The 72,089-nt window shown below is 42.4% G+C and overlaps 1 protein-coding gene across 2 annotated transcripts; it reads left to right on the top strand.

Moving 5' to 3' along the window:
• Nucleotides 1–12,339: 12,339 nt before the first annotated feature.
• On the top strand, nucleotides 12,340–68,487 carry LOC135542344 (matrilin-4-like). 2 transcript variants are annotated; one of them, XM_064969247.1, is made up of 13 exons: nucleotides 12,340–12,572; nucleotides 15,530–15,671; nucleotides 15,918–16,093; nucleotides 16,489–16,879; nucleotides 17,255–17,377; nucleotides 17,844–17,966; nucleotides 32,067–32,189; nucleotides 33,584–33,706; nucleotides 62,250–62,372; nucleotides 63,516–63,920; nucleotides 64,224–64,376; nucleotides 64,677–64,781; nucleotides 67,371–68,487. In XM_064969247.1, the coding sequence occupies exons 2-13, from the start codon at nucleotides 15,599–15,601 to the stop codon at nucleotides 67,427–67,429; spliced, it is 1,977 nt and encodes a 658-aa protein (XP_064825319.1). In that variant the 5' UTR covers nucleotides 12,340–12,572; nucleotides 15,530–15,598; the 3' UTR covers nucleotides 67,430–68,487. The 2 variants fall into 2 exon arrangements, with proteins under 2 accessions (XP_064825319.1, XP_064825318.1); XM_064969246.1 differs by having other exon boundaries at nucleotides 15,891–16,093.
• Nucleotides 68,488–72,089: the final 3,602 nt, after the last annotated feature.

The raw sequence follows: 72,089 nt of genomic DNA, 5'->3' as shown, positions 1-72,089 counted from the left end.
TGTTTACATACTCATCTCATATGTATATACTGTACTCGATACCATCTACTGTATCTTGCCTATGCTGCTCTGTACCATCACTCATTCATATATCCTTATGTACATATTCTTTATCCCCTTACACTGTGTATAAGACAGTAGTTTAGGAATTGTTAGATTACTTGTTGGTTATTACTGCATTGTCGGAACTAGAAGCACAAGCATTTCGCTACACTCGCATTAACATCTGCTAACCATGTGTATGTGACAAATAAAATTTGATTTGATTTGGGTTTACCTCCACATCACCTGCGGAACAGAGGATGAGTCGTATGAGGGTGCGGCTAAAGGCTATCAAAACTGGTCGCCTAGAGCGTTGGGGACAAAGAATAAAAGGAGCAGATTTCTGGGCATGGTAGAATATATTTAGGGCATAATGCGCAGACAGGGGTATGGTGGGGTGCGGGTACAGCGGAGGTAAGCCTGGGTGATGATAAGAGGTTGTATCTCTGGACATGCTGGTTGTAATGGGTGAGGTCACCGCATGTGTGGGAGGTGGGACAAAGGAGGTATCAGAGGTATGGAGAGTGGAACTAGGGGCACCATTGTAAACTTAAACAATGATAACTAACCTGAACAACAGTATACAATGCATATTGACATTTGAGAGACATCCAGCGAGGCATACAGTAATCGCAGGTGTTGATTGGGAGAACTAGCTAACTAGGTAAGCAGCTTGGTTTGAAGAAATCAACTGTGGGAGAAATTATTAGGAAATGGAAGACATACAAGACCACTGATAATCTCCCACGATCTGGGGCTCCACGCAAGATCTCACCCCGTGGGGTCAAAATGATCACAAGAACGGTGAGCAAAAATCCCAGAACCACACGGTGGGACCAAGTGAAGGACCTGCAGAGAGCTGGGACCAAAGTAACAAAGCCTATCATCAGTAACACACTACGCAGTCAGGGACTCAAATCCCGCAGTGCCAGAAGTGTCCCCCTGCTCAAGCCAGTACATGTCCAGGCCCGTCTGAAGTTTGCTAGAGAGCATTTGGATGATCCAGAAGAAGATTGGGAGAATGTCATATGGTCAGATGAAAACAAAATATAACTTTTTGGTAAAAACTCAACTTGCCGTGTTTGGAGGACAAAGAATGCTGAGTTGTATCCAAAGAACACCATGCCTACTGTGAAGCATGGGGGTGGAAACATCATGCTTTGGGGCTGTTTTTCTGCAAAGGGACCAGGACGACTGAGCCGTGTAAAGGAAAGAATGAATGGGGCCATGTATCGTGAGATTTCGAGTGAAAACCTCCTTCCATCAGCAAGGGCATTGAAGATGAAACGTGGCTGGGTCTTTCAGCATGACAATGATCCCAAACACATCGCCCGGGCAACGAAGGAGTGGCTTCGTAAGCATTTCAAGGGCCTGGAGTGGCCTAGCCAGTCTCCAGATCTCAACCCCATACAACATTTTTGGAGGGAGTTGAAAGTCCATGTTGCCCAATAACAGCCCCAAAACATCACTGCTCTAGAGGAGATCTGCATGGAGGAATGGGCCAAAATACCAGCAACAGTGTGTGAAAACCTTGTGAAGACTTACAGAAAACATTTGACCTCTGTCATTGCCAACAAAGGGTATATAAAAGTATTGAGAAACTTTTGTTATTGACCAAATACTTATTTTCCACCATAATTTGCAAATAAATTCATTAAAAATCCTACAATGTGATTTTCTGGATTTTTTTCTTCTCATTTTGTATGTGATAGTTGAAGTGTACCTATGATGAAAATTACATTCTCTCTCGTCTTTTTTAAGTGGGAGAACTTGCACAATTGGTGGCTTACTAAATACTTTTTTGCCCCACTGTATTCCCACAAATAAGCATACACCCTTCTTACCAATGATTGACGAAGCATGACAAACAAAGGTTTGTTTTACTTTCACACACACAGTGCGCCTTGGTGCATTCTCTCACAGCAACATGAGAAATTCTAAATTACCTCACTTGTGATCTCAGCTGTCAAGCCTCTTGGGCACCTCTCCTTTTTATATCTTGCAAGGAACAGGAGCATATGTCATTACAACCAGACTCGTATTGTGTGCTCCTGGAACATAAGGTCAAATATCTGGACTAACTAGGAGTGGTAACTTGTAGCAGAGTGGTCATAAAATTTGATTTTAAACCTAACGCCTAACACTATCCTTAGTTTAAGACCAAAAAGACCCCCCACCCCCACTTTTAAATATGTAATATAGCCAATTTCCCTATCCAAGGGGAAATTGCTCAGTTCTGCCTCCAGGGCAAGACTCATGACAATAAACATCAACCTACCAGCTTGAACCTCCACTCAAGCCCTACCGTGACCCTGGGGACTGTGGCACCTTAGGATCACCTGTCATTCAGTCAGCATTTTTCATAGACTGACTCCCTCTTCTGGGACGGCTGGAGATCACTCATCAGCTTACTGTGGAAGGAGTCTATCTCCTGCTCATGCAGAGAAAGAGCTTGAGGACCAGGTGAAAGTGCTTCCTTTTGTCTGTGTCAGAGATGTAGAGGGACTTGGCACATGCAAAAATCTAAATACATTTATTAAAATGGTCAGGAATGCCTTGGATGCTGTGTTCGCACTGTCAACAGTCTTCTGTAATAAAATATTTTGAGAGGGTCAATAGAGCGGTCAGTGTTTTCGGGCTGGAAACACAAAAGGACATGTCATAAAAATGGGAGACGCTTTTCACCTTGATCTCTTTTTATTTAGATTCCAACTCTCACCCAGGTATCAGGTTGGTCCTTGAAGGCGAGTTTGACAGTGTCTGCCTTAGCGTCACTGGAGCTGTCCAGGCCCATATAACCAGAGTCTGTAGCAGTCCACTGCACCAGCGGCTGGGTGAGATTACAGAACTTGTCAGATCATGTAGTACAAGACTAATTGAATACTGAAGAATGAAAGAAATGCCAAATATGTGGGGGAACATGCATTCTAAAGTTCGGAAAAGGTCTTGTTTCAGTTTCCATCCAGAGCTACTGATGTAAACACAAGGAGGGTAAAACAACCTATTGTATACACAACGTTCCTTCATACCATACTAAAAGCAACTGAAATCTGCCCAAGGTTAGTTTGCCGACAACCTAACCCACTAAACTCCCCGCATGCGTCATGATGACAGGACCGTGTTAAATCCTTTATCATGCATTGATATGACTTATTACCCCATTTGTCATGTTCATGATGGTAAACAAATCTGTTTATTGGTTGAGTACACAGATTTGCAGACTTTATTGCAGGTGCTCCGACAGTGCAGTAATACCTAGCAATAGAAATACACAAGCACAAAAAAAACAATTATATAGGATGAGCCATGACTAGGATACAATGCATTCGGAAAGAATTCAACCCCTTGACATTTTCCACTTTGTAACGTTACAGCCTTATTCTAAAATTAAAAATGTGTTTTTTCCTCATCAATCTACAATAATACACCATAATGACATAGCAAACAGTTTTTCGAATTAAAAAAATGAAATATCACTTTTACATAAGTATTCAGACCTTTACTCAGTACTTTGTTGAAGCATGCACAAAGACAGATGAAACAGATCAAGGTATGACAGATTGGATGGGGAGTGTCGCTGCACAGCTATTTTCAAGTCTCTCCAGAGATGTTTGATCGGGTTCAAGTCTCTGGCTGGGCCAATCAAGGACATTCAGCAACTTGTCCCGAAGCCACTCCTGCGTTGTCCTGTTGGAAGGGGAACCTGTGCTCCAGTCTGAGGTCCTTATCGCTCTAGAGCAGGTTTTCATCAAGGATCTCTTTACTTTAATCTTTCCCTCGATCCTGACTAGTCTCCCAGACCCTGAAAGACTTGCCCACAACATGATGCTTCCACCACCATGCTTTACTGTAGGGATACTGCCAGAGGAACTCTGGAGCTCTGTCAGAGTGACCATCGAGTTCTTGGTCACCTTCCTGACCAAGGCCTGTCTCCCCGATTGCTTAGTTTGGCCTTGCGGCCAACTCCAGGAAGTGTCTTGGTGGTTCCAAACTTCTTCCATTTAAGAATGGAGGCCGCAGTGTTCTTGGGGACCTTCAATACTGCAGAAATTGTTTTGTACCCTTCCACAGATCTGTTCCTCGACACAATTGTGTCTCGGAGCGCTACTGATAATTCCTTCAACCTCACGGCTTGGTTTTTGGGCTATGACATGCAATGTCAACTGTGGGACCTTATATAGACAGGTGTATGCCTTTCCAAATAATTTCCAATCAATTGAATTTACCACAGGTGGACTCCAATCAAATTGTAGAAACATCTCAAGCATGATCAATGGAAACAGGATGCACCGGAGCTCAATTTTAAGTCTCATCGCAAAGGGACTGAATGCTTATGTAAATAAGGTATTTCTGTCTTTAAATGTTAATTAATTTGCAAAATGTTCTAAAACCTGTTGTCCCTTTTCATTATGGGGTATTTTGTGTAGATTGATGAGGGAAGTTTATTTTTACCCATTTTTGACTAAGGCTGTAAAGTAACAATGTGAAAAAAGTCAGGGGGTCAGAATACTTTCCAAAGGCACTGTACATGTAAAGTGAATGAAAAAAAGTATGTAAACATTAAGGTGAACAGTGTTCCATGACTCTCTTACAGAACAGTGACTTAGGTTCAGTATAATGTAGACTTTATGATGGAGGTTGAGTAAAGTTTTTCAACCAGTCAATGGGTCACAGACAGAGCTAGATGAGAGATGTGAGACATTTGGAGGACGTTTAACCGGTGGGGGCCTTGTCGACTGGATTTTTGGGCGACCTTTGCACAGAGTATTTGTACAGACTGTTCAGGGTGAAGCTGCAGATACTGTCTCACTGACTCCCTGCTGACTCTTGGCAGTGGAGAGAAACTTTGGTACGGTCTGCTGAATGAATGGAACTCAATTCAAAAAATAGACAAACTCTCCATTGTTGTTTTTAGAAGAGTGAAGTTATGAAAAATGGCTGACACTTCCAATGTAGGCTACTCCCCACAATTCAAGATTCCAATAATTTAAACAGCTTTACAATTCCATGATTGATTTAGGTGAACTTGATTTTTTTTCATATCAAAATAAAAATCAACAAATTAACCCACCATTAGGAAAACCTTTTCTTTCTTGTTCGCCATTGCATGGAAGTGTGACTTTGGCATGCCTTCACTCTGAATAGTTCTGAATCCACTATGATATAAGCATATTCTCAAAGGATGAGTGATCCATTAATATAGGTACTTCGCAAAGCAATTAGGTTATAATACATACAACAAAAGATGCCTAAGATGGTTCCCACTATGATTTTAGGTGTAGACTGGTAGGAGAGAAATTGTGTGTTTTAATTCCTGACTAATCTTCACCGATTACAAGATAGAATGCACTTGTTTTACAAATTGTTTTAAAAAATTATGAACAAGATGTGACCATTGGAACAAAGACCGTAACCAGAGAGGAAGAGGTGAAGCGAGAGAGCTGACTCCGCCTCCAAATCTGTGGTCAATGAGAGTGTCAACATAAGCTTAAATTGCTATGTGACTCTTATTTAATTGAATAGAAGTTTCATAATGTTTAGGTTGTTATGAATGTACTGATATAAATTGATATTGTGGCTGTTGTTCAAATCAAATGTATTTATATAGCCCTTCGTACATCAGCTGATATCTCAAAGTGCTGTACAGAAACCCAACCTAAAACCCCAAAAAGCAAGCACATGCTAGAATGTTTGCGCCTCCTCCCGCCGGCCTTCCACCTTTGCTGACATTTATTTCCATTGTTAGAGTGGTCAGTTGAGTATCTTGTCAGTATACAGATCATCTTTGCGGTAACTAAATGGCACCACTCAGCTCTCTGAACAAAGACAACCACATTCAAGGTTTCTTGAGAGAGAGACTATTTTCTTATTACCCACAGGGCCATGGAATGTGCCTCAATTTGGTGTGTTGAAAATGTTCTCCGATATGAGTGGAGAGGTGGACAGAGGGAAAATAAATCAAACAGCAGGTTACTGTTCTGAAGATGGAGGACCCATAATTGGCACTGGCACACTCTTGCTGTAGCTGTTGTGCATAGGGCCTGAGTAAAATAATTCCTGTAAAGGGCCTTCTCATAATTTTTAAGAAGTCAAACTACACACCACAACCAAAGACATTGTGAGAAAATTCCAAGACAAGTGCTTGGATAGCAGATCAGGGCCGGTTCCCAAAAGCATCTTAAGGCTAAATTAATTGTTAGAACTTTCGTAAGAGCAAATCTCCGAGCCGTTTCCCAAAACCATCATTACTAAAGTTGCACTTGAAAATGCTTGTTTCCCCTACTACCTCAGAACACTCGTAGAACAGCTAAGTGCGTTGTTAAATACAAAGTTGCATTGTCTTTGAAATTGAAGTTTCATTCTAAAACGCTATATCCTTTTTCAGAAATGTTGGTAAATTAGCTTTATTGTTTAAAGAAATTATGAAAGACCATGTGTTTTTTCGCTATCTAATCATGGCATGTGGTCGTTCATGACAAATCTATTACTTTATGGTTTCATTTCAGAGATACAAATAATCATGTTTTTGCTAAATTCTATATATCTGCCTCACTCTCAGATAAATAAATAAATTGAATAAATAAATATATCGAAGAAGTTAAGTTTGCTGACAACACAACAGTGGTAGGCCTGATTACCGACAACTATGAGACAGCCTATAGGGAGGAGGTCAGAGACCTGGCAGTGTGGTGCCAGGACAACAACCTCTCCCTCAATGTGAGTAAGACAAATGAGTTGATTGTAGACAACAGGAAAAGGCAGGCCGAAGAAGCCCCCATTAACATTGACAGGGCTGCAGTTTCAGCAGGTTGAGAGTTTCAAGTTACTTGGTGACAACCTCAACAAAGTATCATGGTCCAAACACACCAAGACAGTCGTGAAGAGGGTACGCCACACCTTTTTTCCCTCAGAAGAGTGAAAAGATTAGGCATGGGTCTCCAGATCTTCAAAAAGTTCTACAGCTGCACCATCGAGAGCATCCTGACCAGTTGCATCACCGTCTGGTATGGCAACTGCTCGGAATTTGACCGTAAGGCGCTACAGAGGGTAAAGTGTATGGTCCATTACATCACTGGGGCCAAGCTTCCTGCCATCCAGGACCTATATACTAGGCATGTCAGAGGAAAGTCCAAAACAATTGTCAAAGACTCCAGTCACCAAAGTCATAGATTGTTCTCTCTGCTACTGTATGGTAAGCGGTACCAGAGTGCCAAGTCTCGGACCAAAAAGCTCCTTAACAGCTTTTACCCCCATGCCATAAGACTTCTGAACAATTAATCAAATTGCCACCTGGACTATTTACATTACAACCTGTAATTCAAATAGATTTATTTGGATTTCATGTAATGGACATACACAAAATAGTCCAAATTGGTGAAATGAAAAAAATTACTTGTTTCAAAATATTTAAAAAATATTATTTTTTAAACGGAAAAGTGGTGTGTGCATATGTATTCACCACCTTTGCTATGAAGGCCCTAAATAAGATCTGGTGAAACCAATTACTGTCAGAAGTCACGTAATTAGTTCAATAAAGTCCACCAGTGTGCAATCTGTCACATGATCTCAATATACATACACCTGTTCTGAAAGGCCCCCGAGTCTGCAACGCCACTAAGCAAGGGGCACCACCAAGCAAGCGGCACCATGAAGACCAAGGAGCTCACCAAACAGGTCAGGGACAAAGTTGTGGAGAAGTACAGGTCAGGGTTGGGTTATAAAAAAAAATCAGAAACTTTGAACATCCCACGGAGCACCATTAAATCCATTAATCAAAAATTGAAAGAATATGGCACCCAAACAACAAACCTGTCAAGAGAGGGTTGCCCACCAGAAGTTAGGGACCAGGCAAGGAGGGCATTAATCAGAGAGGCAACAAAGAGACCAAAGATAGCTGCAAAGCTCCACAGCGGAGAATGGAGTATCTGTACATAGGACCACTTTAAGCCGTACACCACACCACAGAGCTTGGCTTTACGAAAGAGTGGCCAGAAAAAAGCCCTTGCTTAAAGAAAAATAAGCAAACACGTTTGGTGTTCGCCAAAAGACATGTGGGAGACACCCCAAACATATGGAAGGTACTCTGGTCAGATGAGACTAAAATTGAGCTTTTTGGCCATCGAGAAAAACGTTATGTCTGGCGCAAACCCAACATCTCTCATCACCCCGATAACCTCATCCCCACAATGAAGAATGGTGGTGCAGCATCATGCTGTGGGGTTGTTTTTCGTTGGCAGGGACTGGGAAACTGGTCAGAATTTAAGGCATGATGGATGGCGCTAAATTCAGGGAAATTCTTGAGGGAAACCTGTTTCAGTCTTCCAGAGATTTGAGACTAGGACCGTGGTTCACCTTCCAGCAGGACAATGACCCTAAGCATACTGCTAAAGCAGTGGTTTTAGGGGAAACATTTAAATGTCTTGGAATGGCCTAGTCAAAGACCAGAGATCAATCCAAATGAGAATATGTGGTATGACTTAGACTGCTGTACACCAGTGGAACCCATTCAACTTGAAGGAGCTGGAGCAGTTTTTCCTTGGAGAATGGGAAAAAAAATCCCAGTAGATAGATGTGCCAAGCTTATAGAGACATACCCCAAGAGATTTTCAGCTGTAATTGCTGCTGTAAAAGGTGGCTCTACAAAGTATTGCCTTGGGGGGGGGGGGGTTAGAGCGATGGATTAGTAACCGAAAGGTTGCAAGATTGAATCCCCGAACTGACAAGGTAAAAATCTGTCATTCTGCCCCTGAACAAGGCAGTTGACCCACTGTTCCTAGGCCATCATTGAAAATAAGAATTTGTTCTTAACTGACATGCCTAGTTAAATAACGGGAAAATAAAAACAAGTAAAATAAAATAGTTATGCACGCTCAAGTTGTTTGTTTCACAATAAAACATATTTTGCATCTTCAAAGTGGTAGGCATGTGGTGTAAATCAGATAATACAACCCTCTAAAATCCATTTTAATTCCAGGTTGTAAGTTAACAAAATAGGAAAAATGCCAAGGGTGAATACTTTCGCAAGCCACTGTACATGTACAAATGACCTAGACTAAACCGTACCCCCAGTACACAGCCTCGTTATTGTTGTTTTATTGTGTTACATGGTCCTTTAACGTTTATTTGGTACATATTTTCTTAACCAACAATGCAGTTCAAGAATAAGTTAAGGATTTGTAAATAAGCATTTCACGGTATTGTATTCAGCGCATGAGACAAATAAAATTTGATTTGAGGTTAGCTTGCATGCATGATATCTTACAGGCTACGATTTATTGAGATAGTAAAAAAGCTTATTTAACTGACTTTTAAGGATGATTAATAGCCAGAATAGTGGTGTTGCACTGTGAAGCTTATTGTTCCATTGGAGCTGCAGTTTTTGTCTAATGAGTTGGCTTGGATTGTGATTAATTCATACTATAGTTCATAAACTATCACACCCGTGTATACAGTGCATTTGGAAAGTATTCAAACCCCTTGACTTTTTCCACATTTTGTTACGTACAGAATTAGTCTGAAATGGATTAAATAGAACAAAAAAAATCCTCAATCTACAGACAATACCCCATACTGACAAAGTGAAAGTTCACTTTTTATTTTTGCTAATATATATATTTAAAAAAAAACAGATCCCTTACATAACTAACAGTCTATGTGCTATGTGACCTAATGTTACCATTGGTAAACCTTGAGGTTTCTACAACTTGATTGGAGTCCACTTGTGGTAAATTCAATTGATTGGACATGATTTGGAATGTCACAGCATAAACCAAGCTATGAGGTCGAAGGAATTGTCTGTATAGCTCTGAGACAGGATTGTGTCGAGGCACAGGTCTGGGGAAGGCTACCAAAACATTTCTGCAGCGTTGAAGGGGTCCAAGAACACGTTGGAGTCCATCATTCTTAAACGGAAGAGGTTTGGAACAACCAAGACTCTTCCTAGAGCTGGCTGCCCAGCCAAACTGAGCAATCGGGGAAGAAGGGCCTTGGTTAGGGAGGTGACCAACAACCTGATGGTCACTCTGACAGAGCTCTAGAGTTCTTCTGTGGAGATGGGAGAACCTTCCAGAAGGACAACCATCTTTTTAGCACTCCACCAATTAGGCCTTTATGGTAGAGTGGCCAGACGAAAGCCACTCAACAATAAAAGGCACATGACAGCCCGCTTTGAATTTGCCAATAGGCACCTAAAGGACAAAATTCTATGGTCTGATGAAACCAAGATTGAAGTGTCTGGTCTGAATGCCAAGCTTCACGTCTCGAGGTAACCTGGCACCATCCATACAGTGAAGCATGGTGGTGGCAGTATCATGCTTTGGGATGTTTTTCAGCGACCGGGACTACGAGACCAGTATGTTTTGTTTTGAGGAAAAGATGAAGAGCAAAGTAAAGAGAGAATCTTGATGAAAACCTTCTCCGGAGCACTCAGGATCTCAGCCAACAGGACAAGGACTCTAAGCACACAGCCAAGACAACACAGGAGTGGCTTCCGGACAAGTCTCTGAATATCCTTTAGTGGCCCAGCCAGAGCCCGGAATTGAACCTGATCGAACATCTCTGGAGAGACCTGAAAATAGCTGTGCAGCGACGCTCCCCATACAACCTGACAGACCTTGAGAGGATCTGCAGAGAAGAAAAAGGGAGACACTTCCCAAATACAGGTGTGCCAAACTAGTAGCGTCATACCCAAGAAGACTCGGGGCTGTAATTGCTGCCAAAGGCGCTTCAACAAAGTACTGAGTAAAGGGTCAGAATAAGCCAAGGGCGATTTATATATTTGACAAGCATTTCGTACAATAGAAATAAAGTACTTCCTTGTTTATCACTACATACCAGACACTTTGAATGTTGGTGTAGCCTACTGACTTATTTTATTTGTTTCCTATTTATGTTATCCAAAAGTGTCTGGTATGGTCATTTCTTATGAACATTGGGGGTAAAATAACCTTGGACTGTCCATATTTGAAATGTGTAACTAAATCAAACCCATATCAACTCAATAGGTCTATATGTGCGTACTGAATGCAGTCACCCTAACCGCTAGACCACCCCAGACCACTTGAACTACATTTTGAGTTAATTCATAACCTTAGGATACACTAGAAACTTGTTTGTCATAGATTAGTAGACCTATATCCATCTTGTCTTGATTGTATTTTATTTCACCTTTTATTTAACTAGTCAGTTAAGAACCAATTCTTATTTACAATGACGGCCTGCACCCGCCAAACTTGGACGACGCTTGACCCTATGGGACTCCCAATCATGGCCGGTTGTGATTCAGCCTTGATGCATCAGGAAAATTCTCTATGGCAAAATAGTGATCGAGTTAAGTTCTAACATCTGTATCAGTATCGACACATGCCTCAACAACCCACTTAGCAATCGTTCTCTCTGCGTAGTGTTTTGGGGAACACTGTTGTGTTGGAAAGATGCATCGCTAAAACACTCAGAAGCCCAAGTTCCATTGCTAACATGAAACCGGGCACAGTATAATAAAATTGGGGTTTAAACGCACAGGACAACTGTCCATCACTGGCAAATCCCTAGGCCAAACACATTATAGCAAAACAATAAAAACATCCAAGCTTACTGTATATACAGTAGTTTTCCCACTGACTTTATGTACCAGTTCAGTTTTATATGCTCGTCTCATCTCTGTAGACATAGTGATGTATGTTAAAATGTCTCATTGAATTGTCTCACAATAACTTCACTCTTACAACTATTTTCCCCTTATATAGACTTTAAGAGGTGAGTGGGGCTCTAAGGTCAGAGAATGTTTTGTCCAGATCACTGAGCTCTTATTTGACCCCGAGTTCACAGTTGACTTGAGCTGTCTGCCTCAACACCAGGGTGCCAGGAGTTTAAATTAGACTTTCGCCTAGAGGTCACAGCATCAGGAGCACAGACCTACTGGTTTTTTACACCATGCATGGCTACATAAGGCATGAAGTAAACAAAATGCACTCCAACAGTTACGAAACTAGGCCAAAATTACTGTTAATGTTGTCATTGGTAAGTCATTGTTACAGTATTAGTATTGGTCATTTGGAAAAGCATAGTGGGTAGCCTAGAGTTAAATAGTTTTATTAAACTTTATTTAGTCATCTCAATACGTTTGAATTTATTGTATTCCACACAAAAGGCGCAAGATCATCCCAGTCCTAGCATGTGTCCCTCCTGTGCCTTCGCAGCGGTTCCTATTTCAAAGGGGGGTGGAGTCTACACTTGCACTGTCATTGCCTGTATTTTAATACCTGCATGAGCCTTCACTCCTTCATTCCATGACAGAATACCAGTTGAGACGAGGCAAAAATCTCACAAGAACACTCAATCCTCCCAGCTTGGTGACTTGAATCTTGGATACCTTTGCTTTTACTTGGACTTTTTGTGAGTCCAACAAGCATTTTGTGTGTTTAAAAAGTTGCATTTACAGCAGTAGCTTACCTGTTCCATTCCAACGGCCAAGGTTCCGTCCTACCCAGCATCATTCCCAGGAGAGTGAGAGAATCCCCGGGTGGGTACAGGTGAGTAGGGTCCATGGAATTCTGCAGCGATGCTGAAAATGTAATGGAGAGAGCATGTTTTTTTTTTCAGTATTCACTGACTGCATATCTATAGACCATTGTCAGTGTGTTTTGTTTTGCTAGGTATAATAAGAGTTGTCAATATGAAGTCTATCCCTCAGGTGTAGCTAATTTATATACACCTATACTGCTCAGTCATATCAAAGCTATGTATGCACTACTGTGCAGTCACGGTAGTCTACACTTGAAGATAAAAAATGCTTTGTAGTAAAACTATTACAAATATTTACAACTTATGTTGTTAGTATTAGTGTCAGGCAAATGCATTACTGTAGTAGAAATTGCAGCAGCAGTTGCTGGTAGCCTATCGGTTTGTGCTGGACTAGATAATGATTATCTTTAAAGAGTTCATTGGGATAAAATGGAATTAGTCAAATCTATATTTGCCAATCTGTGCTTATTAGGCTAATGGTGTGATAAAATGCTATTATTAAATTGCAGTTTAAAAAGTATACCTTAAACAAAACTTGGCTTACACTATCATTTAGTACAATTCATTATTTAGAAACTATCATCAAACAGGATAATATCCAATAAACCCACATCTCCCAGTGAAATTGTGTATAATGAGAATTGCGGTTAGTTTAAAAAACAAAAAGTGATTCTATACAACCTGGTTATCAATGCAACATTGTGTATTGTAGAGTGAGTATATTGAGGGTGCGAACTGCCGGTATGTGTGGGTGCACAGTGACTGCCTGGAGAAGAAGAGGCAGGAGAAACTGCTAACAGTAGCAAAGTCCACATCTGCTTCCAATTGAGAAGGAACAAGAAGCTGCTGTGTCTTATTCTGAATATGTGCTCAAGCTGTCACTCACCTCCCTTCCAGCCACAGAGCCAGCCATAACTGTCTATTCTCTTCACTCACTATGAATGTGTAGCTCACTCTCCCTTCCTCCCTCTCTCCCCCTTCCTCTCCCACCTCTAATGTACTTGTCCTTTTGCTCAGTTGTAATGTACTTGTCTTCTTGGGCCTCCCACTCCTCTTTCTATTCTGGTTAGAGTCAGTTTGCACTGTTGTGTGAAGGGAGTAGTACACAGCGTTGTACCAGATCTTCAGTTTCTTGGCAATTTCTTAGAACAAGAATAGACTGACGAGTTTCAGAAGAAAGTTCTTTGTTTCTGGCCATTTTGAGCCATTAATCGAAACCACAAATGCTGATGTTCCAGATACTCAACTAGTCTAAAGAAGGCAAGTTTTATTGCTTCTTTAATTAGCACAACAGTTTTCAGCTGTGCTAACATAATTGCAAAAGGGTTTTCTAATGATCAATTAGACTTTTAAAATGATAAACTTGGATTATCTAACGCAACATGCCATTGCAACACAGGAGTGACGGTTGCTGATAATGGGCCTCTGTACGCCTATGTAGATATTCCATAAAAAAATCTGCCGTTTCCAGCTACAATAGTCATTTACAACATTATCAAGGTCTAGACTGTATTTCTGTTCATTTTTTTGTATTTCTGTTCAATTTTCTGTTATTTTATTGTATTAAAAAAAATGCTTTTTTTTTCAAAAACAAAAAGGCATTTCTAAGTGACCCCAAACCTTTGAATGGTAGTATATATATATATATATATATATATATATATATTTTTTTTAAATGGGAATCACATTCTTATCAATAGGCCATAATGGATTTTGGCCCAATAGGCCTGGCATATTGCCACGTTCAAGGAGCTTTCTGTTTTTATTGGCTTATTTTGCCTAAAAACCTTTAGGACTACCTATATAAAAAAAACTGCATCTCTGCCCAGCCTGGCAAGAGTGACCAAAGGGATGTTAAGCATCCCCAGTGGCTCTGCAAGTGTGGATGATATTCTCCGCTGCTGGCCTGCTCTCCAATCACCATAGCATGAGCCTGAAGCCACAGACTGGCTAAACTCGTGTTTTAAAAATGTATTCAAAAGGGACTAATAAGTAATTTTATGTTTAATTTGTATTAAAATCTAAGTACGTCACAGCCTATATGTGCAATTTATAGACTATAGTGATTTAATACAAAGTAATGTTTAAATGCTGAGCACTTTCCAAAAGGATTTCCAACAGCAGAACTCCACTCACATACTCTGGTAGTGGGGCACACTGAAGCTTCTTTGTACCTGTACACAGACATATGCACAAGGTTACAGCAGGAGGCTTCTAAAACACACGTCTAGAGTTATTTCTGCACTGAGTCTGGGAGGAGAACAAGTGAGACTGATCAAGACAACAATGCATAAGGCTTTCTCTGAGCAGAATCTGGGCTCTTTGCGAGGTCCTGATCTATCTTTGTCATCACACTTAGTTCTGTCTGTATCCCTATTTTCTTCTTTCCATCGCTCTCTTGTTATCTATGAAATTAGTCTGTGGGATTTCACATATGTTTTCATATCAGAGGGATTCATGGCTCATGTCAATTGGCATCGGTTTAATGGTTCACTAAAACTTTGCTGCCAAGTAGGCATAGCACACTCCAGTTGTTTTTTGATGTGGTATCTTCCTACTCTCTCTGAGGAAGTTGCTTCCATTGGGCATTCACAAATTGACCAAAATGAGGCTGATGAATGACAACAAGCACTTTTTCAAGGTACAGCTATCTAAGTGATAACGATAAACCTCACCAGGACCCCTCTCTCAGGACCCAAGAAAATAAGTGCTTTTTGTAATGTCCATTTCGTATAAACATGTCCCAGACATTGCTCTTTTCCAGTGATTACTCTTGTGCTGCGTTTGAACCCCTTGCATGTGGTGATTTGAAGGTGCAGCTGTCTGTTAGGATAGGACTGACTCCTGTATACCTCCGCCATCTTTGTGGCGTCAAGAGTTATGGGAGAGCTGGGCAGGAATGTGCTGGTGGTAAAGTACCCATGGATGTCTCTGACATGTTTTGTTTTGTATTCTCTCATTGCAGTGCAGTGTGAAGCCTGCCTAAACCCAGACCAGCTCCGACAGGTCCAGCTCCCAGTCCAGCACCCTAAACATGAGACAGCTGTGTGTCTGTGTGTCTGTTCTGCTAGTCTTGGCCACCCTGGCTGTGGCTAGGCCAAAAGCAGGTTAGCCTAATCCAAAAGTGAAGTAATAAAATTACCATGAATGCATTGCAGTTCGGCACACATTCAATTGCTTCTTACCTCATAATGTTGTGTTAGATTCAATTAGAATGAGATCTGGCTTTGCAAGGAAGTTAATGAAATTCAAACAAAATGACTGTTTACTTGTATGCTTATGCCGTATATAATTTCATATTCATGCAGCTTGTGATGAATTTGCAGCTGATTTTCAACTCAATTCCAATCCAGCACTGGAGCAGAAGTGCAAGTCTGGCCCAGTGGACCTGGTATTCATTATTGACAGCTCTCGCAGTGTGCGACCCCACGAGTTTGAGACCATGCGCAAATTCATGATCGACATCATCCACACACTGGACGTGGGATCGAACGCTACCCGGGTGGGCCTGGTACAGTACTCCAGCCAGGTCCACAACCTCTTTTCTAATTCTCAATTTACATTTACATTACATTTAAGTCATTTAGCAGACGCTCTTATCCAGAGCGACTTACAAATTGGATTTAGCTGTGTTTTTACACCTTAGTGAAGGACTATGCTTGGAGAGGGAAGATAGTTCTAGGCATGTATTTCTTATCTTGTCTTCCATTTCCAATCGTAGTTATTGTAACTCCACAAAGTCTAGAGAACTATCACTAAAGGCTAAAATCTTTTGCGATGCACATGTTTTTTTCCTAGGGTTTAATTTACTAAAACGTTTTTTTCCCTGTTAAAGACTCAGTTGTACCTAAATATAGATAGTTAGACATGCAAACCCTGCAGATGAAGAGGTGACTGATGCTTTGTATGCTTCTATGACTCTAGGTTCAAAACGAATTCTCTCTCAAGACCCACGCAAAGCTGCAAGGCATGGTGAAAGGCATCAAGGAGATCATCCCCTTGGCACAGGGCACCATGACGGGCCTGGCCATCAAGTACGTCATGAACCATGCCTTCACGGCAGCTGAGGGTGACAGACCCAAGGTGCCCAATGTAGCTGTCATTGTAACGGACGGACGGCCCCAGGATCGTGTGGCGGAAGTGGCGGCCGAGGCTCGGGACAAGGGCATCGAGATCTACACAGTAGGCGTGGCCCGGGCGGATATGACCTCACTGCGCGCCATGGCATCGCCACCCTTCGAGGATCATGTCTTCCTGGTGGAGTCCTTTGACCTGATCCACCAGTTTGGCCTGCAGTTCCAGGACAAGCTCTGCGGTGGGTTGATAAGTAATATTATTGAATTATCATCAAACGTGTGTACAGCAATATGCGCGATGTAAGCAATTATCAAGATACCACTCAGTTTCAATCATATTAAGAAAATCACACTTTACAGTTGCTGAAGTGTCAAGGTCATCAGTGTTCACAAAGGTATGTATTCGTACCTGAGACTTTTATAGCTTGTAAAACGTTTATCCGTTAATTTGTCCTCATAAACTCAACTCATTTTCAGCTCTCGCTATAAGTTACATCCCTGGCAGCACAATATCATCTTCCAAAACAGTTTGAGCAAATCCTTGATATTTCCTCATGTCAATAATATGAGAGGGATTGAAGGTAGATTTCTTTGCTCACCTGCTGGGGTTCCAGGGATGGATCTATGCCTGGAGTCAGACCATGGCTGCGAGCACCTCTGTGAGAGTTCCCCTGGCTCTTTCCACTGCCTGTGTCGGCCAGGGTACACTCTCAGCAAGGATTCCAAGACCTGCACAGGTAGGCTGTCCATTGGGCTAGACATGAGACAACTTAATACTTTTTTTAAAGTAATGAACGATATATAATGTCAGTCAAGTGAATGCATAACTGTAGTGTATTCATTTTCATCACTTGAATTTAATTTCATCACTTGAATTTAACAGTGTCTGGGCCTGGTTCTTGTATATGCCAATGGGAAATGTGTAAGAGTTTTAATTGTGAGCATGTAGCCATGTATCTATTCAATATGCATTGTGGAAGTTCAGCTTTACAGCGTCATTGAAATTTAAAGGCAATGTTCTAGCTTAAGCGGGGACTGAATTCACGGTAAGCGCTGCATATGTCATCTCAAATGGAAATTATCTTCACATTTCTATCACAGAATCTGTAACGATTCAGATTGAATAGAGCCCTAGGTCAAGTTAGGATTCAGCAGTTACTGATTTACCATCAACCGTGATTTTTGTCTCTTTGTATGATACAGTCATAGATCTGTGTGCTGAGGGAAAGCATGACTGTGAGCAGAGCTGTATCCCCTCCCCTGGAGCCTTCACATGCGGCTGCAACATTGGCTACACCCTCAACAACGACAAGAAGACCTGCACAAGTTAGTGAGGCCATCATAGCATAATCCATCCAAACCCATAGACCAGTGGTCACCAACCTTTTCTGGGTCAAGAACAGTTTGAGTCAAATTGCAAGCAGGGATCTACCGCTCAGAGTTTTTTACATTACTTAAGAGCCTATGAAACATTAACCAATTAAAAACAGTTATGTAACAATGAGGTTTGTGCAGTAGGCAATAGGCCGAATACATTATCACTGCATATCGGCTATGCTTGAATTACCCTGCCAATGTTGTTCTTCTCAGACCATTTAGACATTTTTTTCAAAAAATTTAAGTATATACCTAAATCATATGTTTTATTACTTCTGAGGCACAGCTGAGTGAGAATAATAATTAATTCAGAGGAACACATTGCTATACTCATTTATTGCAGCTGAATTTGAATTTGGCCTTGCTGCTATTAGCCCATAGAAACACTTTGAATAACAGCTTCTTACATGGATAAACAGACAGTCCCCCAAAAAGTCTAAATGAAGTTTATTCTGGTGTCATGAAACCTTTTTTTGTCTGTATTTAACCTATTATTTTAGGCTCTAAACTATCTCCATATTTATGCTTCTGTATATTTTTTAAACTGGTACCCGGCTACCTTCAGACTAGTTATGTGAGGCTTGTGGGTGTCCTAGAGCAAAACAACCAACATGTACGTGTTCGTGAGAGACTCACCTTTCCACCATATTAGCGTGTAGCTCAAACAGTTCTGACGCTACAGAGGCTTTCGTGAGAAGACTGATTTTCGGGATGTCTCGTGGTCTGACAAACACTGCTCTTGCTCTGACACCTTTCACCACAGTTGCGGATGCAGTGGAATGAGATGCAGCCCATGCAAAATATCAGATACTGTATCTCTAGCTAAAACTGACAGATTTTTGTGGGGATTTTTTATGATGCTAATTAGATTTCCACAGGGACATTGACTCTATGGAATTTTAAACATTAACTTACTCAGAAAAACAGCAGCTCTTTGCTGTATTCGTTGTGTCTTTCTATGCTCAACTTCATTCGATGCTTCTTTCTACAGTCTAAGGCTCAAGGAAACTGTGCAGACACAGTGATCTGATCTGATTGGCCAGCAGTAGGCGTATAAGTGCACTTGATTTGCTCTCAGGGCCTGCCGGGTAGGCGGAGTTCTACTTTCAGACACATGAAATGGTGAAAAATGGGAACACTTTGCCATTCCCGTGCTAGGGCTGCTGAATCAAGTGCACCTTGCTATAAGACTCTAAATTGAGCTCAGATGCATCCTGTTTCTACTGATCATCCATGAGATGCTTCTTCAACTTGATTGGAGTCCACCTGTGATAAATTCAATTGATTTTTCATGATTTGGAAAGGCACACACCTGTCTATATGTGACCAACCGATTCAAAACGGTCTTATGTAGAAAAAATGTAAATATGTTTTCTATATTGGATAAAATGGTATAACATACACTACAGTTGTGGAACAACGGGAAAGTGATTTTGCTTTGAATACTTGTAAGCTTACTTTTGAGAAAATGGACTTTGAATGTTTTGGTACTACTACTGGAGAACCCTCCTTTGTCTACACTCATCCAGCATCGTTCACACCCTCTTAAGCTTTAGCCACACCAATCTCTTTAAATCAAATCAAAACTCATTTTATTTGTCACATGTGCCAAATACAACAGGTGTTGTGACCTTACAGTGAAATGCTTACTTACAAGCCCTTAAGCCCTTAACCAAAAGTAAAAACATTTTTTTTAATATATAGAAAATATATAGAAAAATAAAAAATTATTAAGGAGTAACAATAAAATAATTGTAGCGAGACTATATAAAGGGGGTACCGGTACTGAGTCAATGTGCTGGGGAACCAGTTAATCAAGGTAATTGAGGTAATATGTACTTGAAGGTAGAGGTAAAGTGACTATGCATGGATAATAAACAGAGAGTAGCAGCAGCGTAAAAATGGGGGTGGTCCGGGAAGCCATTAGATTAGCTGTTTGGGAGTCTTATGGCTTGGGGGTAGAAGCTTTTAAGAAACCTTTTGGACCTAGTCTTGGCACTCCGGTACCTCTTGCCGCGCGGTAGCAGAGAGAACAGTCTATGACTAGGGTGGCTGGAATCTTCGGCAATTGTTTGGTATAGAGGTCCTGGATGGCAGGAAGTTTGTCCCCAGTGATGTATTGGGTCACAAGCACTATCATCTGTAGTGCTTTGCAGTCGGTGGCAGAGTAGTTGCAATACCAGGCGGTGATGGAATGAGTCAGGATGCTCTTGATGTTGCAGATGTAGAACTTTTTGAGGATCTGAGGACTGTTGTGGGAATATCTAATCAAATGGAAGAAAGGCTTCAGATTCTGTCAAACAACACTTTATTATGAGATTTGTACAAATGGAAAATCAACTACCCACTCAGCAGCGGTAGTTGAAAAGATCAACGAACAGTGCCGGTTCAATGCTTTTATAGAGAAAATGCATACAACCCCTTTCTGTATACGTGGCAGTCAGCAGATAGTGTCTAAAAGGTAATTCGTTGTCTGTCTAAACTTAAGATAGCACAAGTTTGATAGCCCGAGGGCTCAACCGTTTAACTGCATTCACAACAACAAACACTATATTGTACTCCCTTCTGCAAGGTTCCATACATGTGACTTTCTGTAGATAGTAAACCCATGGGATTTGCACCCAAATGTCTCATGACTAAGTCACACCAATCCAAGTTTGAGTCAGGTTAGAAAAAACACTAGCATATAACAAGAGACTATTCTTTAAGCAGTAAAACACAGGATAGCATTGTGACTAATTATGTCATTTTCCATGACAGGACCCATGTCAAATCTTTTCAGTCTTCTGAGGGGGAATAGGCATTGTCGTACCCTCATCACGACTGTCTTGGTGTGTTTGGACCATGATAGTTTGTTGGTGATGTGGACACCAAGGAACTTGAAGCTATCAACCTGCTCCACTACAACCCTGTCGATGAGAATGGGGGCGGGCTCGGTCCTCCTTTTCCTGTAGTCCACAATCATCTATTTTATCTTGATCACATTGAGGGAGAGTATGTTATTCTGGCACCACACTGCAAGGTCTATGACCTCCTCCCTATAGGCTGTCTCGTCGATGTCGGTGATCGGGTCTACCACTGTTGTGTCATCGGCAAACTTAATGATGGTGTTGGAGTCGTGCTTGGCCATACAGTCAGGTGTGAACAGGGAGTACAGGAGGGGATTGAGCACACACATCTGAGGGGCCCCAGTGTTGAGGATTAGCGTGGCAGACGTGTTGTTACCTAAACTTACCACCTGGGGTCGGCCTGTCAGGAAGTCCAGGATCCAGTTGTAGAGGGAGTTGTTTAGTCCGAGGGTCCTTAGCTTAGTCATGAGCTTTGAGGGCTTTATGGTGTTGAACGCTGAGCTGTAGTCAATGAATAGTATTCTCGCGTAGGTGTTCCGTTTGTCCAGATGGGAAAGTGTAGTGTGGAGTGCAATAGAGATTGCATCATCTGTGGATCTTTTGGGGCGGTATGTAAGTTGGAGTGGGTCTAGGGTTTCTGGGATAATGGTGTTGATGTGAACCATGACCAGCCTTTCATAGCACTACATGGCTTGAAACATGTTGGTATTACAGACTCAGTCAGGGGCAGGTTGAAAATGTCAATGAAGACACTTGCCAGTTGGTCAGCGCAAGCTCAGAGTACATGTCCTGGTAATCCATCTGGCCCTACAGCGTTGTGAATATTTACCTGTTTAAAGGTCTTACTCATATCGGCTATGGAGAGAGTGATCACACAGTCGTCCGGAACAGTTGATGCTCTCATGCATGCTTCAGTGTTGTTTGGCTCGAAGTGAGCATATAAGTTATTTAGCTCATCTGGTAGGCTCGTGTCACTGGGCAGTTCCCTTTGTGCTTCCTTTGTGTTCCCTCTGTGCTTCCCTTTGTAGTCTGTAATAGTTTGCAGGCCCTGCCACATCCAACGAGCTTCATAGCTGGTGTAGTACTATTTAATCTTAGTCCTGTGTTGAAGCTTTACCTGTTTGATGGTTCGTCAGAGGGCATAGCGGGATTTCTTATAAGCGTTCGGGTTAGAGTCCCGCTCCTTGAAAGCAGCAGCTCTGCCTTTTAGTTCAGTGTTGATGTTGCCTGTCATCCATGGCTTCTGGTTGGGTATGTACTTATTGTCACTGTGGGAATGACATCATCAATGCATTTATTGATGAAACTAGTGACTGATGTGGTGTACTCCTCAATGCCATCGGAAGAATCCCGAAACATATTCCAGTCTGTGCTAGCAAAACAGTCCTGTAGCTTAGCATCTGTGTCATCTGACCCCTTCCTTTTGAGCAAGTCACTGGTACTTCCTGCTTTAGTTTTTGCTTGTAAGCAGGAATCAGGAGGATAGAGTTATGGTCAGATTTTCCAAATGGAGTGTGAGGTAGAGCTTGTTCTGTGTCTCTGTGTGTGGAGTAAAGGTGGTCTAGAGTTGTTGTTTATTCTCTGGTTGCACATTTAACATGCTGGTAGAAATGAGGTAAAATGGATTTAAGTTTCCCTGCATTATCATCCCTGGCCACAAGGAGCTCCGCCTCTGGATGAGCATTTTCTTGTTTGCTTATGGCCTTATACAGCTCATTTAGTGCCAGCATCGGTTTGTGGTGGTAAATAGACAACTCCGAAAAATATAGATGAAAACTCTTTAAGTAAATAGTGTGTTATACAGCTTATCATTCCACTGATCCTGAGGGGCTCAGCGGTCTAAGGCACTGCATCTCAGTGCTAGAGGTGTCACAACAGACACTGGTTCGATTCCAGGCTGCGTCACAACCGGCCGTGATTGGGAGTCCCATAGGGTGGCGCACTATTGGCCCAGCATCATCCGGGTTAGGGTTTGGCCGTCATTGTAAATAAGAATTTGTTCTTCACTGACTTGCCTAGTTAAATAAATAAAAAACAATATATATAAATGAGATACTCTATCTCAGACGAGCAAAACCTTAAGACTTCCTTAATATTAGATTTTGTTCAGCTGTTCTATTATGCTGATGGACCAAAAACTCAGCCAGCTGTATGTTAACCATGTCGGCTTCAGCCACTACTTTGTGAAACTTAAGATATTACAGTTTTTAATGTCCCATTGCTTGGATTGTCTTGATCGGAGCTCATCCATTTAGTTATCAATTGATTGCACGTTGGCTAATAGGACTGATGGTAGAGGGGGATTACTCACTCGCCGTCAGATCCTTACAAGGCACCCCAACCTATGTCCCCAATATCTCGGTCTCTTCTTCATGCGAATGGCGGGGATTTGGGCCTTGTCCATCGTCTGAAGTAAATCCTTCACGTCTGACTCGTTAAATAAAAAATATAAATATTTGTCTAGTACGAGGTGAGTAATCACTGTCCACAAGCTCTTTTGTTCATAAGAGACGGTGGCAAAAACATTATGTACAAAATAAGTTACAAATAACGTGAAAAAACACACAATAGCACAATTGGTTAAAACGGAAGCCATCTCCTCCGACAAATTCATCAAGGGTAGATGCAGGCGTTCTGTACTAACAACAGCAGTCAAGCACCCAAATGACCTTGAGAGCTACTTTCAGACAAAAATGAGGGAACAGCTCACTGAACATAACTCGCACTAGCAGAGCTGGTTAGGCTGATATGTTATCCAGAGTGTTGGTGAGTGCAACTGTGTGGTCAGATTGTCCGCCAATGAGTAGGGTTGATCCGAACACTCTGACCTCAAAACGGCAGTCAAGCACCCAAGCTAACTGGCTAACATTGGCTAGCTTGCTAGCTACTTCCAGACACAAATGAGAGAACAACCCACTCTGACCATTTTAATCGCCCTAGCAGAGCTGGTTAGGTTGTTTTCATGTTATCTAGAACGTTGGTGACTGTAACTGTGCTGCTGGCAACAATGTAATTACGATTTTTGGCCAACATTTACTGACACGGGCCATATTCAGCGGGTTTTGACCATTAGTCAATTCAGCGCTCTGGCACACTCAGACAAGTCTTTTGTTCACGTGTAGCTAGCTAACAATGAGCCATAATCCCAACTCATGTGTCACGTTCGTCGAATGGAGGAGACCAAGGCGCAGCGTAAGATGAATACATACTTTTTAATGAAGACGAAGAACACTTAAAACCTGTTGTGACTAGGGGGCAGTATTTTCATTTTTGAAAAAAAAAACGGGATATTTTATCAGGACAAGATGCTAGAATATGCATATAATTATAGCTTAGAATAGAAAACACTCTAAAGTTTCCAAAACTGTAAAAATATTGTCTGTGAGTATAACAGAACTGAAAGCCTGAGAAAAATCCAATCGGGAAGTGCCTCATGTTTTGAATGCGTTGCGTTCCAATGCGTCCCTATTGAGCAGTGAATGTGCTATCAACCAGATTACTCTTTCTCCGTATTCCCGAAGGTGTCTACAGCATTGTGACGTAGTTTTACGCATTTATGTTGAAGAATACCCGTAAGCGGCTACATTGCGCAAGTGGTCACCTGATGCTCTCAGAGAGATTCTCGCGTAAAATACAGAGGTAGCCATTACACCAATCGGTCCTACTGAAAACCTATTTGTCTCGATGGATGTATTATCGAATAGATATTTGAAAAACACCTTGAGGGTTAATTATAAACAACGTTTGCCATGTTTCTGTCGATATTATGGAGCTAATTTGGCATATTTTTCGCCGTTTTCGTGACTGCAATTTCCTGGCAATTTGTCAGCCAAACGTGAAGAACAAACAGAGCTATTTCACCTACAAAAATAATATTTTGGGAAAAAAGGAAAATTTGCTATCTAACTGGGAGTCTTGTGAGTGAAAACATCCGAAGCTCATCAAAGGTAAACAATTGAATTTGATTGCTTTTCTGATTTCCGTGACCAAGTTACCTGCTGCTAGCTGGCTGGACAAAATGCTATGCTAGGCTATCGATAAACTTACACAAATGCTTGTCTAGCTTTGGCTGTAAAGCATATTTTGAAAATCTGAGATGACAGGGCTATTAACCTTTTGCGACTAGCAATCCCGGATCCAGGAGCATAATCATAGCCTCACACTAATTAGCATAACGCAGCAGACATAAATACCAGTAGAAACTTTTCCTATTCATGAAAATCGCAAATGAAATATATTGAAACACAAGCTTAGCCTTTTGTTAATCACACTGTCATCTCAGATTTTCAAAATATGCGTTACAGCCAACGCTAGACAAGCATTTGTGTAAGTTTATCGTGGCATAATGCTATGCTAGGCTCTGCTGGCAGCAGGCAACATTTTCACGAAAATAAGAAAAGCAATCAAATTAAATCATTTACCTTTGAAGAACATCGGATGTTTTCACTCAGGAGACTCCCAGTTAGATAGCAAATGTTCCTTTTTTCCAAAATATTATTTTTGTAGGCGAAATAGCTCCCGTTTGTTCATCATGCTTGGCTGAGAAATAAACCGGAAAATGCTACCACTACAACGCCAAACTTTAAAAAAAAATTATCTCCATAATATCGACAGAAACACGGCAAACGCTGTTTAGGATCAATCCTCAAGGTGTTTTTAACATATATATTCAATAATATATCCGTCGAGGCAATTGGTTTCTCATAAGAAGCGATTGGAAAAATGGCTACCTCTGTATTTTACGCAAGATTTTCTGCGGGAGACACCATGTGACCACCTGCTAAATATGGTCCCTTACGGTTATTTTTCAACGGAAATGCGTAAAAAGACGTCACAATGCTGTAGACACCTTGGGGAATACGTAGAATATGTAAGCTCATTCGTAGCTCATTCACAGCCATATAAGGAGTCATTGGCATGAGGCGGTTTCAAAAAATGCGGCACTTCCTGATTGGATTTTTATCTGGGTTTGCCTGTAACATCAGTCGTGTGGCACTCACAGACAATATCTTTGCAGTTTTGGAAACGTTAGAGTGTTGTCTATCCAAAGCTGTCAATTATATGCATAGTCTAGCATGTTTTCGTGACAAAATATCTTGTTTAAAACGGGAATGTTTTTCATCCAAAATGTTTAATAGCGCCACCTAGTCGCAAGAAGTTAACTTGACATTAGGCTCATGTAGTTTTACTATGTGATACATAAAAAAAGCTGTGTTAGACAGGATTACCTAGACTTACTGACCAGCTGAAATAGACAGAAGCGTGCTCCATGACAGACCAGTCCAAATTCAAGTTTGTTATTAAGGCACATGAAAGTTCACATGTTCGCGAAGGCATTTCTGCCAATCAAAACGCAGTAGTGATGCCGAGTTTCCTGAAACGGGTCACTTATAAGGTCCCACAGTTGACAATGCATGTCAAAGCAAAAACCAAGGCATGAGGTCAAAGGAATTGTCCGTAGAGCTCCGAGACAAGATTGTGTCGAGGCACAGATCTGGGGAAGGGTACCAAAACATTTCTGCAGCATTAAAAGTGCCCAAGAACACAGTGGCCTCCATCATTCTTAAATGGATGAAGTTTGGAGCCAACAAGACTCTTCCTAGAGCTGGCCGCCCGGCCAAACTGATCAATTGGGGGAGAAGGTCCTTGATCAGGTAGGTGGACCAAGGACCCAATGGTCACTCTGACAGAGCTCCAGAGTTATTCTGTGGAGATGGGAGAACATTCCAGAAGGACAACCATCAATCAATCAATGAAATGTATTTTTAAAGCCCTTTTTATATCAGCCAAAGTCACAAAGTGCTGTACAGAAACCCAGCCTAAAACCCCAAACAGCAAACAATGCAGGTGTAGAAGCACGGACGCTTGGAAAAAATCCCTAGAAAGGCAGAAACCTAGAGAGGAACCAGGCACTGAGGGGTGGCCAGACCTCTTCTGGCTGTGCCGGGTGGAGATTATGATAGAACATGGCAGAGATGTTCAAACGTTCATAGATGACCAGCAGGGTCAAATAATAATAATCACAGTGGGTGCAACAGGTCAGCACCTCAGGAGTAAATGCCAATTGGATTTTCATAGCCCATCATTCAGAGTTAGAGACAGCATGTCGTGGAGAGAGAGTCCAAAACAGCAGGTCCGGGACACGGTAGTACCTCCAGTGAACAGGTCACGGTTCCATAGCCACAGGCAGAACAGTTGAAACTGGAGCAGCAGCATGACTAGATGGACTGGGGACTGTAAGGAGTCATCAGGCCAGGTAGTCCTGAGGCATGGTCCTGGGGCTCAGGTCATTCGTGAGAAGAGAGAGCAAAAGAGAGAGAGGAGAGAGAAGGAGAAAAAAGCGAGAGAATTAGAGGGAGCATACTTAAATTCACACAGGACATTCACACAGGACCGGAGAAATACTCCAGATAACAGACTGACCCTAGCCTTCCAAACACAAACTATTGCAGCATAAATACTGGAGGCTGAGACAGGAGTGGTCGGGAGACACTGTGGCTCTGTCTGACAATACTCCCGGACAGGGCCGAACAGGTAGGATATAACCCCACCCACTTTGCCAAAGCACAGCCCCCACACCACTAGTGGGATATCTTCAACCACCAACCTTCTACCCTGAGACAAGGCCGGGTATAGCCCACAGAGATCTCCCCACGGCACGAACCCGAGGGGGGCACCAACCCAGACAAGAAGATCACGTTACTGATGCATCCCTCCTAGGGCCAGCATGGAAGTGCACCAGTAAGCCAGTGACTGGTGCCATGTTATGTAGATGGAAAAAAGCTGTCCTTTAAATATTCTTGATATGTTCGTCAAAAGGGATCAAGGTCCAGAGTAATGCTGAGGTCCTTCAGTTTTATTTGAGATGACTGTACAACCATCAACATTAATTCTCAGGTCCTACAGAAGATATCTTTGTTACTTGGGACCTAGAACTAGCATCTCTGTTTTGTCCAAGTTTAAAAGTTAACTTCTTATGGTATAGGGGACGCTTGCGTCCCACTTGGCCAAAAGCCAGGGAAAATGCAGCGTGGCAAATTAAAAAAAAATGATGTAAAAATCGAACTTTCATTAAATCACACATGTAAGATTAAAGCTTTATCCAGCCAACATGTCAGATTTTAAAAAGGCTTTTCGGCGAAAGAATAAGAAGCTATTATCTGATGATAGCACAACAGTAAACAAAGTGGGTAGCATATTTCAAACCTGCAGGCGCTACACAAAATGCAGAAATAAAATACACTGCTCAAAAAAATAAAGGGAACACTAAAATAACACATCCTAGATCTGAATGAATGAAACATTCTTATTAAATACTTTTTTCTTTACATAGTTGAATGTGCTGACAACAAAATCACACAAAAATTATCAATGGAAATCAAATTTATCAACCCATGGAGGTCTGGATTTGGTGCCACACTCAAAATTAAAGTGGAAAACCACACTACAGGCTGATCCAACTTTGATGTAATGTCCTTAAAACAAGTCAAAATGAGGCTCAGTAGAGTGTGTGGCCTCCACGTGCCTATATGACCTCCCTACAACGCCGGGGCATGCTCCTGATGAGCTGGCGGATGGTCTCCTGAGGGATCTCCTCCCAGACCTGGACTAAAGCATCCGCCAACTCCTTGACAGTCTGTGGTGCAACGTGGCGTTGGTGGATGGAGCGAGACATGCTGTCCCAGATGTGCTCAATTGGATTCAGGTCTGGGGAACGGGCGGGCCAGTCTATAGCATCAATGCCTTCCTCTTGCAGGAACTGCTGACACACTCCAGCCACATGAGGTCTAGCATTGTCTTGCATTAGGAGGAACTCAGGGCCAACCACACCAGCATATGGTCTCACAAGGGGTCTGAGGATCTCATCTTGGTACCTAATTGCAGTCAGGCTACCTCTGGCGAGCACATGGAGAGCTGTGCGGCCCCCCAAAGAAATGCCACCCCACACCATGACTGACCCACCGCCAAAACGGTCATGTTGGAGGATGTTGCAGGCAACAGAGCATTCTCCACGGCATCTCCAGACTCTGTCACGTCTGTCACGTGCTCAGTGTGAACCTGCTTTCATATGTGAAGATCACAGCACGCCAGTGGCAAATTTCCCAATCTTGGTGTTCTCTGGCAAATGCCAAACGTCCTGCACGGTGTTGGGCTGTAAGCACAACCCCCACCTGTGGACGTCGGGCCCTCATACCACCCTCATGGAGTCTGTTTCTGACCGTTTGAGCAGACACATGCACATTTGTGGCCTGCTGAAGGTCATTTTGCAGGGCTCTGGCAGTGCTACTCCTGCTCCTCCTTGCACAAAGGCGGAGGTAGCGGTCCTGCTGCTGGGTTGTTGCCCTCCTACGGCCTCCTCCACGTCTCCTGATGTACTGGCCTGTCTCCTGGTAGCGCCTCCATGCTCTGGACACTACGCTGACAGACACAGCAAACCTTCTTGCCACATCTCGCATTGATGTGCCATCTTGGATGAGCTGCACTACCTGAGCCACTTGTGTGGGTTGTAGACTCATGCTACCACTAGAGTCTCATGCTACCACTAGAGTGAAAGCACCGCCAGCATTCAAAAGTGATCAAAACATCAGCCAGGAAGCATAGGAACTGACAAGTGGTCTGTGGTCCCCACCTGCAGAACCACTCCTTTATTGGGGGTGTCTTGCTAAATGCCTATAATTTCCACCTGTTGTCTATTCCCTTTGCACAACGGCATGTGAAATTTATTGTCAATCAGTGTTGCTTCCGAAGTGGACAGTTTGATTTCACAGAAGTGTGATTGACTTGGATTTACATTGTGTTGTTTAGTGTTCCCTTTATTTTTTTGAGCAGTGTATAAAACATGCCTTACCTTTGACGAGCTTCTTTTGTTGGCACTCCAATATATCCCATAAACATCACAATTGTTGCTTTTGTTCGATTAATTACGTCTATATATATAAAAATGTCCATTTATTTGGCGCGTTTGACCCAGAAAAAAATAGCTTCCAAATTGCGCAACATCACTAAAAAAATATCTCAAAAGTTGCCTGTAAACGTTGCCAAAACATTTCAAACAACTTTTGTAATACAACTTTAGGTGTTTATAAACATTAATAATCAATCAAATTGAAGACGGGTCTATCTGTGTTCAATACAGGAAGACAACAAACCAAGCTACTTTTCAAGTCTTGCGCTTCTCTCAACAGTGTTACGCAGTTCCGAGATGGCCATACTTCTTCATTGCACGAAGGAATAACCTCAACCAGATTCCAAAGACTGGTGACATCCAGTGGACGCGGTACGAACTGAAAACATGTTCCTAAGAAATATCGTTTCCCAATGAGAACTCAATGAACAGACAGATACCAAAAAAAAAAAAATCTAATCGGTTAGTCCTTGGGGTTTTGCCTGATACATATGTTCTGTTATACTCACAGATATGATTCAAACAAGTTTTAGAAACGTCAGAGTGTTTTCTATCCAAATATACTAATAATATGCATATTTTACATTCTTGGCATGAGTAGCAGGAAGTTGAAATTTGGTATGCTATTTAACCAAAAGTGAAAATGCTGCCCCCAATACCTTAAGAAGTGCCGCAATCCACTACCTTATGTCTGAAACACAGGCTTCCAGTGAGGGCAATTTTGGGGATTCACATGTTTCATCGAAAGTTACAGCTGTGTATTGTCCGCATCGCAGTGAAAGTTAAAAGTATGTTTCCGGATGACATCACCAAGAGGTATAATAGTGTAAACAATAGTGGTCCTAAAACAGAACCTTGAGGAACACCGAAATTTACAGTTGTCAAAAGACAAACCATCCACAGAGACAAGCTGATATCTTTCCGACAGATAACATCTAAACCAGGCAGTCTGTCTAGACCAATTTGGGTTTCCAATCTCTCCAAAAGAATGTGGCCTCCAGTAGAAAGCAGCACTAAGGCACAAGGACAGATGCAGAGCCTTGGTCTGACTCCATTTACCTCTAGTGACACCCCATAACGTGAACGGGACCGTTGTCATCATCTGACACTAATTAGCATAACGCAACGGACATATATTTTACTAAAAAATATTCCTATTCATGAAAATGACAAGTGAAATATATTGAGACACAGCTTAGCCTTTTATTAATCACCCTGTCATCTCAGATCTTCAAAATATGCTTTACATCCAAAGCTCGACAAGCATTTGTGTAAGTTTATCGATAGCCTAGCATAGCATTTTGTCCAGCTAGCAGCAGGTAACTTGGTCACGGAAATCAGAAAAGCAACCAAATTCAATTGTTTACCTTTGATGAGCTTCAAATGTTTTCACTCACGAGACTCCCAGTTAGATAGCAAATGTTCCTTTTTTCCCAAAATATTATTTTGTAGGCGAAATAGCTCTGTTTGTTCTTCACGTTTGGCTGAGAAATCGCCCGGAAATTGCAGTCACGAAAACGGCAAAAAATATTCCAAATTAGCTCCATAATATCGACAGAAACATGGCAGACGTTGTTTATAATCAATCTTCAAGGTGTTTCTCAAATATCTATTCGATAATATATCCATCGGGACAATTCGTTTTTCAGTAGGACCGATTGGAGTATTGGCTACCTCTGTATTTTACGCGAGAATCTCTCTGGGAGCATCAGGTGACCACTTGCGCAATGTAGCCACGTACGGGTATTCTTCAACATAAATGCATAAAACTACGTCACAATGTTGTAGACACCTTCAGGAATATGGAGAAAGAGTAATCTGGTTGATAGCCCATTCACTGCTCAATAGGGACACATTGGAACGCAGCGCTTTAAAAACATGGGGCACTTCCGGATTGGATTTTTCTTAGGCTTTCGCCTGCAACATCAGTTCTGTTAAACTCATAGACAATATTTTTACAGTTTTGGAAACTTTAGAGTGTTTTCTATCCTAAGCTGTCAATTATATGCATATTCTAGCATCTTGTCCTGACAAAATATCCTGTTTACTACAGGAACATTATTTTTCCAAAAATGAAAATACTGCCCCCTAGTCACAATTAAAACAATATTTCCATAGACTTAAGGGTCCTGCTTTAAATGACGTGCAGCTTATGAAGCCTTCATAAAGCCTTCATTAGCACTACATAAATGTGTGACAAATACAATCAAGAGCATTATTGAATACTATTTAATATTATGCATTATAAATGAATTTCTATAAGCATAACATTTTCTTGCATTTTCCTTTCTTCAGTGATTGACTACTGTTCGTTTGGGAATCACAGCTGTCAGCATGATTGTGTGGATGTACTCAATGGCTATTTCTGCCGCTGTGCTGAGGGATACACGCTCCAAGAGGATGGAAAGACCTGCCAGAGTAAGTTTCTACACACTTTAAAGGGCCTATGCAGCTGCTTTTATCTCAAAATCAAATCATTTCTGGGTAACAATTAAGTACAGTTACTTACTGTGATTGTTTTCAATTAAAATGGTTAAAAAATAAACAGCAAAGAGCATTTTCTCAAGTAAGTATTTTGCTAAACTAGCTGTTATTGGCAGAGGTTTGGAACTCTCTTATTTATCTATTAGATAATTTACTGCCAGGTGATGTCAACAGGCAGGCCAAACCTCTATCCAACTAAAAGGGCATTATCATCAATTTCACAGTATTATTCCAACCTCATATTGTGGAAATATATATAAATCATAGAAAAATCAAATTTCTGACTGCACTGGGCCTTTAAGAGGCACGCTTCAGCTATTGAACCCAAATATTGAAGTCTATGTAAGATTACTTCACAGTTATTATTTTTTTTTTTTTTCATTAGTCTACACATAGCCATTTGGGTGTACAACTGTTTTATTTTACATGTTGGGAAAAATACTCTAAGTTGGATGTTCATAAAAAGTGGTGACCATTATCTGTGTGTACTGTTAATCTAATGAACGAACATTAGATTAATAAACACTAATTTAATAAGTGGTATGACCTACAGTAGTTACTCCTCTCTACTTAAAAACAAACCAACAAAAAAAGCTATCCAACCAAGCCTTTGTTATCCTATAATAATGTACACTGGACTCAACTGGATATGGTCACTTGCCTAGAAATACTCAAGAAAATCTATTCTTTGACAGATAGTTCCCATGAAGTGAAACCTTATATTTTCCCCAGGCCACATCCATGGATGACTATACCGCCAAACATAATATCAAAGCCTCTATTAATTTATTCATTCATCATCATACATGTGCCAAAAAAAGTATGTTGGTTATTTCTCCAATTGGTACATCACATGCACGCATGCATACTTGCATAAATGTTTGCGCGTATACAATAACTCAAACGGTAAACAGTCAGAAAGTACATTAGACTGACTGCCGGAATATTTTTCTCAGCTGATCCTCAAATCTGCATAACGTTCAAGATGGTTAGGATGATCAGTAGTAAGCTGGACTGCCAGTATGAAGTAAATGGGTATCACTTCACCTAAGGTGCACACGCGTAATAAATTAATACTAGTTATAAGCATGTATGAGTTCATACTGTTTTACTGTCAACACATGATATCTCCTGTCTTTGGCAATTTTTCAACACGACTCAAAGGATTTTACCTCAGGATCATTATGGAATGATAAGACACTTTAAGACTGTCATAACTCCTTACTGCATGATAATGCATCATGTGTGTGGACCTTAATGAACTGTATTCTGTACATGAAACCACAGCCATGCCGTAATCAGTGTCTCTGTTTTTTTATGAAATACAGTGATGGACCTGTGTGGTGAGGGGAAGCATGACTGTGAGCAGATCTGTATCGCCTCGCCAGGCGTCTTCACCTGCAACTGCAACGCTGGCTACACTCTCAACAATGACAAGAAGACCTGTACAAGTTAGTGAGGCCAAACAGTAGAATGTATTTAGCTGGGAGCAGATTTATCCAACAGCATATTTAAGGTGGCTGCTTGTTAAGGTTTGCAGTGATCATTGTGAGCACAACAAATCTACATACTGTTCCATATTGGTCAAGCCCAAGACCCGCCTTTAAAATATGAAGAGTGAAAATCTGTTCTAAAATGTCAATCAATCAAAATGATATTTAACGATTAACTTTGACTATATATCCATAACACATTCATTACACATCTAAGTGTTTAATGAACATGTCCCAACCACATTATTAAAGATTAATGAAAAATATCCATAGCATATCTATAGCGCATTCATATCATGCTATGCAAGAGTTCATATTTAGGCATTAGGTTAATAGATGCATTGTTACAATGACAGAGTAGTGTCATCATTATGACTGTTCTGAAAAGTGTGCTTCTGCCATACCATTGTTATCGTATATGCCAAAAATTATGCTTATTTATACAACGGGTGTTTTGGAATTCCCATTGTTAGACCTAATGTTATAGTCTAGGGCAGGAGGTAGCCTAGCGGTTAGAGTGTTGGGCCAGTAGCCAAAAGTTTGCTGGTTTGAATACCTGAGCCGTCAAGGGTGAAAAAACTTAGTTGCTATATTTAGTGAGTTTTCAGACCCCTCCAGAGACTTGTATGGGTAGCGACAAATTCAAAATGCCATCTAGTGACTTCTGGGACAAATCAAGGAGCCAATAGCAGATCTCACTGAAAAATAGTTGGCAACACTGATCTGTTGATGTGTCCTTGAGCAAGGCACTTAACCCTAATTTGCTCCAGTGGCGCCGAACTACTACGGCTGACCCTGTAAGACAACACATTTCACTAGACCTATCTGGTGTATGTGATAATAAAACATCTGTTTATCATGCCCATGATACACTAAATACCATCCACATGGCGAGTACATTCAGAAAAAGTGCCATCATTTACGTTGTTACCAAGCAAGCACTACTCCTACTACTACTTTTACAGACCCACTGCCCAGCCATGCAATTTATAAACTTAATCACCACTGTAAAAAGCATCTAGACATTATAATTTGCAACATCAATTTTGAAATTCGATCTCCACTGTGTCCCATAGCAATAAACGGAACGAGACCAATGATTTATAAACAAAATACACTCGATGACTGATAGGGGGCACTGTGTCCCATAGTAGGGAGTCGGAACGAGACCAATCATTTATAAACTATATACACTAGATGACTGATAGGCGCTGTGTTGAAGCCACAGTGTCTCCATCTTGGCATCCCCTTACCATTTTCAATTTTGGGGGGGAAGCTTTAGAAATGCATTTATTAATGTATACATTAGTTTTTGCCATATGAGGGCGATTCGTGCAAGTTGGTGGAAGAACACGGCAGTTCTTATAGAACGGCAGCGAAAAAAGCCTCTATTTACATGTTGCTTATGAGTGCATTGCACACTACTTTCGGATTATAATTGGATTTTAAGGCTCGTATGATAGTCCTGCTTAATAATAAACTTCAACCAGTACAATGGCTCTTTGGCTAGCTTTTTTGATACAGCCTATGTCAATGAGCGTTAGCATTCCAACTAACAACTGCTGCATTACAGATAGTTATTTTGTAAAGCGCACAACCAAGTATAATCTTAGAGACTGTTCAAGCATTTTAGAAGTAATAAAATGTAAATCTAGACTATGTTGAATGGGCGCAGATGGCGATGGTTTTCTTACTGCAACCAAGAGTCTCGCGCATCTGTGTGTGACGTCAGTGTGCCGTGTACTGGAAAAGGTTGTATTAATATCAAATCAAATCAAATTCATTTATATAGCCCTTGCATCAGCTGATATATCAAAGTGCTGTACAGAAACCCAGCCTAAATCCCCAAACAGCAAGCAATGCAGGTGAAGAAGCACAGTGGCTAGGAAAAACTCAAGCATTTCGCTACACTCGCATTAACATCTGCTAACCATGTGTATGTGACAAATAAAATTTGATTTGATTTGATTTGATTTTGATTTTGATTTGACTCCCTAGAAAGGGTAAAACCTAGGAAGAAACCTAGAGAGGAACCAGGCTATGAGGGGTGGCCAGTCCTCTTCTGGCTGTGCTGGGTGGAGATTATAACAGAACATGGCCAAGATGTTCAAATGTTCTTAAATGACCAGCATGGTCAAATAATAATAACAACAGTAGTTGTCGAGGGTGCAGCAAGTCAGGAGTAAATGTCAGCTGGCTTTTCATAGCCGATCATTAAGAGTATCTCTAACGCTCCTGCTGTCTCTAGAGAGTTGAAAACAGCAGGTCTGGGACGGGTAGCACATCCGGTGAACAGGTCAGGGTTCCATAGCCGCAGGCAGAACAGTTGAAACTGGAGCAGCAGCATATGGCTGGACTGTGGACAGCAAGGAGTCATCATGCCAGGTAGTCCTGAGGCATGGTCCTAGCGCTCAGGTCCTCCGAGAGAGAGAAAGAAAGAGAGAAAGAGAGAATTAGAGAGAGGATACTTCAATTCACACAGGACACCTGATAAGACAGGAGAAGTACTCCAGATATAACAAACTGACCGTAGCCCCTGACACAAACTACTGCAGCATAAATAAATGTATTTCATTAACCTTTTAATGATGTGGTTGGGATCTGTTAAAACACGTACCTGAAATGCTTACGGATGTGTAATGAATGTGTTATGGATATATAGTCAAAGTAAATTGCTAGCGAGAGATAAAAATGTAAACAATAGTTACCCGGAGGAAAATGTGGGAGGGTCATGCTTTTTCAATTTCAGTCAAGGGGAGGTTTTAGTATTTTTTTATTTAGTCCAGGGGAGGGTTATGTAATTTGTAATCGATTAAATGTTATATTGCTCAGGGTTTGAGAATTAGTTGCTTATCATAGTATCTCATGTGTGTCCGATGATGGCCCTCATCCCTGATTTTCTGCTGTGTGTACAATATCCATAACTTACTATAGGCCTAGGCTATATGAAGAGCATGCTCGTAGAAGCACAGGGCAAAGTTATATTTTTAAGAAAATGTACTTCAGTCCCGAGCTTCTAGCGCTTCTGGGATGGTGTATATGAGTGGCGGACGGTGCCGTTTAAAATGAGGGAGGACAATTTTTATTTTATTTTTATGAGCATGGACTTATTTCTATTACAGCATATTGGATGACTGTCATATTCCATTCACCCAGCTCAAATTAACATCAATAGGTTTACTACATGATACTAAAATGTTCCTTATACCCAGCATGAGGGTACTACAACCTAGCCTATGAATGAAAGTTTACAACATATGTGCGCAGGTCCAGCGAAATTTGAGTAATCAAGGTGACATACATTGACACATTCAATACTGCCTTGCACAATCTTGTCTGCAGCTAGCTGATCTAGGGTGTAATCATAAGTCTAACATTTGCAAACAAGAGTTCCTATTGTTTATCCCCATTTCGTTCAGTTTGCTTCTGTTTAATACATTATTTTCGGCAAAATTGGCGGAATGAATACACCCTTGATCACACACGAACACAGTTCACTGTCATAGCAGCCACATACAAACTGTATGATCCCTTTGATCATTGGATACTTCCTTCTCGCATCTAGGCGCTCTTCTCTTTTCACCTTTTCCCTTCGCTTGTGGACTTCAGTGCACAACTAATCAGCTGTCTGTGACCAGGTGAAAAAACCTTTCCAACAAACCTTCATATCATCACTGCTAAACTGCTACACACAGCCTACATCATCACCATATTAGCTAACAGAACTAACGCATTAGTAAACCCGCTACAATCATGCAGTAAGTACAGTGCACAGTTAGCAAGCAGTTTAGCAGTTGTGGTGGTGGTTCCACTGGTGGTTCCCAGTAGCAATAAATTATTAAAACTAAAAGCTTACCTTGACTTGGAAGAGCTCCAGTGTTAGATAGCCATAACCAGCTTGGTAACATAGCATACCTCTATGTTTGAGCCGGGTGTTTGAGTAGGCTAAGCTAGCTTGCTTTTTTTTTGCTTTAAAAAAATATATAGCTAGGTCTCTCTTGCTTTTCCTTAATTTTTTGTTCAAAACTGTTAAACTATTGTCTTTCTCTCTTTTTAAGTCAACTACTCACCACATGTTATGCACTGCAGAGCCACCTAGCTGTAGCTTATGCTTTCAGTACTAGATTCATTCTCTGACCCTTAAATTGGGTGGACAACATGTCAGTTCATGCTGCAGAAGCTCTGATAGGTTGGAGGATGTCCTCCAGAAGTTGTCATAATTACTGTGCAAGTATATGGAAGGGGTTGAGAATCATGAGCCTCCTAGGTTTTGTATTGACGTCAATGTACCCAGAGGAGGATGGAAACTTGTTGTTCTCCGGCTACGCTATGGTGCTACCCGACAGAGTGCTGTTGAGGCTACTGTAGACCATTGAAAAACAGTGTTTTAATCAATTATTTGGTGATGTGAATATATGTATTATAGTTTTATCTAAAAAGGATAATGTTTCACAATTTATTTTCTTCTGAAATTCAGGATGGTCCTCCCTTTCCTCCACTGAGAAGCCGCCACTTGTGTACAGTGCATTCGGAAAGTATTCAGACCTTTTTCCACATTTCGTTACGGTACAGCCTTATTCTAAAATTGATTAATAAATATATATTTTTACTCATCAGTCTACATACAATACCCCATAATGACAAAGCAAAAACAGTTTCGCAAAGTTATTGAATATAAAAAACAAAAATAACTTATTTACATACGTACCACCTCTACTCTCCTGTAGCTGACTCCTTCCATGCCTGCTGTAGCACGCCATCAGCCAGCCACAGTCTTTCAAACTTTGACCACAACCCTTTGGTCGCGAGTGAGAGTGCTGTCACCTCTTCCCACGGTGGCCTCACCTGTGACTCAACCCACTGTAGCACTGGCTGTAGGTCTGTGTCCTGTCCCTGCTGCTGCCCCCATTCAGCCACGTTGACAGTCTGCAGCTCACAGCAGACAGGCCCGCACGTCCGACAGACTGTGGCACAGACCCCCTCCTCTGCACACAGTTCTCTCTCACGTCCCTCTCTCCACTCACAGTGGAGGCAGCCATCTGCAGTAAAGGGCAGACGGGACATGGCGTCGGCGTTAGAGTGGCGTGCCCCTGCCCTGTGCACCACTGTGAAGTTATATGGCTGAAGCTCCTCCAACGAGCGTGCCACCTGGCTCTCTGAAAGAGTGGTCAGTCCTTACAGGCCACCCAGGTAGTACTTGAGGTGTTTGATGGAAGCCACAACAGCCAAGAGCTCCTGCCGGGTGACACAGTAGTGGCGCTCATGTTTGTCAAATGTTTTGCTGTAGTACGCCACCACTCTCTCCCCCTCCTTCCCCACTCGGTGGGCCGAGAGGGACACCTCTCTCATGAATTGGCACATCTCTGGGTGGAGCTTCAGACCTGCGACAGCCACGCACTCCGCACACGCCTTAGAGCCACCAGGGCTGACTGGAAGGAGCTGCCATGGGCCAGGATGTCATCGAGAGATACCAGACACGGCTGTCGGGGGAAGCCATCCAGCACCTTGTCCATCAAACGCTCAAAAGTAGCTGGAGCGTTGCACAGGCAGAAGCACAGGACCTTGAACTGCCTTGGGTTAGCGGAGAACACAGTTTTGGCTCTGTACTCTGGGGAGAGGGGCACCTGCCAGTAGCCACTGCGGAGGTCTAGTGAGGAGAACCAGGAGGACCCCTAACCAGGTCCAGCGACTCATCGATACGTGGTATGAGTCCTTCCTGGTTTCCTCATTCAGCCGCCTGTAGTCCGCACAGAACCTCAGCTTGCCCCCATTCTTAGGAACCATGGTGACTGGCGCCGCCCAGGGGCTGTCTGAGGGCTCGGTGAAGTCTGCCCGCTGCATCTCCAACACAGCCTCGTCTGCCGCCTCCTGGCGTGCCAGCAGGATACGGTGTGGACGCATCACCTGTGTCGATATCATGCTGCACCAGATGAGTCTGACCCACCTCTTCCTTCCTCGCAAAGCTGTCTCTGAATTCAAACAGAAACCGTTCCTGCTGCTCGTGGTCAACACCAACACAGTTCCACTGCAGACAGTGTCCTCTCCTCTACCATCTGGGGTAGCTGGGCTGTGGTGGCGTGGCCCAGGGCTCACGGAGGGATGTGTTGTGGAGGTAGCTGGGGGCATGTAACACACAGCCGTAGGTGACAGTGTGGCTGGGGAAAAGGCACAGACAGATGTGGGGGGGGGCAGCCATGAGTCTCTGCTGCTTTAACTGTTGGAGTAAAGGGTATGTTGGGCTGAGTGAATGTGAAATTAGGGGGAGCCATGGTGACTGCCGGGCCTCCCTGGAAGCTCAGTGTGCCCACATTTAGGTCTAACTGGCAGCCTGTGCTTCTAAGAAATTTGAATCCCAGGATACAAGGGTCCTGCACAGCTGCACCCACACAGGATGACAGACAGACCTGTCCCCTACTGTCAGAGTCATTATTCCCTTCCCTTTCATGGCTGCCAGCTCCCCTGTGACTGTGTGGAGCTGCACAGTTGTGGGCTCACACTGAGTCCAACCTGGCACAATATCCGGCCTCACCAGGGTTACCGTGGACTCGGTGTACCCCAGGGCAGAGCAGGGCACCCCCTCCACAATGGCAGCGACATGACAAACGTCCCCAACACAGGTCCGACCCACCACAACAGGCTCCATCAGCTTGCCCTCATCTGCTTCTGGGGTAAGTGGAGCCTTGCTTCCCCGTCTGTGCAGGTGGGCTCCACCTGAAGATGATGGTGGTTTGGCAAGAAAGCCAGGGGTCGCAGGGCATAACGCAGCGGACATAAATACCCCTAGAAACTTTTCCAATTCATGAAAATCGCAAATGAAATATATTCAAACACAAGCTTAGCCTTTTGTTAAGCCTACCCCCTACTTTTTCGAACATTCTGTTAAAAATCAAAATGAGTTGATTTACTGCACAGTGGCTGCCTTCCATAGACACTGACTGGAATGCTAGTTTTATTATCCTGACAAATTGCCATTAGCTGAAATAATATTTCTATAGCGTCCTGCTACTCATGCCAGGAATATAGTATATGCATATGATTAGTATGTGTGGATAGAAAACACTCTGACATTTCTAAAACTGGTTGAATCACGGCTGTGACTATAACAGAGCCTGTGTTTCATCGAAAAGCGCAAGAAAAACTGATCACTGAAAACTGGAAAAAGTATCAATGCGCCACTTGCATGTATTGTTTATGGGAAACCAAATTACATGGGGCTGAGATTGCAAATCCTACAGCTTCCACACGATGTCGCCAGTCTTGTCAATTGCCTGGGCTTTGTTTCTTGGTCAAACAAGTAAGAGAGAGCCCATTCCTTCCGGTCTCCGACAGGATGTTTTGGAGGAGAAATTTTCGACCATGAGTTCAAGACGTGGAGCTATTTCGAAGTGTTTTGTGAAAGTTTATCGTCAACTTTTTTAATTTAAAAAAATGTTTTTTTCCTGGATCACACACTTTTCATAGTTCGATATTTAGGGTATATATGGACCGATTTAATCGAAAAAAAGACCCAATAGTGATGTTTATGGGACATATATGAAGGCCAACAAAGAATCTCGTCAATGGTAATGAATGTTTTATATTTTATTTCTGCGTTTTGTGTAGCGCCGGCTACGCTAATTCCTTTGTTTACGTCCCCTTCTGGTATTTCGGCGTGTTGCCTGCTACCAGATAATAGCTACTCATGCTTTCGCCGAAAAGCATTTTACAAATCTGACTCGTTGGCTAGATTCACAACGAGTGTAGCTTGAATTGAGTACCCTGTATGTGAATTTTAATGAACGTTTGAGTTTTAACGAGTGCTATTAGCATTTGGTGTAGCGCATTTGCATTTATTGTTGGCAAGGTGGGACGCTAGCGCGTCGGGTTGCCCAGAGAGGTTAATCACACTGTCATGATTTTCAAAATATGCGTTACAGCCAACGCTAGACAAGCATTTGTGTAAGTTTATCATGGCCTAATGCTATGCTAGGCTCTGCTGGCAGCACGCAACATTTTCACGAAAATAAGAAAAGCAACCAAATTAAATCATTTACCTTTGAAGAACTTCGGACGTTTTGACTCAGGAGACTCCCAGTTAGATAGCAAATGTTCCTTTTTTCAAAAAATATGATTTTTGTAGGCGAAATAGCTCTGGTTTGTTCATCATGCTTGGCTGAGAAATCAACCGGAAAATGCTACCACTACAACGCCAAACTTTTTCAAAATTAGCTCCATAATATCGACAGAAACACGGCAAACGTTGTTTAGGATCAATCCTCAAGGTGTTTTTAACATATATATTCGATAATATATCCGTCGAGGCAATTGGTTTCTCATAAGAAGCGATTGGAAAAATGGCTACCTCAGTATTTTACGCAAGATTTTCTGCGGGAGACACCATGTGACCACTTGCTAAATATGGTCCCTTACGGCTATTTCAATGGAAATGCGTAAAAAGACGTCACAATGCATGTAGACACCTTGGGGAATACGTGGAACACGTAAGCTCATTCGTAGCTCATTCACAGCCATTTAATAAGGAGTCATTGGCATGAGGCGGTTTTAAAAAATGCGGCACTTCCTGGTTGGATTTTTATCTGGGGTTCGCCTGTAACATCAGTTCTGTGGCACTCACAGACAATATCTTTGCAGTTTTGGAAACGTCAGAGTGTTTTCTTTCCAAAGCTGTCAATTATATGCATAGTCGAGCATCTTTTCGTGACAAAATATCTTGTTTAAAACGGGAACGTTTTTCATCCAAATATTTTAATAGCGCCCCCTAATGCATAACTGGTTTTAAAACGGGAACGTTTTTCATCCAAAAATTTAAATAGCGCCCCCTACACTTAACTGTTTAACGCCATCAATAGAAATGTAAAATTAGCTGATTTTCAACAAAAACTCAAAATTCTTGCTTTTTTTTGAAGAAACAAGCTTGAAACAATGGACAAAGACTGTTGACATCTAGTGGAAGCCATAGGAATTGCAATCTGGGAGCTGGAATTACATAGAATTACATAGCTTTCCATTATAAGAGCCTGGGAGCTCAAAACAAATCATTCCGGTTGGTTTATCTTTGGCTTTTTGCCTGCCATATCAATTGTGTTAAAGTCGAATACATTATTTAATCATTTCTACAAACTTCAAAGTGTTTTCTATCCAATGCAACCAATTATATGCATATCCTGGCTTCTGGGCCTGAATAACAGGCAGTTTCCTTTGGGCCCGTCAGTCAGGAGGCTTATTCAGGAAAATAAACCCTAGCCCTAAGAACAGACAGCTTGGTGCATTTATGTAAATTCTTCTCACAAATGCAAGTAGTGACGAAGTTACCCTCTCCTCTACCTTGAGCCAGGAGAGATTGACATGAATATTATTGTTAGCGCTCCGTGTACATTTAATTAACCTCTTACACTTATGGTGGCGCTATTTCATTTTTGGAAGAAAAACGTTCCCGTTTTAAACAAGATATTTTGTCACAAAAAGATGCTCGACTATGCATATAATTGCTACTGTTCGAAAGAAAACACTCTGACGTGTCCAGAAATACAAATATCTTCTCTGTGCGTGCCCTTTAACGTGAGCTTCAGGCAAAACCAAGATGACTTGGCATCCAGGAAATGACAAGGATTTTTGAGGCTCTGTCTTTCATGATCTCCTTATATGGCTGTGAACGCAAGAGGAATGAGTCTGCCCTTTCTGTCGTTTCCCCAAGGTGTCTGCAGCATTGTGACGTATTTGTAGGCAGATCGTTGGAAGATTGACCATAAGAGACCACATTTACCACGTGTCCGCCCGGTGTCCTGCGCCGAAATTGGTGCGCAAAAGTCACCTGCCAGTATTTTTCCATGGGGCACAGAGAGAGAAGCAAGCTTCCACGAACTGCATGTCAATGAAGAGATATGTGAAAAAACACCTTGAGGATTGATTCCAAACAACGTTTGCCATGTTTCGGTCGATATTATGTAGTTAATCCGGAAAAAGTTTCACGTTGTAGGTGACTGCATTTTCGGTTCGTTTCGGTAGCCAGGCGCAATGTAGAAAACGGAACGATTTCTCCTACACACAGACGCTTTCAGGAAACACTGCGCATCTGGTATGTGGCTGGGAGTCTCCTCATTGAAAACATCAGAAGCTCTTCAAAGGTAAATGATTTTATTTATTTGGTTATCTGGCTTTTGTGAAAATGTTGCGTGCTACATGCTACACAAAATGCTATGCTAGCTTTGCATACTCTTACACAAATTAGTCAATTTCTATGGTTCAAAAGCATATTTTGAAAATCTGAGATGACAGTGTTGTTAAGAAAAGGCTAAGCTTGAGAGCAAACGCATTATTTTAATTTTATTTGCGATTTTCAGAAATCGTTAACGTTGCGTTATGCTAATGAGCCTGAGGCTTAGTCACAAACCCGGATCCGGTTTGGGGAGTTTCAAGAAGTTAAGGGACAGCTGTGCCCTCTTTTGCACCACCTGAACACACGACTGGACGGTAGTCTGTAACAAACCTAGGGCCTGTAGGACCTGCCTTGTTAATGGTGTTGTTAAGAAGGCAGAGCATCGCTTTATTATGGACAGACTTCTCCCCATCTTAGCTACTGTTGTATCAACATGTTTTGATCATGACAGTTTACAATACAGGTTTACTCCAAGCAGTTTAGTCACCTCAACTTGCTCAATTTCCACATTATTTATTACAATATTTAGTTGAGGTTTAGGGTTTACTGAATGGTTTGTCCTAAATAAAATGCTTTTAGCTAGGACTAACTTAGGACTAACTTATTTCTTGCCAATCATTCTGAAACTGACTGCAGATCTTTGTTAAGTTTTGCAGCGATTTCACTTGCTGTAGTGTGGTAAGCATTTGAGTCAACATGGGCCAGCATCCCTGTGGAACCCTTTTGACATCTTGTAGAGTAAATGCCCCAACGAATTGAGGCTGTTCTGAAGGCAAAAGGGGTTCAGCTCAATATTAGGAAGGTGTTCCTAATGTTTTGTTCACTCAGTGTATATTCGGATCTGTGTATAAACGTATAATATGTTTCGAATTTTCAAAACGTATGATATGTTACGAATTCTAGCTCGGTGGCTAACGTTAGCTAGGTCGCTAACTTTAGCTAGGCTAGGGGTTAGGGGTTAAGGTTAGGGGTAGGGCTGTGGCGATCACAAAATGTATTCCGCAGGTGACTGTCAAGCAAATAACTGTTGGTCTCACAGTAATCAACTGCAATTAACATAAACACATTTAGCATCTCCTGGCTGCCACACAGCCTACGCGCTACTGTTGGAGACCTTTGGAACTACATTTTTAAAAGTCTAATAAATCCATGTAATATAGTCTACACCATCACCATAAATTCATTATTTATTTTAGACAGGTCTAAAGAAACATGATATGAAGAAAATGTAGTCTATTTCAGAAGAACAGAACAGCATACTCTGAGTTGTCCTTATGTTAGGTCCGGATCTAGCTATGCCAAAAGGCTGTGGGCTACATTAGTTAATTTAGCAGACAAGATTTGCTTAGAATTCCATGGCATAATTTTATATTTTTTTTATAGTATGAAGAATACAATTGAATAAATCTGAATATAAGTGAAAGGATATTTTCTCCAAATGATTTGAGGGAGTTCGCACATGCAGTTATTCTGTGTTGAGCAGTTAACAAATAAATAGTTACTCCTATATGGTTCATTTAGAGTTATAAATGTAATTTATGTTTTGATTTTTAATACATTGTAAGGATGCATTATGCGACTCTAATGATGATTTGAAAAAAGTGTCATGAAAGTCATGAGTTCTTGCTTAGTTTTTGGCGCAGGCTGTTTACACTTCATCAGTCACTCATTCACAAATTGACATGCACTTGATAATGCCCTGAATTTTACGGCGGCATCCCCTTTCTGTGGCCATAATGCACACTTTTGTGGCCAGTGGCCGTTGTGCCCTTGGCCCGGAGTGCTGCGTTGTGCCCTTCTCCCTGCATATGTAGGAACTCCTTCAAGACTGTTGGAAAAGCCTTCCTCATGAAGCTGGTTGAGAGAATTCCAAGAGTCTCCAAGATGTCATAAAGGCAAAGGGTGGCTTCTTTGAAGAATATAAAACATAAAATATATTTTTATTTGGTTACTAAATGATTCCATATGTGTTATTTCATAGTTTTGATGTCTTCACTATTATTCTATAAATGTAGAAAATAGTACAACTAAAGTAAAACCCTGGAATGAGTAGGTGTGTCCAAACTTTTGACTGGTACTGTATCTTAAGCCATCACTTTAAATACGGTGTACCTTTTTAGTTAGAATTTTGTTGACAGACTCACTAGAATACACTGAATATCGAGAGAACGGGTTCCGAATATTATGGATCAATGGAAGAAATCTATCTAAATATATGCATATTCGTCTCCATTTCAAATGGTAGATCTACAAATACTCTGATCGTGTAAATTATTTAGAGTTAGACAAATATTTTTGAATCATACTGATGAATAAAATACAGTGGTTTGATTCATCCTGAAAGTTGCGAAATTCAGTTCTACAACCAATAGTAATGCTGGAAGATTAGTGCACACATAGAATTATAATAGGGAGAAGAGTGTACAATACAGGCTATACCATCGTCTATTGTCTGCACTAACCATCGGGTTCAAACTGTTATGGCTTGGTCTGCGCTCTGCTCCATAATGATTTAAGAAGCCTACATGTCATTTTTTTTTAAATATTATCAACTGTAACTAATGATCCTACCAAGATGATCATACCAAGATGGCGTAGCAGTCGGACGTGTGTTTGTCTTTGTCTTATCCTGTTGTCTTATCCTGTGTAAAATATATATTTTTTCATATATATTTTAATCTCACTTTCTATCTATGAACTAAATATACTTTCCTGTAACCCGCCTCACCCAATGTGGTACGGATCTGCTTTGTTTATTCCTTATAACTGGAACCTCCATCAGGAGCTAGCTAGCTACTAGCTATCAGTCTTTGTTAGCCACGGCTAGTGGTCTTCACCTATAGCTCGGACACCAATCAGCTTTAGCTCGGACATTACCTGCTAGTCTGCACAGCATGATATCAACCCGGAGCATATCGGACTGCTTCTCTCTACCACGTCACCGGATTCCTGCCTCAAGCTCTAGACCATTACACCAGATCATCGCAGCTAGCTAGCTGCAATCGAGTGGCTACTATTAGATAACGCCTCTGTCCCGAAGCACCAGTTAGCCTCGAGCTAGGCCCATATACCAGCTAACTTCTTGGGCTACAATGCCTCTTTTGCCAATTGGCCTGGACCCTTATAGTCGACATGGAGCCCCGCCGATCCATCACAACTGGTCTGCCGACGTAATCGTCAGATGTGGTTTCAACAGGCTTTTCCGTTGTGATGTCGCCAAAGACCCATCTGCTAGCTCCGGCCCGCTAGCTTTCTGAACACCGTTGTCTCCCGCTTGCCAAGCGTAGAGCGACTACCGGCTCTCTGACTCATCAGACTCTATGATCATTCGGCTACACAGCTGATGCCTGTTGGACAATTCACTAACGCGGTACCTCTTTTTGTTTTTCAGTCAGCCCCAGCCTCAAACTCAGGTCCTGTGCGTATCTAATTGACCCTCTCTGCCCATTCATCGCCATTTACGAGGTGTTATCTAAGCTCTCCCGATCAACACCCGTGATTGCTTATGCCTCTCTCTAGTGTCAATATGCCTTGTCTACTGCTGTCTCAGTTAGTATTTATTGTTTTATTTCACTGTAGACACCCCAGTCCCACTCATCATGCCTTAGATAGCTCTTTTGTCCCACCCCCCGCACATGCGGAGACCTCACCTGGCTTAACTGATGCCTCCAGAGATGCAATCTCTCTCATCACTCAATGCCTAGGTTTACCTCCACTGCACACACTTCATACCATACCCTTGTCTGTACATTATGCCCTGATTCTATTCTACCGTGCCCAGAAATCTGCTCCTTTTATTCTCTGTTCCCAGTGCACTAGACAACCAGTTCTTATAGTCTTTAGCCGTATACTTATCCTACTCCTCGTCTGGTGATGTAGAGGTTAGCCCCCAGTACCACACACCTATTCCCCAGGCGCTCTCATTTGTTGACTTCTGTAACCGTAAAAGCCTTGGTTTCATGAATGTTAACATCAGAAGACTCCTTTGTTTTTTTCACTGCTTTAGCACACTCCACCAACCCTGATGTCCTAGCAGTGTCTGAATCCTGGCTTAGGAAGTCCACCAAAAATTCAGAAATTTCCATCCCCAACTACAACATTTTCCGTCAAGATAGACTTGCCAAAGGGGGCGGAGTTAGCCTGCACAAGCCTTCTGTCATACTATCCAGGTCTGTGCCCAAACTGTTCGAGCTTCTACTTTTAAAAATCCACCTTTCCAGAAATAAGTCTCTCACTGTTGCCGCTTGTTATAGACCCTCCTCAGTCCCAAGCTGTGCCCTGGACACCATATGTGAAATGATTGCCCTCCATTTATCTTCAGAGTTCGTACTGTTATGTGACCTAAATATGCTTAACACCCTGGCCATCCTACAATCTAAGCTTGATGCCCTCAATCTCACAGGAATTATCAAGGAACTTATCAGGTACACCCTAATACAAGGGCACCTTCATAGATCTCATTCCGAACAACTTGCCTTTTAAATACACCTCTGCTGTCTTCAACCTTCAACCAGGATCTCAGCGACCACTGCCTTATTGCCTGCTTCCGTAATGGGTCAGCGGTCAAACGCCCACCCCTCATCACTGTGAAACGCTCCCTAAAACACTTTAACGAGCAGGCCTTTCTAATCCACCTGGATATTGACCTCATCCCATCAGTAGAGGATGCTTGGTTGTTCCTTAATTAACGACATCACCCTACAGGTGCCCCTAGGGGAACCACGCCCCCCCACTCAACTCAAACCATGGCGCACAGAATGCAAAAATATTCTTAGAAATATTTAACCTCCACACATTAACAAGTCCAATAGCTCAAATGAAAGATAAACACCTTGTTCATCTACCCAGCGAGTCAGATTTCTAAAATGTTTTACGGCGAAAACATAGCACATATGTATATCAAACCACCACAAAGTCACAGACGATATGTAGCCATTTTGTCAAACAAAAGACGCAATCACAAACGCAGGATTAAAAGAAAAATTATTCACTAACCTTTTGAAAATCTTCATCAGATGACAGTAATAGGACATGTTATACAGTACATTTATGTTTTTTTCAATAATATGCAATTTATATCCATAAATCTCCGTTTACATTGACGCCATGTTCAAAAAATGCTACAAAAATATCCTGAGAAATTATAGATAGCTCTGCCAGATAACGCCAGATAACAGCAATACACATCATAAACTTTGACTAAATATACATGTTCTACATATAGTTAGAAAGATACACTGCTTCTTAATGCAATCGCTTTGTCACATTTCTTTTCAACGTTAGAGAAATCGTTCATTCTTCAATAATCTGAGACGGCGCGCAGACATAAGCAATATTCCTCCGCTATGTTGGAGTCAACAGAAACACAAAATTACAACATAAATATTCCTTTACCTTTGATGGTCTTCGATCAGAATGTAGTGGAAGAAGTCATACTTACCCAAAACATCGTTTGGTTTCAATTCGTGTGTCTTTGTATTAGCATATGCTGCAAGTTCCAGCTGAAATGCTACCAAAAATTACTTCCGGTCACGAACAGTTGCGCATTAAAACTTCAAAATTACATATTATATGTCGACTAAACTGGTCAAACTAAGTGCAGAATCAAGCTTTAGGATGTTCTACGTGTACAAAACAATTATCTAATCTATCGGACATTCTTGCTTGCTCTCACGCATTCTGGAACAAAAGGACCTCTCTCCAAATTCCTCGCTCTCCTGACTTGGTATCTTCTCACGACACTCAGTCTTTTCCCTCCCAAAGGGTCAAAACCCACGTGATTTGCACAATTAAACGCTGTACTGAATGAGGACATCTAGTGGAAGACATAGAAAGTGTCTCCAGATCCATAGCTGGTTGGGAAGGGTGGGGGCGATGATGTCAAAGTTTGCCCAACTTTCCTGATGAGAGAGAGAGTTTGGAAGAATGGCTGCCCTGTGAGTTCTGCTTTTACATACAGACATAATTCGAACGGTTTTAGAAGCTTTAGAGTGTTTTCTATTCAATAATAATTATTATATGCATATATTAGCAATTTTGGACAGATTTTTTTCTGTTTACTATGGGCACGCAATTCTTCCAAAGGGGGCTGTATTGTCCTGAGCCTTAACAGGTTTTAAAAGTGCTTTCCTCACCATCTTAAATAAGCATGCCCCATTCAAAAAATGTAGAACTAAGAACAGATATAGCCATTTGTTCACTCCAGACTTGACTGCCATTGACCAGCACAAACAAATCCTGTGGTGTACTGCATTAGCATCGAATAGCCCCCGCAATATGTAACTTTTCAGGGAAGTTAGGAACCATTACACACAGTCGGTTAGGAAAGCAGAGGCTAGCTTTTTCGAACAGAAATTTGTATCCTGTAGCACCAATTCCAAAATGATGCGAGACACTGTAAAGTCCATGGAGAATAAGAGCACCTCCTCCCAGCTGCCCACTGCACTGAGGCTAGGAAACACTGGAAACACTGGCCCTTCTTTGGACACCGATAAATATTTCAAGAAGCATTTCTCTACGGCTTGCCATGTTTTCCACCTGGAGCAACTTGCCCAAGACCCCCCCCCCACATCTCCTTCACCCAAATCTAGATAGCTGATGTTCTGAAGGAGCTTCAAAATCTGGACCCCTACAAATCAGCTGGGCTAGACAATCTGGACCCTCTCTTCCTAAAATTATCCGCCACAATTGTTGCAAGCCCCATTACTGGCCTGTTTAACCTCTCTTTCGCATCGTCTGAGATCCCTAAAGATTGGAAAGCTGCCGTGGTCATCCTCCTCTTCAAAGGGGGAGACACTCTAGACTCAAACTGTTACAGACCCATATCTAATATAATAAATATAATAATAATAATATATCCCATTTCGCAGACGCTTTTGTCCAAAGCGACTTACAAGTCGGCTGGGGCCACTACTTTTACATATGGGTGGCCCTAGCGGGAATCGAACCCACGACGCTTGGCGTTGCAAGCGCCATGCTCTACCGACTGAGCCACACAGGACCTATCCTGCCATGCCTTTCTAAAGTCTTTGAAAGCCAAGTTATTTAACAAACAGATCACCGACCATTTTGAATCCCACTGTACCTTCTCCGCTATGCAATCTGGTTTCCGAGCTGGTCATGGATGCACCTCAGCCACGCCGCTCGTGGTACTAAACGATATCATAACCGCCATCAATAAAAGACTGTACTGTGCAGCCGTCTTCATCAACCTGGCCAAGGCTTTCGACTCTGTCAATCACCGGATTCTTATCGGCAGACTCAATAGCCTTGGTTTCTCAAATGACTGCCTCGCCTGGTCTACCAACTACTTCTCAGATAGAGTTCAGAATGTTAAATTGTGGGGCCTGTTGTCCAGACCTCTGGTAGTCTCTATGGGGGTGCCACAGGGTTCAATTCTCAGGCTGACTCTTTTCTCTGTATATATCAATGATACTTCTGGCCTTTCTTTGGACACTGTGTTAACAAACCTCCAAACCAGCTTCAATGCCATTCAACACTCCTTCCGTGGCCTCCAACTGCTCTTAAATCCTAGTAAAAACAAATGCATGCTCTTCAACCGATTGCTGCCCGCACCCGCCCGCCCGACTAGCATCACTACTCTGGACGGTTCTGACTTAGAGTATGTGGACAACTACAAATACCTATGTGTCTGGCTAGATAGTTTCCTATTTCGCAACAAAGCCTCCTTCACTCATGCTGCTAAACATACCCCCAAAAAACTGACTATCCTACCGGTCCTTGACTTCGGCGATGTCATTTACAAAATAGCCTCCAACACTCAACTCAGCAAATTGGATGTAGTCTATCACAGTGCCATCCGTTTTGTCACCAAAGCCCCATATACTACCCACACTGCGACCTGTATGCCCTCACTTCATATTCGTTGCCAAACCTACTGGCTCCAGGTCATTTATAAGTCTTTGCTAGGTAAAGCCCCACCTTATCTCAGCTCACTGGTCACCATAGCAACACCCACCTGTAGTAGGCGCTCCAGCAGGTATATTACACTGGTCATCCCCAAAGCCAACACCCTTTGGCCTCCTTTCCTTCCAGTTCTCTGCTGCTAATGACTGGAACGAATTGCAAAAATCACTGAAGCTGTAGACTTATCTCCCTCACTAACTTTAAGCATCAGCTGTCAGAGCAACTTAGCGATCACTGCACCTGTACACAGCCCATCTGTAAATAGCCCACACCACCCAACTACCTCATCCCCATATTGTTATTTATTTTTGCTCTTTTGTACCCTAGTATCCCTACTTGCACATCATCATCTGCACCTCTATCACTCCAGTGTTAATGCTAAATTGTAATTATTTCCACTATAGCCTATTCATTGCCTTTCCTCCCTAATCTTACTACATTTGCACACATTGTATATAGATTATTCTATTGTGTTATTGACTGTACGTTTGTTTATCCGATGTGTAACTCTGTGATGTTGTTTTTGTCAAACTACATTGCTTTATCCTTGGCCAGGTCGCAGTTGTAAATGAGAACTTGTTCTCAACTGGCCTACCTGGTTAAAAAGGTTAACTAAAATAAAAAATTCTTAGCATTAACCACATGGCCATGAGAGCATTTACAGAGAAGCAAATGGAGTTAAACAAAACAATGTAATTAGTTCTCTACACCAGGATTAGATTGATTCATTCATTCATAATTCATCTGACAGAAGAGTGTATTGCATTTGGTTAGGAGAATAACTCAATTTAGTTGGTATCTTCAACGGTTGTGATCCCGGCCAAACCCCATGAATTCCTGGTTAATCAGCTGGTTTACCTTTTCAGAAGAAGGTTTATCTGCCTTTGTCTTCCTTCAAATGCCCTTCATCTGCCATTTGGGTTTCGGTGAGGGCAGCACTGTGAATCCAATATCAACTCAGTTCTCTTGAAAAGATCGCAGTTCATCTCTCCGGTTGATCACTGGTTGCATTGTTCATCAGAGTTTGCACGTTCCAGGCTCCAAAATTAAAATTGTCAGGACCCGGTTTCGAACCTGGGTCTCCGGAGTGAGAAACAGTCACTTAACCAACTGAGCCACGAATAGTCAGCAGAACCCAGAAGATGAGGCAGACACAGCAGTACTTAAGGCGGTGTATTTAATAAAGAAAAAACCTTAAATACAAAAAATGGCAAATCCAAAAGGTGGTAGGAAAAGCACAAAAAGGCCTCAAAAGAAACTCACAAAAAATAAACAAAAACAAAAAACAGAATACCACAAGAGCGTCACCCGGAATCGACAAGAGTACACAGAACACTAGGGCAGGGTGCTAACATACAAACACAGAGCACAGAACTGAGGGAAACTAAGGGTTTAAATACAATTAGAGGAAACGAGGCACAGGTGCAAATAATAATGGGGATCAAGGGAAAAACATAAGGACAAAAAGCACAATGGGGGCATCTACTGACCAAAACCCGGAACAACCCTGGCCAAATCCTGACAGAATCCCCCCCCTAGGAACGGCTCCTGACGTTCCTACCAGCTCTCTCAGGGTGGAGGACCCTGAACTGACGAATGAGGTCAGGGTCCAGGATGTCTTTGGCAGGAACCCAGGAGCGCTCCTCAGGACCGTAGCCTTCCCAGTCCACCAGATACTGCCAGGACCGCTGCACCCGGCGGGAATCCAGTATCCGGTGGACGGTATAAGCCGGCTGGCCTCCAATGACACGAGGCGGAGGGGGAGGTCTGTCTGCCGGGACAAGGGGAGAAAAAACAACAGGTTTTAACAATGAAACATGAAATGTGGGATTAATCTTAAGGGATCTGGGTAAGTGTAGGCGATAAGAAACTGGGTTAACTCTCCTGGCAACCTTGAAGGGACCGATGTATTTTTGGGACAGCTTGCGAGACTCCACCCGTAGAGGTAAGAGAGCCAGACTCTCTGGCCGGGGCGCAGGGTAGGCCCGGGACGGCGACGTCTGTTGGCTTGTTGTTGATACCTCTGTGAGGAACGCATAAGATTAAGACGGGTCTTCCTCCACATAAGCCGACAGCGTCTGACGAACTTCAAGGCTGAAGGCACTCTGACTTCTGCCTCCTGGTCCGGGAACAATGGAGGAGCATAGCCAAACTGACACTCGTGCGGGGACATACCAGTGGAGGAGGAGCGCAAGGTGTTGTGCGCGTATTCGGCCCAAACAATAAAGGATGACCATGTGGACGGGTTGTCACGAGTCATACATCGGAGGGTGGTTTCCAGCTCTTGATTCATCCTCTCTGTTTGGCCGTTGGACTCCGGATGGTACCCTGAAGATAGACTGGCAGAAGCCCCCATGAGTTGGCAGAAGGCCTTCCAAAACCTTGAGGTGAACTGGGGACCTCTGTCAGAAACCACATCTTGAGGAATGCCGAAGACTCGGAACACATGATTAATTACCAACTCAGCCGTTTCCTTGGCAGAAGGTAACTTAGTCAGAGGGACGAACCTGGCCGCCTTTGAAAACCTGTCGATTATGACTAGGATAGTAGTATTGCCATGGGATGGAGGAAGTCCAGTAATAAAGTCCAATGAGATATGGGACCAGGGTCTGTGGGGAACAGGTAAAGGGTGAAGGAGTCCTTGAGGGCGGAGGTGAGAAGATTTGCCCTGGCAGCACACGGGGCAGGCATTGACGAAAGTGGCAACGTCTTCTCTTATGGTAGGCCACCAGAACTTACGCTGGATGAACTCCAAGGTGCGACCTACGCCCGGATGACAGGTGAGGCGAGAGGAGTGCCCCCACAGAAGGACCTGAGTCCTCACTGCCTTGGGGACAAACAACCGATTGGCAGGGCCTCCTTTCGGGTCCGGTTCGCTAGCTTGAGCACGTCTCACGGTATCCTCAACTTGCCACGAGATCGGAGCCACAATCTTAGCAGCAGGAAGGACAGGCATGTCCGTGTCATCTCGAATGGCAGGAGCGTAGACTCGGGACAGGGCATCCGGTTTGAGATTCTTCGACCCGGGCCGATAGGTGAGGATAAACTGGAATCGATTGAAGAAAAGAGACCATCTAGCTTGTCTAGAGTTCAATCGCTTCGCCTGCTGGATATACTCCAGATTTTTGTGGTCCGTAAGCACTTGAAACGGGTGAGAAGCCCCCTCGAGCCAGTGTCTCCATTCCTTCAATGCCATCTTAACCGCTAGGAGTTCACGATCCCCCACATCGTAGTTCCTCTCAGTCGGGGTAAGCCGGTGTGAGAAGAAAGCGCACGGATGAAGCTTCTTGTCTTCACCCCTCTGAGACAGGACAGCTCCAACACCAACCTCTGATGCGTCTACCTCCACCACAAATGGTTCATCCGTAGTCGGTAGTATCAGGATGGGAGCAGAGAGGACGCGCTGCTTGAGTCCTTGGAAGGCCGTCTCAGCTTCTCTTCCCCACAAAAACCTTGCATTGCCACCTTTGGTTAAAGCTGAGAGAGGAGCTGCCACCAAACTGAAGTTCTTGATGAACTTGCGGTAAAAGTTTGTGAAGCCCAGGAAACGCTGAACATCCTTAACGGATTTGGGGGTGGGCCAATCCGCTACCGCCCCTTCCTTCCTAGGGTCCATTTGGACTCGACCGGGTTCCACTACAAATCCCAGGAATTGTACTCGGGATGAACGGAATTCACATTTTTCCGGCTTAACGTACAGATGGCTGTCTAGGAGGCGTTTGAGTACTTGTCTGACATGCTTAGTGTGTTCTTGAAGGGAGCTTGAAAAGATGAGGATGTCATCCAAGTAAACGAACACAAATATGTTAAGCATATCCCTAAGCACATCGTTTATGAGCGCTTGGAACACCGCTGGGGCGTTGGTCAGGCCGAAGGGCATCACCAAGTATTCATAGTGACCAGTAGGCGTGTTGAAAGCGGTCTTCCACTCGTCACCAGGTCTGATCCGCACAAGATGGTATGCGTTCCGCAGGTCAAGCTTAGTGAAAACAACTGCTTCCTGGAGCAGCTCGAAGGCTGTGGCCATAAGGGGTAGCGGGTAACGGTTACGGACGGTTATGGCATTGAGTCCCCGGTAGTCGATGCAAGGACGTAATCCACCGTCTTTCTTGGCCACAAAGAAAAACCCTGCTCCCGCCGGGGAGGTGGATGGACGCATGAGGCCTGCTTCCAGAGCGTCCTTGATGTAGGTATCCATAGCAGCTCGTTCGGGTGGAGATAGGGAAAAGATCCGACCCCTGGGGGGGCAAGTGCCCGGAAACAGGTCGATGGGGCAATCATAAGGTCTATGGGGTGGTAGCATGGTGGCCCTCTGTTTGCTAAACACCAGTTTGAGGTCATGGTAACACTCGGGAACTCGGGTCAGGTCGATGGATTCTAAAGACTCGGGAGTAGAACTCGGGGAATTCTGGAAAATACAAGTAGCTTGGCACGTAGGACCCCACTGCTTGATAGTGCCCACAGACCAGTCGATGTGAGGGTTATGGCTGTGAAGCCAGGGGTATCCAAGGACGAGAGGGAACTCGGAACAGGAGATCAAATGAAAGTTCATCAATTCCTGGTGTTGTGAAACTGAAAGTCGCAAGGAGGTAGTGACATGAGTGACAAGTCCAGATCCCAAAGGGCTTCCATCCAATGTAGTAACCCTCATGGGGTCACTTAGAGGTTCAGAGGGAACGCCATTCTCCTTCGCCCAGACACCATCCATGAAGTTACCTGCGGCTCCAGAGTCTACCAAGGCTTGAAGGTGAAGCTTGTGGTTGTCCCAGGAGAGGGTGACTGGAATGAGCAGACGGGAGTTGGACGGATGGGAGGAGGTTATGTTTCCCGTTACAGTTCCCCCCGGTCTGTACGGGACAGAGCGTTTCCCTGGAGCCCGGGACACGTGGAACAGAAATGGCCCGGTTTGCCGCAATATAGACAGCGTCGCTCCCTCATCCGGCGGTCTCTCTCAGCCTGGGAGATGCGTCCAATCTGCATGGGTTCCGGTGGAGCCAGCGATGATGAAGGTGGGGACTCGGAGCTGGGACTGATAGGGGCTAGAGGTCTACGGTTGAGTTCTCTCTCTCTCAGACGCTGGTCAATGCGTGAGGCCAACTTGATCAGGGACTCGAGATTGTCCGGTGGTTCCCGAGTGGCCAGTTCATCTTGGATAGTGTCGGAAAGGCCTTTCAGAAAGCACACCGTGAGCGCCTCGTTGTTCCAGCCACTCGCTGCTGCCACCGTGCGGAACTGGATGGCATAGTCCGTCACGCTGCGCCAACCTTGATGGAGAGTCAGGAGCTGTTTGGCTGAGTCAGAACCACTGCTTGGGCCTTGAAACACTCGTTCGAATTCCTCAGCAAAGGCAGAGTAGCTGGCACAGCAGGAACTATGGGCATCCCACACAGCAGTAGCCCAGGCCAGGGCTTTTTCCGACAGCAGGGTGATGATATATGCGATCTTAGACCGGTCGGTGGGAAACGATGAGGGTTGCAGCTCAAAGGAGAGAGAACATTGAGTGAGAAACCCTTTACAAGCACTTGGATCACCTGAGAACCGTTGGGGAGGTGGAAGACGAGGTTCAGCCAGGGGGTTAACTGCCATGGGTACGTGAACCTGAGGTACTGGGACGGGAACTGTTGCCGGGGTAAGTCGATCAGATATTTGCTTAATGGAAGTCAGCATCTCCGACAGAAGATGAGAATGTCTAGCCATTAAGGCCTCTTGCTGAACCAGGGCGGCTTCGTGGCGTTGGACAGTCTCCTGGTGGTGGGACAGCGTGGCAAAAAGGTCCTGGGAACTGGCTGCCTCTGTGTTCATTTTTGGGCTCTGTGTTTCTGTCAGGACCCGGTTTCGAACCTGGGTCTCCAGAGTGAGAAACAGTCACTTAACCAACTGAGCCACGAATAGTCAGCAGAACCCAGAAGATGAGGCAGACACAGCAGTACTTAAGACGGTGTATTTAATAAAGAAAAAACCTTAAATACAAAAAAATGGCAAATCCAAAAGGTGGTAGGAAAAGCACAAAAAGGCCTCAAAAGAAACTCACAAAAAATAAACAAAAACAAAAAACAGAATACCACAAGAGCGTCACCCGGAATCGACAAGAGTACACAGAACACTAGGGCAGGGTGCTAACATACAAACACAGAGCACAGAACTGAGGGAAACTAAGGGTTTAAATACAATTAGAGGAAACGAGGCACAGGTGCAAATAATAATGGGGATCAAGGGAAAAACATAAGGACAAAAAGCACAATGGGGGCATCTACTGACCAAAACCCGGAACAACCCTGGCCAAATCCTGACAAAAATGTTTGCTTTCTGACCTTAAAGAGGTGATCCTACTGGCAGCTCCAATGGCATGCAGCCCATGACGACTGGTGACCTCTCGCTACTGCAGTCTTCCTCCACCTTTACAATCATTGTGACCATTATATTCTGCCTGCTCTGCAGTTAAGGTCTTTGTTCTATCACACTTTTCCTGTAACATCCGACCTTACCGCTACGGGTGACCCTACCAGGAGCTTAAGCTCCAGACGGCAATTCAGAATCTCGCTGACAAGAAGACCTGCACAAGTTAATGAGGCCATCATCAGGCTAAACAATATAATGCATTTAGCTAGTGGCAGAATTACCCAACATCGTATTTGAGCCAGCTGCTGGGTGAGATTTTTGTTGTGATCATTACAAGTGGAACAAATCTACATTTTACTCTGTATTAATCAATTTCGAGCTCCATCTTTAAAATCGGAATAATGGAAATCCATGCTTCAAAACAACAACAACAACGTTTTTACAAATTAAATATGCAATATTATAACTTTCTCTGTCATTTCCTGGTTGCTAAATTTATTTTGCCTAATTTCAGTTTGTGACCAAACAAGCAATTTATGTAGAGAATCATTGTGTCATCTAAACCACTGTGAAATATATATTTTAATATAACCCAAAATATTATATTTTCAGCTGTTTGAGACTGGTGTACAAAACCGAATGTAAAAGATGTAAAAAAGTAACTTAAGAAGGGGAAGCTCAAGTTACCATTATAGACGATCACTGTAGGTTGAGAATTATTGTCCTCCTGTTGCTTCCTGTTTGTGGGTTTTCAGATAGCTGAAGAGGATAATCCAAGAGATGCAAGATTTTGCTGCAGTGTGGCCAAGGGTATGTGATGGTGGTGGATGATTGGTGGGCCTTCTTGGAGGTAAAGCTCTCCTTACATTGTTGTCACTTGTCTTCTGCGGAGTGGCAGAGTTCTTGTAGTGTAACTCCCTTGTTGACTGTCTTCCTCCATGTGGTTCTGTCCTATGCATTGTCCTCCTAATTAGTGGTGTTCACAGGGCACTTTTTCAGGTTGGTACTTGTAGCGTTTGTTCTGTCCACGAAATTGCTTTGCTGTTCGCCGGGAGTACAGGACCTATACTAGTGAGCTGGTGATGGTAGTGGTGATGCTTTAAAAAAACACGAGTCAATACTTCACGTCATTTTGAATATTGAATAGCTTCCTGTGTGTTTATGTTAGAGACTTATCGTTTCTTTCGGTGGCTGCAGCTCAATACCCATTTTCCATCGATATAAAGCTTGTGCCCAATCCATAACATGGAGCTTGTGAAAGCTGTGTTTTTCTACACATGAGAGGATCTGAACAAGACAATCATCATGAAATTGTCTGGTAAACCCGAACCGTTTGAGCTAGCAACTCATCACCCCATGTTGTTATTTTTGGTCTACAACATCCACAAGCTTTAAGGCAGTTGTCTGAACTTTCTGATGCCTACGACCTAATTTTGGAAACTGACTGTCCAGACAGAAATGTTTGAGCAACAACAACATTCGACAGGTAGGACTCTCAGGAACAATTAGCACTCACTTGTTTTGCTCTACGACGCACACAACCTTCAGGGGAGTCGTCATTCGGTAACCCAGTACCGGACCATATAAATGGCACAATGTGAATAAGGTGTAAGAAGTTCCATAGCCAAAGTGGGTAAATTTGGGTCTAAAAATACATATATATATATATATATATATATATATGTTGTTATATATGTGTTGTCTTGTCTGGTATTGCCAACACGTATTGTTTTGGGTGGTGTTGTCTTATCAGGTCGGGCTTGGTGTCTTTTTTATGTTTAGTGCCAGACCTAGGACTGTGTAAGTCTTTGCGAAGGCATCCATGCCCAGTATGTGTTCTTCCAAGTGGGCAGATATGGCATTGTCATGTGCATACCGGAGCTCCACGATGAAAACCTATTTGCTGTTTGTCTTGAATTTGTTAAGGTTTGGACTCCCTGAAACAGATTTGAGCTGTAGGGTGAACGATGGCAGCAATGTAGAATGGGTGGGGACAATGATCCAGTTTCACTCCAGGTTTCATCTTTAAGGATTACTTTTTAGCACCACTGTTACTGATCACAGTACCCTGGTGAGTTTGTCAGCCAAAGGGCATCATAGTTCATCGATTCAAATACTTTTGTAAGGTCATAAAGGCCATGTAAATTGTTTGCTTTTGCTCCTTGCATGTCTGTTGTGCCTCTGGTTGTACGAAAGCCGCAATGTGATTCTGGGAGGAGTAGGAGTCTTTATTTTCCTAGTGGTGTAAAGGAGGAAGAACATACTTTCTTAACCTCCGTTTTAAAGATGATTACAATCAGGGTGTCCTTGATTTGTGTGGGAATGTTATTCTCGTACCAGAGCAAGGCATGTACAGTATGTGGTGTAAGAGCTCTCAGGATCATGTATGTGGCCCTGTCATTTCTTACCTTCTGGGTGGCATCTTGTACGGCCTGCCAGGTGATTCACCCATGTCTACCTTTATGAGTTGCTGAGGGTTTTGGTCGATGATCTACATCTCAACGGTTGTACTTCGGTTTGAAGAGTGCTTCTAGATGTTCTTTCCACCAGGATTTAATTGATTCATCATCATTCAGCAGCTTATGTCCATCATTGGAGCGGAATGGGTTTAGGCTACAGTAACTGGGTTTGTATAATGCCTTGGTGGCATGGAAGAAGCCTCTGGTATCGACAGGGTCCACCAGATTTAGGATCTCCCGTGCCTTTCCTGTGTTTGAGTCCCTCACTCAAGGATGGACATTTACCTTCACTCTGCGGTGAGACTCTCTTTTAGCTTAAAAGCTTATGTCATTCTGTCAAGCGCAAACGTTTATTGGTTTTGTGTCGATGGGTTATACAAGTTCGGTCATGTTATCAAATCAGTCCTTGTGCTTTTTGATCTCATAGACAATGGTATTCTTGAAGGTGTTGAGCATGGTGGACTTGAGCATGCTCCAGTATGTTTTGATATCCTCAGGTTATTCTTTGGGGAATTTAGCAACAAGAGGTGCATCCTGAGGTGTTGCAGTTTGCTGGTATCTCTCAGACATCTTGACCGTCTTATCCCTAATTTTCACCCTTTTTATTCATTAGTCTACTGGACATAATGGAGCGGATCAAGGGATGATCTGTACTTTCCAAAAGTTGCTGGGACTCTTCATCGCTAGTGGGATGTTCACAACACAACAATCCTTACCTCAGACAATGACATAGCCAATGATATGCCATTGTGTGGATGCATCCAGGATGTTTTGAATTTGTTTTTCTGATTGAAGATGACAAGGTCATATTCTACACATTTGGTTAGGAGAATAACTCCATTTGAGTTGGTATTGCTGACACCTTCCTTCTTATCATGCCTCTTCAAATGTTGTGGTCCTGGCTGACCCTGGCAAAACAAACCCCAAGAAGTATGATCTTCCTTAGGAATACTTGAGAGTCCAAGTTGGTATAGAACGTCTCAAACAATAGAAGAATCCTGGGCATGAAACCACAACCTTCCCTTCAAGCTGTAATCAGTGTATCTGTTTGTATGATACAATGATAGACCTGCGGGCATGACTGTAAGCAGATCTGTATCGCCTCCCCATGCAACTTCAGCTGTGAATGCAACACTTCAAACTCAAGTTAGTGAGGCCATCATCAGGCCAAACAGTAGAATACATAGGGACATATGTATACAACAGCGTATTTAAGGCGGCTGCTGCATGAGATTTGTGGTGAACATTGCAAACTCAACAAATCTACATACTATCCTGTACTTATCAAGCCTAAAATACATATTTGCTGTCCTTATTACTTGCATACAACAGGATTTTGTTGATATTTTTGATCAGACCTGGGTTCAAATAGTATGTGTTTTCTTTGTAATATTTTTAGCACTTGATTGTGCCTGTCAGGAGTGCCAGTTTGTACATTTGGGATTGGTCATTGGTTGAAGTGCTCCAAGCAAGCTCAATCAAAAGCAACTAAAGTATTCCTAACAATACAAATTCTATTTGAACCCATCGTGTTCCATTGATCCCGGACATAACCTATGACACTAAACACTTCATTTCACCTCTGTTTGTCAGTCTATCCATGTGTGTTTGTCCTCCACAGATCTTGACCTGTGTAACACAGTGGTGCATGGCTGTGAGCACCAGTGTGTCAGCACACCAGGATCCTACTACTGCATCTGTCCTGAGGCACAGCTACTGGCGGAGGATGGCAAAGGCTGCGGAAGTAAGTATACCTCACACACCCACTGAATACAATAATGAATATCCTCTAATACCCTCTACAACTCCTGTGGTTCACCAGTATGCAATGGCTCTATACAACTACTACCATTCAATTGTCCCTCTGTAGTATCTAGAAAATAATATCTAATATCTAATGTGCTCCAGGACTAGGACTGGAATTGCATAACCTACAAATTAAACCTCTTCAAAAATAAAATATTTAGCCATGTAAGTAATTGAGAAAGTTTTACAGTAAGGACCTGTTAAAATGCATAACAACTGCACATTCCACAGTGTATTATTTTTGTTCGGTAGGTTACAGGTACATTATCCATTACCCATAGGCTACCACTCAAAAGTTGAAGTAATAATAAATTCAGTATCAACAGGAAAATAAAAAAGAAGGTGGCCTCTACCCCCAACCTTTCATCTCGTTCTCCCAACCCCGCCCAGCCAACATGTCACCATCCCAGATAATGTATTTATAAATCCCATCATTGTGTGGTCGGTAGTTGGGTTTCCCAAGGGACTCCATAGTCCAGCATAGCTGGCCTAAATTGTAATTACTGAAAAAATGATTTGATTTGTAATGTTTGTAATGTTCTCAAACCATTGCTGTACATGATATCAGCAAGGGTACGGATTCCACATTTGGACTATTTGGGGGATGCAAAATACTGCTCTCCAGACCACAAAGCATTATTGTCAAATAGCGGAGCATAGCATTTCATTTTGCACCAATTGAAATTGTGTTAGCACTAATAGGACCAAAGCATAGTTTACATTGTTGAAGGGATATATCAGTGACGAACACCTCTTTCATGTCTCTCTATACTCAGCAAGGGGGAAGAAGAATCATCTCTAAACCAAATTAGGATTGGGCGAAATGCTGCCTGAAAATACAATTTAAAGTTTGGTACAAATAACCCTCCTACGTCTTTCCCTCTTTGTAAGTTTGTTAATTTTAACAGGGAAAAATATTTTAAAAAGCCTTTTCTTCATCAAGAGAACACTGCCAAAGGAGCTGTTGTTTCTGATGAATCCCACAGTGTTTTATGAAAGACCAACAATCCATGCATGGTAAATGCAACAAGGGCATGTTACTGTATGGAAAGTGCCCTGATTTGCCCCTTGTCCCACCCAGCCTGCAGATCAGCCAACATTGACCTGGTCCTCCTCATCGACGGCTCCAAGAGTGTGCGTCCCCAGAACTTTGAGCTGGTAAAGCAGTTTGTAAACCAGGTGGTGGACTCCCTGGACGTGTCGGCGCACGGGACACGAGTGGGCCTAGTGCAGTACTCCAGTCGCGTGCGAACCGAGTTCTCCCTCAACATGTACCAGACGGCGGTTGACATCAAGAAGGCGGTGATGAATGTGGAGTACATGGAGAAGGGCACCATGACGGGCCTGGCTCTCAAGCATATGGTAGAGAATAGCTTCTCAGAGGCCGAGGGTGCCCGCAAGAATGTCCCTCGTGTGGGCCTGGTCTTCACTGACGGCCGCTCTCAAGACGACATCACTGAGTGGGCCAAAAAAGCCAAAGAAGCAGGTACTGTAGATGACACACGGGCTGTAATTTATTTGCCTAATGTATTATAAAGCTTCTGCAGTAATGTTTCCATATGACCAAGAACATTAAGATTTGATTATCTTTCTATAATGAGAGCTCATATAACATGGTTATGAAACATGAAAGCCTACTACTTAAAGACAACATATCATGTCCAAATCGACTGCCATTCACTACTTTGGTGTGTGGCTAGATTTTTCAACAAAACAGTGCTTGCAATCAAATACAATTCAGGACTTCATCCACCCCTTCAGTGAGATACTGCATTGTCCTGTGTGCCAGGTATTACTATGTATGCTGTTGGTGTTGGGAAGGCCGTGGAGGATGAGCTGCGTGAGATTGCCTCGGAGCCACACGACAAACACTTCTTTTATACCACTGACTTCACTTTCATCAACCAGATAGCAGAGAACCTCAAGCTCAACATCTGTGCAGGTATTCTATTCTATGATCAAAGCAAATCACAACATAATCAGAACTTGTTCTTTTAGAGCACCATCTAGTCAGGCAAAGATTAATAGAGAAGATGAGGTTAAATACTTTTTACACAATAGACACCTCCTTACATTTCTTAATTTGGAGAGAAAGTTACTTTTTTTCAAAATGTGTATGTGATCCCCTGTGGCTCAGTTGGTTGAGCATGGCGCTTGCAACACCAGGGTTGTGGGTTTGATTCCCATTGGGTACCAGGAGGGGGGGGGATGAATGAGTTGCTCTGTAAATGTGTGTTTTCAGAGGAGAGCCAGGGAGAGATTGAGGTAAAAAACCCATGTGCCTGTGAGAGTCTGGTTGAGTTCCAGCAAGCCACAATGACCACGCTGGAGCAGCTGACAACAAAACATATCCTTTTATATACAGTTCCTGTTCATTTAAGTTGAACTTTGTAGCAAATCAAATTGTATGTATTTATATAGCCCTTCGTACATCAGCTGATATCTCAAAGTGCTGTACAGAAACCTAGCCTAAAATCCCAAACAACAAGTAATGCAGGTGTAGAAGCACGGTGGCTAGGAAAAATTCCCTAGAAAGGCCAAAACCTAGGAAGAAACCTAGAGAGGAACCAGGCTATGAGGGGTGGCCAGTCCTCTTCTGGATGTGCCGGGTGGAGATTATAACAGAACATGGCCAAGATGTTCAAATGTTCATAAATGACCAGCATGGTTAAATAATAATAATCACAGTAGTTGTCGAGGGTGCAGCAAGTTAGCACCTCAGGAGTAAATGTCAGTTTCAAAGACCAATTGTTTTTTCCTTGTAAATGCTTAGGGATTAGAAGTGATGATGAGTTACAATGGCACTTCTGTTGCAGTGGAATTCCACGTCAGTCTCCATCATGCTATTGCACATAAGTATCTTTTGATTGAGTGTGCACATGGCTACTTTTCATTGGGAGGACATATTTTTTGTGCAGTGCCCATTATAACATTTGTGCTAGTAGATTAGATTTACTGATGGCTATTGATCCAGATATTTCAGATACTACCTTATTTTGTCCTAACATTTTACAGTTTTGTGATAACAATTACTATAACAAAATACTTTATGTAGTTTATATAAATGTGTTTTTAAACCATAAAGTTGTTAGTGCCTTCGGAAAGAATTCAGACCCCCTGACTTTTCCACATTTTGTTACGTTACAGGTTTATTCTAAAGTAGATTACATTTTTCAAAATCATCTACACACAATAACCCATAATGACAAAGCAAAAACATGTTTTTAGAAAAGTATTCAGACCTTTTGCTCTGAGACTCAAAATTGAGCTCAAGTGCATCCTGTTCCACTGATCATCCTCGAGATGTTTCCTTGAGATGTTTCTACAACTTGATTGGATATGATTTTTAAAGGCACACACCTGTCTATTTAAGGTCCCACAGTTGACATTGTATGTCAGAGCAAAAATCAAGCCATGAGGTTGAAGGAATTGTCCATAGAGCTTTGAGACAGTATTGTGTCCAGGCACAGATCTGGGGAAGGGTACCAAAACATTTCTGCAGCTTTGAATGTCCCCAAGAACACTCTGGCCTCCATCGATCTTAAATGGAAGAAGTTTGGAACGACCACCACAAGACTCTTCCTAGAGTTGGCCGCATGGCAAAACGGAACAATCGGGAGAGAAGGGTCTTGATCAGGGAGGTGACCAAGAACCCGATGGTCGCTCTGACAGAGCTCTAGAGTTCCTCTGTGGAGATGGAAGAACCTTCCAGAAGGACAACCATCTCTGCAGCACTCCACCAATCAGGCCTTTATGGTAGAGCGACCAGGCGAAATCCACTCCTCAATAAAAGGTACATGACAGCCACCTTGGAGTTTTCCAAAAGGCACCTAAAGACTCTTAGACCATGAGAAATAAGATTCTCTGGTCTGATGAAACCAAGATTGAACTCTTTGGCCTGAATGCCAAGCGTCTCGTCTGGAGGAAACTTAGCACCATCTCTACGGTGAAGCATGGTGGTGGCAGCAAGATAGTGTGGGGATATTTTTCAGTGGCAGGGACTGGGAGACTAGTCAGGATTGAGGCAAAGATGAACAGAGAAAAGTACAAAGTGATCCTTAATGAAAACCTGCTCCAGAGCACTCAGGGTCTCAGACAAGTGGGCAAAGGTTCCCTTTCCAACAGGGCAACTACCCTAAGTACACAGCCAAGACAACATGGGAGTGGCTTCGGGGTAAGTCTCTGAATGTCCTTGAGCGGCCCAACCAGAGCCCAGACTTGAACCCGATCTAACATCTCTGGAGAGACCTGAAAATAGCTGTGCATCAACGATCCCCATCCAACCTGACAGAGCTGAGAGGATCTGCAGAGGATAATGGGAGAAACTCCCCAAATACAGGTGTCAAGCTTGTAGCGTCATACCCAAGAAGACTCGAGGCTGTAAGCACTGCCAAAGGCACTTCAACAAAGTACTGAGTAAAGGGTCTGAATACTTATGTATATGTATATGTGATATTTCAGAATTTTTATTATTTATAAATTAGCAAAAATGTATAAACTGTTTTTGCTTTGTCATTATGGGGTGTTGTGTGTAGATTGAGTCGGAAAATCAACAACAATTTAATCAATTTTAGAATAAAGTTTTAACCTAACAAAATGTGGAAAAAATCAAATGGTCTGAATACTTTCCAAAGGCACTGTACCTTAGGTACCTAATATATATATGCATTTAAGTGATATACTGTTGGCCCATATACGTCAGTGTTTGTAACTCAAGTTATTGCACAGATCTTCCCATCAACATCAATGCATGATTTATGCCAAAGTCCAAGTTTAGTGCACACATTTCAAATTAGGATTCGGACCAAAATTAATCCCATAAAAAAGCCATATGATTCTTCTACTACAATATCATTCAATTCAGCTCAACTTCATTCGTTCAGCCAATTTGACCATAAAATGGAATGATGTGTTTATTTCCTTAACCCTTTTCTACTGGCGGGGATGACTGCTCGATTGGAGGACTTGGAGAACCAGCTGCTGTCACGGAAATGAGGGGTGTCAACCATGTAACCCAACAAGGATGTGGAGATGCATTGAGTATAGAGGACTCTTCCTGTCAAGAATGTAACGGGAAAAACAAGTCCTGTCAATGTTGAATATCCATGATGTAAATTACCCAAAACAATATTTCATGTAGAGTATCTCGTATCAGAGCATGAATGCACTGGACTTAAGTCATGTCAAACACATCAATAGGAACAGTTGGCACACTACTTACTGTAGAAGTAAGCACAGGCAACTAGAAAGTACAGCCATTGTTTATAACTTAAACACAGTATTTTTCCATTGACACACCAGATACCAGTTTCTTTGTGCCCTATTTATACTTGATCTGTTTTATATAGTTTGTTAAATGTGATGTATTTATAGCCATATTTTATACCGGCAGTAGATATCTGAGAAAAGAGAAATTAAGAAGTGTTATTATTACCAGTCCTTATGATCTAGCCTAGGTCAATTCAAAGCACCAATCAGTGATTCGTAGAAAGTAATATAATGCAATATTTGTAGAGGAATGAACAAAAGCATCATCAAAAAGAGTACAAATAATGGTTCCTGGATTTACAAAAGTGAAACCAAGCATCACCCAATTACCCAGATCAAAACATGACTGTCAAGAGGATGAGATCAAGTACTGTATTAACTTGATCACATTAATTATCTTACAGGGGAACTATGTATGAAATTGAATTAGGTAATGACTTTACTGATATATTATGTGAAATCAAAATACCACCAAAAACAAAGCAAAGTTTATGCCCCACCTTTTGCTATGGTTTAATTTTAAATCGATTGAGCTTTTTACAGTTCAATTAATTATCCCTCTCTGTTATGCATTTTACTGCATTTTTGAGGGACAGAGAGAATGTCACTGAGATATGTAACTGAACAAGAGGGCCTTTTAAGTTTCTTGTTATTCTTTGTTTAGTCTTGTATTAAACGACCACGTGATGGAAAGATTTATAACCCTATATTTGGTTACCTGTAGTTTTTGTATATTTCTAATAACCTTTTTTTGTTATGTTCAAAGGCTCTCTGTATTCTGGCACAGACGGCAATAAAGACTAAATTGTTTGCTGTGTTGTTTCTTCATAACTCTAAACAGAATCGTAGGATCATTGCAACCTGAGAGCAGTCACCCTGTAATTGGTCAGAGATGTGTTATGGTGTGTACCCCCAAGGGACTAAATTTACGAGTGATGTGTAAATGGGATTTTTCTTCATTATCGTTTTCAAACAGAGACATACTTTATGATGATGAACTTCAGTTCCTATCTCCATAGAGGGTCTAATAAGTCCCTGGGATACCTTGTGTTCTTTTCACAACAAGTGTTCCACCATGGATGACCTTTCTAAGTACCTTCTAATTAAGGCTAATGGGGGTGAGCTCCTCTTTCCATTGCCGTGTTTGTTGACTTCCAGCCAAGACTCTGGAGAATGTGAAATGCCAGATGATCCCCCAAGCCTTGGTGAAGAAATGTTAATTGTCCCAAAAGGTAGCCTGGCCTTCGACTCTCACAAGAAGCTTTGGAAGAACATAAAGCAAATGCTTTTCAACAACAAGTTGCCTCTAAAGTTTTCAGACTGATGTAACATTGTCAAGTGAGCACAGGAAACAGAGGAGCTCAGACAAGGATGTTTTGGCACACAGTATAGTAGCAACCTTCCGGGCACACACTGGTTGAATCGACGTTGTTTCAGCATAATTTGTCAACGTATTGTGTCATGGAATCAATGTGGAAAATACATTGGTTTTGAAAAAAGTATGTACAGAATATATTGAAATTCTGTAGAAAATTCCATAAAGAAACAAAGAAAATCTTTTTCATCCTATATTCAATATACAGTTGAAGTCAGAAGTTTACATATAGCATAGCCAAATACATTTAAACTCAGTTTCATCTAATCCTAGTAAACATTCTCTGTCTTAGGTCAGTTAGGATCACCACTTAATTTTAAGAATGTGAAATATCAGAATAAAGGTAGCGAGAATGATTCATTTCAGCTTTTATTCCTTTCATCACATTCCCAGTGGGTCACAAGTTTACATACCCTCAATTAGTATTTGGTAGCATTGCCTTTAAATTGTTTAACTTGGGTCAAATGTTTCAGGAAGCCTTCCACAAGCTTCCCACAATAAGTTGGGTGAATTTTGGCCCATTCAGCCTGACAGAGCTGGTGTGTAGGCCTCCTTGCTCGCACACATTTTTTCAATTTCAAATTTTCTATGGGATTGAGGTCAGGGCTTTGTGATGGCCACTCCAATACCTTGACTTAGTTGTCTTTAAGCCATTTTGCCACACCTTTGGAAGTATGCTTGGTGTCATTGTTCATTTGGAAGACCTATTTGCGACCAAGCTTTAACTTCCTGACTGATGTCTTGAGATGTTGCTTCAATATATCCAGATAATTTCCCCTGCTCATGATTCCATCTATTTTGTGAAGTGCACCAGTCCCTCCTGCAGCAAGCACCCTCACAACGTGATGCTGCCACCCCCGTGCATCACGGTTGGGATGGTGTTCTTCGGCTTGCAAGCCTCCCCCTTTCTCCTCCAAACATAACGATGGTCATTATGGCTAAACATTTCAATTTTTGTTTCATCAGACCAGAGGACAAATGCACCATCTTTGTCCCCATGTGCAGTTACAAATTGTAGTCTGGCTTTTTTTTATCACGGTTTTGGAGCTTCTTCGATATAGGGGGCGCCCTTTTAATTTTTGGATAAAAAAACGTTCCCGTTTTAAACAAGATATTTTGTCACGAAAAGATGCTCGACTATGCATACAGCCTTGGAAAGAAAACACACACGATATTGTCTGTGAGTGCCACAGAACTAATGCTACAGGTGAAACCAAGATGAAATTTCATACAGGAAATGCCCCAGATTTTGAATGCGCTGTGTTCCAGTGTCTCTTATATGGCTGCAAATGCGCCAGGAATGAGCCTACACTTTCTGTCGTTTCCCCAAGGTGTCTGCAGCATTGTGACGTATTTGTAGGCATATCATTGGAAGATTGACCATAAGAGACTACATTTACCAGGTGTCCGCTTGGTGTCCTCTGTCGAAATTATTGCGCAATTTCCAGCTGCGTGCACTTTTCCATTTGGTTCAGAGGAGAAAGGCAACTGCCACGAATGATTTATCATCGAATAGATATGTGAAAAACACCTTGAGGATTGATTCTAAACAACGTTTGCCATGTTTCTGTCGATATTATGGAGTTAATATGGAAAAAAGTTTGGTGTTGTAATGACTGAATTTTTGGGGGGTTTTCTTAGCCAAATGTGCCAAAACGGAGCGATTTCTCCTACACAAATAATCTTTTTGGAAAATTGAACATTTGCTATCTAACTGAGAGTCTCCTCATTGAAAACATCCGAAGTTCTTCAAAGGTAAATGATTTTATTTGAATGCTTTTCTTGTTTTTGTGAAAATGTTGCCTGCAAATGCTTGGCTTAATGCTATGCTAGCTATCAATACTCTTACACAAATGCTTGTGTAGCTATGGTTAAAAAGCATATTTTGAAAATCTGAGATGACAGTGTTGTTAACAAAAGGCTAAGCTTGTGAGCCAATATATTTATTTCATTTCATTTGCGATTTTCATGAATAGTTAACGTTGCGTTATGCTAATGAGCTCCCCAAGGTGTCTGCAGCATTGTGACGTATTTGTGGGCAGATCATTGGAAAATTGACCATAAGAGACCACATTTACCAGGTGTCCGCCCGGTGTCCTGCGCCGAAATTGGTGCGCAAAAGTCACCTGCCAGTATTTTTCCATGCGATACAGAGAGGAAAGCAAGCTTCCACGAACTGCATATCAATGAAGAGATATGTGAAAAAACACCTTGAGGATTGATTCCAAACAACGTTTGCCATGTTTCGGTCGATATTATGTAGTTAATCCGGAAAAAGTTTTACGTTGTAGGTGACTGAATTTTCGGTTCGTTTCGGTAGCCAGACGCAATGTAAAAAACGGAACGATTTCTCCTACACACAGACGCTTTCAGGAAAAACTGCGCATTTGGTATGTAACTGAGAGTCTCCTCATTGAAAACATCAGAAGCTCTTCAAAGGTAAATGATTTTATTTATTTGGTTATCTGGTTTTTGTGAAAATGTTGCGTGCTAAATGCTACTCAAAATGCTATGCTAGCTTTGCATACTCTTACACAAATTAGTCAATTTCTATGGTTCAAAAGCATATTTTGAAAATCTGAGATGACAGTGTTGTTAAGAAAAGGCTAAGCTTGAGAGCAGACGCATTATTTTCATTTTATTTGCGATTTTCAGAAATCGTTAACGTTGCGTTATGCTAATGAGCCTGAGGCTTTAGTCACAAACCCGGATCCGGGATGGGGAGTTTCAAGAAGTTAACATATCCACCCTTTGATTAAAGGGCGGCAGGGTAGCCTAGTGGTTAGAGCGTTGGACTAGTAACCGAAAGGTTGCAAGTTCAAATCCCCGAGCTGACAAGGTACAAATCTGTCGTTCTGCCCCTGAACAGGCAGTTAACCCACTGTTCCTAGACCGTCATTGAAAATAAGAATTTGTCCTTAACTGACTTGCCTAGTAAAATAGAGGTAAAATTAAAATAAAAAAATTCAGTCCTCCAAGGGTCAGAACCTGGAATCAGCCCATACCGCACCA

Source organism: Oncorhynchus masou, chromosome 6 (genome assembly GCF_036934945.1).
Source record: "Oncorhynchus masou masou isolate Uvic2021 chromosome 6, UVic_Omas_1.1, whole genome shotgun sequence".
Classification (NCBI taxonomy): Eukaryota; Metazoa; Chordata; class Actinopteri; order Salmoniformes; family Salmonidae; genus Oncorhynchus; species Oncorhynchus masou.
The sequence above is the reverse complement of the archived record's forward strand: the minus strand, read 5'-3'. Positions and strand labels throughout refer to the sequence as shown.

Excerpts from the sequence above, each read along its gene's own strand:
- LOC135542344 (XM_064969246.1), top strand. The coding sequence starts at position 15,599 with ATGAGACAGCTGTGTGTCTGTGTGTCTGTTCTGCTAGTCTTGGCCACC. Across the intron at positions 32,190-33,583 it reads GGATGGAAAGACCTGCCAGA|TGATGGACCTGTGTGGTGAG; the intron begins GTAAGTTTCTAC and ends TATGAAATACAG. Across the intron at positions 33,707-62,249 it reads TGACAAGAAGACCTGTACAA|ATCTTGACCTGTGTAACACA; the intron begins GTTAGTGAGGCC and ends TGTCCTCCACAG.